Source organism: Rhinopithecus roxellana, chromosome 1 (genome assembly GCF_007565055.1).
Source record: "Rhinopithecus roxellana isolate Shanxi Qingling chromosome 1, ASM756505v1, whole genome shotgun sequence".
Classification (NCBI taxonomy): Eukaryota; Metazoa; Chordata; class Mammalia; order Primates; family Cercopithecidae; genus Rhinopithecus; species Rhinopithecus roxellana.
In genome coordinates this window covers 74,895,863-74,966,542 of record NC_044549.1, presented here as the reverse complement: position 1 = coordinate 74,966,542, position 70,680 = coordinate 74,895,863, and the positions used below count along the sequence as shown (strand labels likewise).

Genomic DNA, 70,680 nt, shown 5'->3' with positions numbered 1-70,680 from the left:
AAGTCTGACTTCTCCCTTGCCCTTTCCAGCCATTCAAACACCAGGATTAGCGCCCACTGGGCACCAGAGCCGATGGGAGGGGTCAAGAGCCTCCCTGAGCAAAAACAGAGGGTCCCTGACTCAAGGAACTTGGGGTCCTCAGAGGAAAGAGTCAAGTTCCCAGATGGGTTATTGAAGCGTTAGACTTTGGGCCAGACAGACTGAGGTCAATCCCTGTACTGCCACCTGGGCCTGTTTTCTTGTCTGTAAAATAAGGATAATAGAAACAATACACATAATAATGCTTATACCGCAGACTTATTTAAGGATTAAGCAAGATAATTTATTCTGTCCCTCAACATTATTTGTTGTTGAAGGACAACATCTGCTCTACACCAACCTCTGCCCTCAGCTCTGGGGATATGATTGCTCTCTTGGAGCTGACGGTCAGAGGGCGGGCAGACTAGTCACCAGGAATCATAATAGGAGCCAAGAAATGATCACACAGAGTGAGGAGAGCCCAGATGGGGAAGCCTAGGGACTGAGAGCCAGAGGAAACCTTGACCCCACTCAGGAAATCAAAGAAAGCTTCCAGGAGGAGGTGACTCCTGAAGGAGGAGGGAGAAAGTTGTTCCAGGCCTGAGCAAAGGCTAATCAGTGAAGATGTGCATGTGAAAATGCCCAGCACTGAGCCACAGCATTTGTTTTAAAAACACAAGGTAAGAGAGAGGCCCAGACTGTCCTGGGTGCTGGATGTGGGACAGATGAACTGGGTGGGGCATATCTAGGGAGCTGCATTATTTACTGTCCCAGCTATAAAATATTTACACGGGCATCCTGATGATTTATGGTGTTTGCTTTCCTACCTCTGGGCTCCTGGCAGGTAAATTATGTGCCCTGCAGCTCACCCCAGGGAGGGGTCCTGGGGTGCTGGCACCATGGTCCTAACTGGGCCAGGAGGAGGGCTCTGGTCCAGCAGCAGGTCAGATCATTCACTCTCCTAGAGAGATGTGAGCCCCATGGGCCTGAAGTCCCTGGCCCAGTCAGCCCAGGGCAGAGCCAGGAACTGGAGCGGTGGCAGGGAGGCACTGACAGACGTCAGGCTGAGGGAGAGGCCCACCAGGGCAGAGGAAGAGCAGCCAGTGCACATGCCACCATGCCCCTGGCTGTGTGGCCTGCAACAAGGTGCTGGACCTCTTGCATCCTGTTTTCTCCCTGGTAAAACTGGGTTAATAATAATACAATTTTGAAGAATAGATTGAGATCACACAGAAAAAGGCCTGAGCTGAGCTCAGTCACAGGAAGCTTGAAATTCCTGCATGTTTAATTAAACATCTGCAAAATGTAATATTAGGACAACCTGTCAACTGTAGCACACCTTAAGTCATACAAAGTGATTCAAAAGTTATAATGTGGGAAGTGGGTGCATTTTAACCTACTTGGGTTGAGAGCTGAGAGTATGCAGAAGCTTTGGGAGGGTCTGACCTCTGCTTCTGTGGAGGGAGTCCTGTTGTCTCTTATAGTCTACACCTCTTTTGGAGTCTTTCTATAAACTTTTCTAGAAACTGGTCCATTCTTCTTTTCTGGAGAAGAAGAAAGGAGGAGTCCTGGACAGATGGGGCAGGGCTCAAGGGGACTCCTGCCCAAGGCTAGGAGGTGCCTCCTAGTCCTCTGAGGGGAAAGGGCTCCTTATCCCCATACAGAAGGTGGAGCCTGGACATCTGGAGTCACTCCTGGCCTCACAGGGTTGGCAGGTTTGGGCTCATGGCTGATGGGCTCACAGCTATGGAGAGAAGTGGGCACATGGCAAGGCGTGGTGGCTTACGCCTATAATCCCAGCACTTTGGGAGGCTGAGGTGGGTGGATCTTTTCAGGTCAGGAGTTTGCAAGCAGCCTGGTCAACATGGCAAAACCCTGTCTCTGCTAAAAATATAAATATTAGCCGGGTGTGGTGGCACACACCTGTAATCCCAGCTACTAGGGAGGCTGAGGCGGGAGAATCGCTTGAAGCCAGGAGGTGGAGGTTGCAGTGAGCTGAGATCACACCACTGCACTCCAGCCTAATGACAGAGCAAGACTCAGTAAAAAAAAAAAAAAAAAAAAAAAGAAAAAGAGAGAGAGAGAGAGAAGCGGGCACAGGACTACAGTCTGGGACAGCAGAATGAAGAAGGCATCAGTGGTCAGGGATGGTGAGGGCAGAAGACTCCTTGGAGAAGCGTGGATGAGCAATCAGCTTACACACTTGGGTCTTCTTCCAGGGCCTTCTTGGACCAGGCTGGCCAACTCCTCCACGGAGCAGATAGGCACACTGAGGCCAGATAGAGGAGGGATCAGGAGGCCTCATGAGATCAGAGTTGTGACAGAACCCAGGAAAATTATGTCATTGCCCTAAGAGTTCTAGATCTGTAGACTTTCAGAGAACAAGGGTCCTCAAAGACCATCTGGTCCAATCGCCTGCCACAGTACACAGAAGGGGAGTGTGCCCATCCTGGGCTTGTTTGCCTCAAATCCTTCTTCATCCTTCCCCTGCTCTGATCTTCGCCTAAGGCAGAAGGGCCCAGCCTCTTCAGGCTGTATTCCCATGATGTGTGGCCTAGTTTGGCCTGCAGGGGAAAATGGAAGGAGGCAGGAAGAGAGACACCTGAGGCAGTATTTCCAGCTGTGGCTGCATCTCCTCTGTGGCCTCAGACTCCCCTAGACAGACCCCGTGATGTTCCAGCTTCTTCCACATGACCCAAGTATCAGTCAGTAATACTTTAATAACAATCAGTTGATGAGCTTCCTTAAGCTCACTGCATTCTCAGACAGAACTCCACAAAGGAGATGGCAGCTGGCAAAAAGGTTAGCACAGAGCCAGGGTGAGGGAGGCAGATCTCCAAAAGAACAGAGGGCCGACTTCACTTCTCCGGACTTCAAGGTCCAAAAGGAAAAAAGAAGCCATTCTAGGTATTTCAAATAGAGGGAATTGAAGGTAGGGAATCCATTATACAAGTGATGAAAGACTGGAGAAGTTATCAAGGGAATGGAAAGGCAGTCCAGAGGGCAGCACCAGTAGGAAGCTACCACCACTCCCAGGCTAGAGGGACAAAGGGAGGAGGCAGTTGTTTGCATGAGCCACCCGGAGATCAGCAGCCTGCTGGATTTTCCCCACCATGTTTCTCAACCGAAGTGTCTGCGGCAGAAACTTCCCCATTGAGAACATACTTCCCTCCCTGACTGCAGGCCCGGCGGCACAGCTGGCTAGAAAACCCGTTGCTTCCCCTGCCCAGCTTGTCTGCAAGCTGGAGAGGTTGGGGCCTGTGCTGCTGCCCCTCTGTCCAGAGGGAGAGCCAGTGCCTGCTGAGCCCAATCACCAGGGGATTGGGAAGAGAGCTGAGGACAGAGGTCCTCCAAGCCATGCCCCAGAAACCCAGGAAGTTGAAATCTCCATCCCATCGTCCAGACTCCAAATAGCTCCAACCCCTCAGGGACTTGAGGCCAATTTCCAACAAACTGATGAACATTTACTGAGCATCTGCTGTGTGCCAGACACCATTATGTTATGTTGGTTTTACCCGACTTGGAACCTATGAGGTGGGCATTGTTGTATAATCCCATTGTATAGATGGGGAAACAGGCTCTGCGAGGTCAAGTCACTTGCCCAGAGTCCCTACTCCAAAATGAGGCTGTGCTATTTTAGATGTATTCTCTCACTGCCCTGAAGTGCAGACATGGAAAACCTTCTGCATTTACCGTCTCCATATTTGAGGTTACAAGTGTTCGAGAGTGACCTCAAAGGTCGGGGATTTTGTCATTTGTAGCATTGCTGAGGCATGAATTTGAGCTCTGCGTAGGTCAAGGCTGGTGGCAGGAAGCAGTGACTGATGTGGGGGCTTAGGCGAGGTGAAGCAGGCTGAGCTCTTGGCCAGTACCCCCAGAGGAAGGCATGGGGGACTCTCAGGCTGTGGCGCAGATTACCTGATCCTCTCCTATGGTTGCATGACCTTCAGCCAGTTCCTTTACCTTCTCTCCTGTAAGATGAGACACATAAAGCCTGACCTTGGAGGATTCTCTTGAAGAATGAGATCGTACTTGTAAAGGTCCCGATGCTCCTGGGGAGCAGTAGGTGCTGTTAGGACACTGATGTTGATCACGGCCTTTGCAAAGGGAGGTATATTCAGGGTTTGTGGCAGGTCATGAAGCTGAGTCAGTAGGAGCTCCAAGGGCAGGCAGGGTGATCTGCGAGGGCCAGTGTAGGCAGAAGCATCCATATCAGTGAGACATGAAGTCAGGTAGGCAGGAGGGGCTGGGTATGTGCTCAGAGGTGCCAGTCTTTGGGGTCACAAAAGCCCTGAGGCTCTGCCCCTTCCTGGTGGTATGACCTCATGCAAGTTACTTCAGCAGGACCTCACTTTCCTCATCTGTAAAATGGGGGTGATATCTGCTCATTTCCTAAGATACATTGAAGAGATTAAAAACAATAATGCTTCTGAAGCCCCTAGCCCATGTCTGAGACAAGCTACAGGCTTCATTAACATCAGTGGTTACAATTATTTAACATCATCGGTGTCTATGATTTTCATGAGGATGGGACCAGATCTCCAGAGCATGACTTGAAGGTGACACTTTCCCCATGTCCCCAGCAGCCTCAGGACCCACTTGATTCCCAGCTTTGGCCTTCTCTGAAGGAGGATTACTATAGCACCCACAAGGAAGAGTCTTTTCTCCACCACTTCTCATCAGAACTGGAAAATGGAGGAAGCCTTCTGACCTGGGGCTCTTCTGACTGCTCCATCAGCTCCCACAAGGCTGATTAGGAAATGGGTCAGGATACCTGGTTGTGAGGTGCAGGCTCCATCCACCTGGCTTCCACCACAGTGTCACACTGCAGAGGCCCTCCCTGACCCCCAGCTGAAGCAGGCCTTGACATCACATCACCCTACCTTCCTGTCTTCAGGGTACTTATTGGGATCTAGAATTCTCGGCCCACCTCCCTGCACTGGGAGGAAAGCTCCTTGAGGCAAGATTTGTACCCTGGAGCCCAGCACTTAATAGGGACTGGTAGACATTTGCTGAATGAATGAATGAATGACAGCCCGGGAGGCAGAGGTGGGGGGAGGCACAAGCACACTAGACAGAAGGCCTGAGTTCCAAGCCTAGCTCTGCCCTCAACAGCTATGTGACCCTGGGCCTCAGTCTCCCCACCTGTAACATGAGGTCTTTGGAGAGATGAGCTTCAAGACCCCTTTGAGTTCCAACATTCTGTGCCTCTGAAAGGTCCCTGACAAGCTGCAACTCTAGGAAGCCTTCTGGCCACTGGGTAGCAGGAAGTTGCCATGACAAATGCAAGCAAGTCTATTTTGAAATATTTTCTGATTGGCTGTGCCTGAGCCATGAGTGAGTAAGCCTAGAGAATTCTCCCTTCTCCCTTCCTTTGGGACCACCTACCCTAGCACGTGACTCAGGGCACACATACACACAGTACCACAACCACTCACAGGAACACATGCTCAGTTCATGCACACACATTCATACTCTCTCTCTCTCTCTCACACACACACACACACACACACACACAGAGTTATACCTGCATGCATGCCCTCCACACACAGTTGCCCATATATAGTCACACAAGCACACCACACAACACAGGTGAACACACACACATATGTACTCCTATACATCCTATTTCACACACATTCTCACACATGCACACACACTCATGAACACAGGCATACGATCACACACATTTGTACTCATACATGCTCACACACTCATTTGCACACAGCCATATATGCACTAACTTGCATCACTCACACCCACACAATGCTTACACAATCCCTCACGCTGGGACATGCTCACACACTTTCACCTCACAAATGCACTAACACAGTCTCTCACACATATGCTCACATGCTCAACCAGCATACATACCCTCCTACAGGCACACACCCTCACACACATGCACACGTACCCACTCACTCATACTCATCTACATACTTACATTTGCTGTCCCACCTGCACACTCATGTAGTCATGCAAACTCATTTGATCACACACACATGCACACATGCACACTCACCCCCTTCTGTTGCACAAGCTCAACCCCCACCCATGGGCAGACTGCCTCTCCAGGCTATCCAGGCCTGGCCTCCTCTGATGGCTGCTCCCTGCTTTCTTTTCCCTCTTGGTTCTATTTATTTTTCTTAGCCATGATGAGCATATTTGGAGAAGGATCTATTTTCATCTTATCTGGAAACATACTTCCTCTCAGTCATGAGCTCGGCAGATCAGTGAGAAGGCTCCTGGCTAATGTGGTGTGGGCTGGGAGGGCTGAGGCCCAGCCAGGACGGAGGCCAGAAAGCCGCAGAGGCGGCAGGGCTTCCCAAGATGGTCTAGTAGCCTGAGCCAGGGCCACTGCCTCTGAAGTCCTTTTTGGGTAACCCTGGAGTTCAGGGCAGCTGCTCCCCATAAACGTGACTGTGTCTCAGGGAGTCTGACCTCCCTCTTTGCTTCTTCCATCTGACCTGGGGGTGCCCCTGGCTCTTTATTGCTGCTCTTTTCTATAAAACAGTAGAGCCTTTATGGATCATCTTGTCCCTCTCAGTTTTCACATGACAAAAAAAAAAAATTGCGTTCTAGTCAGTGAACATTTCCTCGGCATGCAAGATGTCATTGCAGCCTCATAACTACCTTAAGAGGTTGTGCTATTCATTTCACAAATAAGAAAACTAAGGCTCAAAGAGGTCAAGGGACATGCATAAGGCACACAGCAGTGGGGGCAGAACAGGGTCCTTCTGTCTTCCTGTTTCTCAGGCCACAGCAGCCCCACTGTCTCTAGCACTCACCCTGCAGAGTTGCCTGCTGGTGACTGGGGACTAAGAGGCTGGCTTTGGCTGGGCGGTGGGTTTAAACTGGGACTCCCAAAGGTGCATACCCAGGGGGTGCCTGCTGTGTTGGTGGCCTGGGTGGCTGCCATGTGTGTTTAGCTTCTAGCTGCCAGGTATTGATCTCACTGGCGTTAGGTATGTCAGGGCAGGCCTCTGGGAGGGTGGATTGCACAGATAGAGACTGAAACCTGAAGACTTTGTCCAGGCCATACCTCCTTCCCTTTACGGCCAGTGTCTCTTCCTTTACACACATGCTCCCATGTGACAACCCTGGGAGGCAGAGCAGGGGTGGGTAGGCCTTCATGCCCCAGGCAGAGTCCCTGGCTTTGTGTGCCCCTTCCTGTCCCCCTGTATGTTGGCACACAGGAGGTACTCAGTAAATGTTAGCTAAAACCAAAAGAATAAAAAAGTGGGCTAAGGATTTAAACAGGCATGTCTCCAAAAAAGATATAGAAACGTCCAATAAGCTCATGAAAAGATGTTCAACATCACTAGTCATTAGGGAAATGCAAATCAAAACCACAATGAGATACCACTCCATACCCAGTAAGAGGGCAATAACCAAAAAGATGGACAATAATAAGTATTGGTGAGGACATGGAGAAATTGGAGCCCTTAAACACTGCTAGTGGGAATGTAAAGTGGTACAGCCACTGTGGAAAACAGCCTGTTTAACGCAGAGTTACCACAAGACTCAGCAATCCCACTCCTAGAGAATTAAAAACACATGTCCACACAAAACCCTGTATACAAATGTTCACAGCAGCATTATTCATAATAGTCAACCTAGTCAACCCAAATGTCCATCAACTGATGAATGGAAAAACAAAATATAGGATATCCATACAGTGGAATATTATACAGCCTTAAGAAAGGAATGAAGTACTTATACATGCTTCTTCATAGATAACCTTCAAAAGCATGCTAAATGAAAGAATCCAGATGGAGACAACTCCATTCTGTATGATGCCTTTTATATAAAATATCCAGAATAAGCAAATCCAAATAGACACAAAGTAGATTAGTGGTTGCCAGAAGTTAGAAAGAAGACAGTTTGGGGAGTGACTACTAATGAGTATGGGGTTTCTTTTGGGGGTGATGAAAAATGTTCTGCAATTAGATAGTAGTAATAGTTGTACAACTCTGTAAATATACTAAAACTCACTAAATTGTCCTTTTATTTAATTTTATTTTATTTCATTTCATTTCATTTCATTTCATTTTTTGAGACGGAGTCTCGCTCTGTCACTCAGGCTGGAATGCAGTGGCCGGATCTCAGCTCACTGAAAGCTCTGCCTCCCGGATTTATGCCATTCTCCTGCCTCAGCCTCCCGAGTAGCTGGGACTACAGGCGTCCGCCACCTTCCCTGGTTAGTTTTTTTTGTTTGTTTGTTTGTTTTTTTGAGACGGAGTCTCACTCTGTCGCCCAGGCTGGAGTGCAGTGGCCGGATCTCGGCTCACTGCAAACTCTGCCTCCCGGGTTTACGCCATTCTCCTGCCTCAGCCTCCCAAGTAGCTGGGACTACAGGTGCCCGCCATCTCACCTGGCTAGTTTTTTGTATTTTTTTTTTAGTAGAGAAGGGGTTTCACCGTGTTCGCCAGGATGGTCTGGATCTCCTGACCTCGTGATCCGCCCGTCTCGGCCTCCCAAAGTGCTGGGATTACAGGCTTGAGCCACCGCGCCCGGCTAGTTTTTTGTATTTTTTTTAGTAGAGACGGGGTTTCACCGTGTTCACCAGGATGGTCTCGATCTCCCAACCTCGTGATCCGCCCGTCTCGGCCTCCCAAAGTGCTGGGATTACAGGTGTGAGTCACCGCGCCCGGCCCTAAATAGTCCATTTTTAAAAAGTGAACGAAAGAAAGAAGAAGAAAAGGAAGAGAGAGAGAGACAGAGAGAGAGAGAGAAAAAGAAAGAAAGAAGAGAGAGAAGAGAAGAGAAAAGAAAAGAAGAAAAAGAAGGAAGGAGGAGGGAGGGAAGAAATAAGGGCGAAGGGAAGGGAGGATTGAAGGTCAGAAGAATCTCTGTGGGGATGGAGATGGAGGTCCAGAAATATTAACTGCTTTTCCAATGTCACGTGGAGAAATGATGTCAGCCCTGATGATGCAAATACTATAAAAATGACACTAACAGATCCTGTTTGTTAAGCACACTCATTCCATGTGCCTGATGGTGTGGATGCCTCCACATGCATTATCTCATTCATTTCTCACCACAACCCATGTGGTGAGTATTATTATTATCCTTGTTTTTACAGATGAGGAAGTGGAAGCTCAGAGAGGTGAAGTGACTTGCCCAAGAGGCATCTCCAGATGGTAGGGAAAATGGATCTGAGTGACCCGGTGGTGGTGGTGGTTGTTTTGAGACAAGGTCTGGCTCTGTCACCCAGGCTGGAATGCAGTGGCGCCATCTCGGCTCACTGTAATCTCTGCCTCCCGGGTTGAAGCCATCCTCGCACCCCAGCCCCCTAAGTAGCTGGGACTACAGGTGCACACCAACACGCCCGGCTAATTTTTGTATTTTTTGTAGAGATGGGGTTTCCCCATGTTGCCCAGGCTGGTCTCAAACTCATGAGCTCAAGCAATCCACCCACCTCAGCCTCCCAGTGTTGGGATTACAGGCATGAGCCACTGCACCAGCTGTTATTTTGTTTGTTTGTTTGTTTTGTTTTTTACATGGCAAATCGCATCCTCAATACAAGAGGAAAGGCAGGAATGCAAGCTGGTGGTGCTGTTGCATCTGACAGGTGCTCAGGGCTCAGGGAGGGGCATCCTGGTTCCCAGCAATATGCAGGTCTCCAGGCTGCGACCCCAGCCCTCTTCAGGAGCAGGTGCTTATGAGTAGCTTTTGAGAAACTGGCCCAGGAGAATCTGGGACAAATCTCCAAGCTGGGCTGTTGTTCGAAGGGGCAGGAAACATAACAGGTGCTCATGCTGGGGGCCTCAGCTGGCTCTGGCCCAAATTCTTTGGGTGTTTGGATAAATAAGGGCTACCTCATTTCACCTCTGTGTGACCTTTCTTTTTTTTTTTTTTTTTTTTTTTTTTTGAGACGGAGTCTTGCTCTGCCGTCCAGGCTGGAGTGCAGTGGCCTGCTCTCAGCTCACTGCAAGCTCCGCCTCCCGGGTTCACGCCATTCTCCTGTCTCAGCCTCCCGAGTAGCTGGGACTACAGGCGCCCGCCTCGTCGCCCGGCTAGTTTTTTGTATTTTTTAGTAGAGACGGGGTTTCACCGTATTAGCCAGGATGGTCTCAATCTCCTGACCTCATGATCCACCCGTCTCCGCCTCCCAAAGTGCTGGGATTACAGGCTTGAGCCACCGCGCCCGGCCTGTGTGACCTTTCTATGTATGTAGGTCTGGGTCCCAAGATCCAGGCCCCAGGGACTGTCCGTTCCCACTCAGCACATGAGAACCCCTGATCCAGGCCAGCCCTTCATGTGCCAGGGGCACTTCCTCACCAGGAGCTTTTTCAATTGCTAAGGAGCAGCTTGTAGAAAATGGTAAAGAGGGCTTCTGAGGGCGAACAGCATATTACTGTAACCCCACTTCATAAGATCAACGAGATTAATTGGAGTGATGCATGGAAGGTGGAGGCCTGACTCAGGGGAAAAGACTAAAATATCAACCATGATTACAGTTATGGGGCCCACAGACTCAGAATCAGAGAGCTTGAAGGCTGACCCTAGACCAGCACACATATTTGTGTACTTGCAGCCATGCACACCTTCATACCCACCCCCAACACTACAGGCACTGCACGTGACCTTGCATTCCCGCTTTCACATCACGCTTGCAGGTAAACTTACAAGCATGCCCATTCATATGCAGGTAGACATGCACCCACACATAGACATTGTCTATCTGAACGCAGACTGGCAAATGGGCCTGTACACACATGCAAATGTACACTCACTTTTCCCCATGCGCGTGAACATATGTACCTGAATTTGTGTTCATTCACATCCACATATCCACACCCATGAGCCTGCTCTTCTCAGGACCACCAGCTCAGCATTGGCCACTGACTGGAGAGTGGAAGAACCTCTGCACTCGGGAGCAGCCACAGGGGCTATTGTATCAGAAGTCCCCAGAGGTCCTCCAACAGGCTCGGCAAGTTGCCGCCTGTGAGCCTTCATCGTTACTGTGCTCTCTGCTTGGCATGTCCCTCTTTTTGACTAAGCCCTTTTGCCCTTCAAGATTCACTTCAAAAACATCCCCTACAGGAAAGCTTCCCTGACTCCCCAGCCAAAAAAATCTGCCCCCTGACTCCTGAGTTCCCCTTACCAGTTTTTACCACCTCAATGTACCTGGTATCACGCTTGTGTTCCCCTCAAAAGGAGGAAGCACTGCTGCCTGAGAGAGTAGTGACTGTGGCTTATTCACCCGTGTGCCCCCTTCCGATGCCCACCACAGAGTGCTGAATGGAATGAAATATACTGATGTGTCAACTTTGCAGGTTACTCTCTTCTCTGTGCCCAAATCAATGCCCAGAGGAGCAGGCAAAGCCAAAGCCCCATGACTGCTCATTGCAACCCATGGGCAGACCCCAGGTCCCAGGAGCTTCCCTGTATACTCTTCCTGGTGCTGAATTTCCCCAAGGCCCTCACATAGGCACTGCCTCTAGCCCCTACTGCTCTGACCTCTGGCCCTGGCAATGCTAAGGCTTGTTCAGCCTGGGGGCAGATCTCAGAACCTGCTTTGCTTTTTGAGGCAGAGAGACTTTTCTAGCTCACTGAAGGAGGCAGCTTTTCCAAGGTACCTGAAGATCCGCCCTCGGGCACTGCTTCTCAGAGCCTAGGCCATTGTATCAGAAACCCCCAGAGGCTGGGCACAGTGGCTCACGCCTGTAATCTCAGCACTTTGGGAGGCTGAGGCAGGTGGGTCACTTGAGGTCAGAATTCAAGAGCAGCCTGACCAACATGGTGAAACACTGTCTCTACCAAAAATACAAAATTAGCCAGGCGTCGTGGCGCACGCCCGTAATCCCAGCTACTTGGGAGGCTGAGGCAGGAGAATCACTGGAACCTGGGAGGCAGAGGTTGCAGTGAGCCAAGATCATACCACTGCACTCCAGCCTGAGCAACAGAGTGAGATTCCATCTCAAAAAAAAAAGGAAGAAGGAGGAGGAGAAAGAGAAGAAGGAGAAGAAGAAGGAGAAGAGGAAGAGGAAGAGGAAGAAGGAGAAGAAGAAAGAAAGGAGAAGAAGGAAGAAAGGAGAAGGAAGAAAGGAGAAGGAGAAGGAAGAAAGGAGAAGGAGAAAGAAGAAAGGAGAAGGAGAAGGAAGAAAGGAGAAGGAGAAAGAAGAAAGGAGAAGGAGAAGGAGAAGGAGAGGAAGAGGAAGAGGAAGAAAAGAGGAGGAGGAAGAAGAAGAAGAAGAAGAAGAAGAAGAAGAAGAAGAAGAAGAAGAAGAAGAAGAAGCAGCAGCAGCAGCAGCAGCAGCAGCAGCAGCAGCAGCAGAAGCAGCTGCCCCCAGAGTGTTGGTAAATGCAGATTCCTGAGCCTACCCCAGATTGCTGGGGTGAAGCCCAGGAATCAGCATTAACAATAAACACTCTGGGTTAGGTCTGATTAAGGGACCGAAAGCCACACTGCCCAGTTCAAATTTTGGCACTACCATTCACTAGTACTTAGGCAAGTCCCTTAACTTTGCTAAGCCTCAGTTTCTTGGCCTGTAAAATGGGGATAATAATGGTGCCTACATTGTAAGGCTGCTATGGGAATTAAATGAGATCACGAAAGTGAGGTGTCCAGCACAGTGCTTACATGGACAGATGTGGATGACTAGTATCACAGCCGCATTCTCATGCCCTGGGACTTTTGAGAGAGGCAGAGCCTTGAGGTCCTGCTTCTGGAAGGGGTCCTGATGGTGGTGCTCTGGAAAGCAGAAGCCTTGGCCAGGCAGCGCCCTCACCCAGAACCATCTGCCACCTAGTGGCTGGTGTGTGGGACCATGCACAGCTCTCCTGCCTCCACCCAGCTGAGATCCATGGCCCAGCTGGCCAGAGGTTCCACCCTGTCTCCTGGCCCAGTGGCAGCCTCCCTCCCTGCCCCTCTGCCCTGGCAGCCTAATTGGCTTGGTACTAGCTCTGGCACTTCCCTCCAGCTTTGTAATAAAATAGGTGGCTTGGGTCAGATTTCCCTGACAGGGAGGCTACCTGGCACAGACACCGGAGGCGGGGAGGAAGGCTGGGGAAAACGGCTCCTTTAATGACCACCAATTACAGTCTGGTATTCTCAAGAGGCCACTTCCTCTCCAAACTAGGTGACCCCTAGGAAAGAGTCCTATGTGCTTGTTTTTCTTCCTTTCCTAGTCCTTCATCATTCATTTATTCCAATGCACTTACCCATGCATGCATTCATTCAATATTGAAATGTTTACTATATCCCAGGTGCTCAATGGTGATCACCAGGAATTGGCAGTTTTTCTGTAAAGAGCCAACTAGCAAATATTTTCAGCTAGCCAATATTATCCCAATAGGACCAACCTATTCTGCTGTTGTAGCAAGAGAGTAGCTATTGATATGTAAACAAATGGGTAGGTGTGGCTATGTTCCAATGAAACTTTATTTGTGGACACTGAAATTTTTTTTTTTTTTTTTTGAGACAAGGGTCTCACCCTGTTGCCCAGGCTAGAGTGCAGTGGCATGATCATAGCTCACTGCAACCTTGATCTCTCCAAACTCAAATGATCCTCCCACCTCAGCCTCCTCAGTAGCTGGGTCTACAGGCACGCACCACCATGCCTGGCTAATTCATGTATTTTTTTGTAGAGGTGGGATTTCACCATGTTTCCAAGCTGGTCTCGAGCTCCTGACCTCAAGCGATCCACTCACCTTGACCTCCCAAAGTGCTGGGATTACAGGCGTGAGCCACTTACCTGGTGGACACTGAAATTTGAATTTTATCCCATTTTCATGTGTCATGAAATATTCTTTTGATTTTTTTCCAACCATTTACAAATGTAAAAACTCTTCTTAGCTTGTAGGCCATAAAAAATGTAACATCCAGTGGGCCATTGCTTGCCAGCCCTGAGCTGAGTCCTCCATGGGCAAGACCATAGAGTATGCGACACCCAGTGGAGTGTGCAGGCCAGTATCTCCAACAGGGTCAAGATCTTTGGAGAGCCTTGCTGGGGCTCCAAAGCCTACCACAGCTCTACCACTGCAGCCCTCCCAGACTCCACTCTCTCAATGCCACATATGTTCTCAGTGGCTTACATATAGGGACTCTTAAGTCTCCTTTACAATCAGAAGCTTTTTTGAGGGGAAGAACATTACTGTTCACGCATTTGGAATTAGAAGGGACCCGAGTTCAAACACCTCCTTGACCACTCCTTTGCTGAATGTCATGGATGAGTTACTTCACATCCCTGTGCCTCAGTTTCCTGATCTGCAGTCTCTCTCTCATAGGTTATTGAGAGGATGGAGTACACGCATGTACAGTGCTCAGACAGGTGGCTGACATGGAGTCAGTGGTCAATGTTTGTGGATTCTCCTCACAGTTCCTTTTTCCCCACCCATCCCAGAATCCAGCATGGCTCTGGGCTCTGCTCAGTCCCTCCTTGCCAAGTGTTAACTTCCAAAATAAGAGAAAAAGTCCCCGGATTCCTCACCCAGGAGCCCCACAGAGTCCATACCTTGGGGTCCTAGAATGCTTTGCCCTTTATACTTAGCTTAGAGCTTTTCCCCTTTGGCTTTTTTTCTCTAGCAAAATGATCACTTCTTCCCTCCCAAAGTAGCTTACACGGATGCCAGGCTTAGGAGTGTGTGCACATGATGAACTTTTGGCTGGTTCTTCTCTGGCGATGAGCTGTGGAGGAGACTGCTTGGCTGGGAATAAAGGAAGTGGGAGGCCGTCTCACCTGCTGGCCCACAGTCCATGGGGGTGGGAAGGCTGCCCAGGTCAAGGTCTTTAGCATCTCAGTCATTATGCCAAATACTTGGACCCTCCAGCACTTTCTCTATTCTCCAAGTACACTCCTCCCCAGGTGGGTGCCCGACTCACTCCTCCTAAAACAGCACCCCTCTCTCTCTTCCAAAGCCTCTATGATCTTATCTGGTTTCATTCTTTCATAGCACTTAACCCTATGTGAAATGTTATTTGTTTGTTACAGTTTTTTTCAGTTTCCCTTTCACTAGAATTTAAGCTCCTTGAGGGCCAGACTTGTCTGATATAATCCTTATGACTCTTTTTACAGGACAGATAATATCCCTATTTAGTAGCTGAGCATACTAAGGTCACCTAGTCAGTGAGTGGTGGAATGAGGATTCAAGGCCAGTTCTCTTTGACAGTCAAAAGCTCTCATTTTTGGGCCAGGTGTGGTGGCTCATGCCTGTAATCCTAGCACTTTGAGAGGCTGAGGTGGACAGATCACTTGAGTGCAGGAGTTGGAGACCAGCCTGGGCAACGTGGGAAAAACCCATCTCTACAAAAATCGCAAAAGAATTAGCCAAGTCTGGTGGTGCGAGCCTGTAGTCCCAGCTAATCGGAAGGCTGAGGTGGGAGGATCACCTGAGCCCAGGTGGTGGAAGCTACAGTGAACCAAGACTGTACTACTGCACCCTAGCCTGGGCCACAGAGTGAGACCCTATTTAAAAAAAAGAAAAGAAAAGAAAAAAGAAAAAAAGAAAAGACAAGAAAAGAAAAATAAAATACCTCACATTCTGGGCCTCCACACTAAGACAGAGGTCATTTTACCTGGCAAGATGGGAGCGTAAAAGCTTTGAGTTCCACAGTCTGCTTCCAGCAGCAGTAACAGCAATCATGTGTCAGGAGACATTTATGGGAGCCCTAGGAATGTTCTATACCACTACTTCGGGAGGCAAAACCAGGCAGGCTGCACTTCTGCCCTCCTGGAGCTCATGGGCTGATTAAATAGAGACACATATTTTAGTCTTTCTGCTATAATGCAGGTTGCACTAGGAACTATAAAGGGGTACAAAGTATTTTAGGAATACTGTCTTAATTTGCTTGGGCTGCTGTAACAAAATACCATAGACTGGGTAAGTCAAAAACAGAAATTTCTCTCTCACAGTTCTGGCGGCTGGAAGCCCAAGATCAAGGTGCTAGCCAGTTTGGTTCCTGTTAAGTGTATGTTGGGCGCTTTACATTTTACAAAGCTTTCTTCCTGGCTGCAGACAGCTACCTTCTTGCTGTATCCTCAAGTGGTAGACACAGAGATCATTTTTCTGACATCTCTTTTTATAAGGACACGAATCCCATTATGAGGGCTCCACTTTCACGACCTAATTACTTCCCAAAAGCCCTGCCTCCTAATACTATCACACTGGGGATTAGGCTTCAACACATGAATCCTGAAGGGACACAAACATTTAGTCCACAGCAGGTACCAGCTGTGGTTGGCCAGGAAAGTCAGGACAGTGTGGTCTAGGAGGGCAAGGGGTGCTGTCAGGGAAGACACTTTGGACAGAGAGGGTGGAGGAGCAAAGGCCAGTGAGTCATCGCCTGTTTGAGGACCGGTAAGGACTCGGAATGGCTGGGGCCTAGATAGTGTTGGGAAGGGCAATGATCATGTGAAAGGTAGTAGAAGATAGGTTGAGGCCAAATCATGTGAGGTCTAAAAGAGACTGGGGAAAGACTGGGCTTCCTACAGCCTGCGTGGTAGATAATAACACTGACAGAGCAACAGCTTACTGTGTATGTTGGGTGCTTTACATTTTACGAAGCACTTCCAGTCCTTCTTCCACTCTGCCCTCACAATTTCTAGCATACAGGTAAGAGTGATACGTTTAGGATCAGGAGCCTGACATCCACTCAGTCAGGAAACAAGTTGTGTAGATTTGAACAAGTCACTTCCCATCTCCAAGGCTTTACTCATCTCTAACCACAGGGGCCAATTCTCAGAGCTTTCCGAAGGATTTCACAAAACCATACTCATGACAGTGCTGTATTTAACTTCTGGTCCTCAGTTCTTTCTCTGTTAAATGAGGACAATTCCTGTCCAGCCTAATTCAGAGGAGCTGTGGCTGTGATTTTGTAAGCAAAGGTCAATGGTAAGAGTCTTCTTAACAGGCCAATGAGAAGTTTGCTCCCCTTTTGGCAGATGAGGCCAGGAAAGTTAGTGCTTCTCGTTTGGTGGCTGAAAGCCTCAGAGAAGGAACTTTGACTTCTTTAACAGTATTTCTTAGTACTCGCCACACTATTTCGTTTATACGGGGAAGAGAGGGACAGACAGCGCAGGACCTACTGAAATAGGAAGAGCCAGGCGCCATAACAGACCGACGGAGCCGGGCCCACTTAAAGGGCCCTCTCGTGCCCCGCCCCCCTGTCTCAAGGCCATCAATCGGAGAGCGAGGCGCTCCGTGACGACATCTTATCGCGACCAAGTGGAGTGGCGGCGGCATTTCCTGGTGTCGGAGCCTGGCGCCCAGGCTATGGGTAGCCAGGAGGTGCTGGGCCAGGCGGCCCGGCTGGCTTCCTTCGGTCTCATCCTGCAGGTACTCTCTGCCCGTCAGGTTTCAGCTTGTACTGCAGCCGAGATTCGCGGGATGGCAGCCCACGGGCCCTTGAGAGCCTGCCCCAGGGCCGACCCAGTTCCGAGGTGGACCCCGCAATGGAGGGGGTGGGGGGGGGTGGACCGGAGACCGGGGGGCGGCGTTGGTGAGCGGGGAGCCTGGCCCGGAGATGGGAGCCTGCCTTCAGAGTCTAGGCCGGGTGACTGCAGACAAGCCGCTTTCCTTCAGAGCATTCAATTTCCCATATGGCAGGAGGAGTGAATTAGATCAGGTGGTCGGGGTGAGGGAGTTGTATTTCATGCTCGAGAATCTGGTATTTTTCAGGCAAGGGGTTCATTTCCTTCATCAAACACGGCCCTCAAACTTTGAGTCCCACTGAGTTCCGAGAGACCATGTGGCATAGCTAAGAACAGGAATCTGGAGTTAGGCTTGGATTGCTCCATGACCCAGGACAAGTGACTTCAGCTGCAGAGTCTGAGTTCCTCACTAGTAAAATGGGGGTAATAATATGTGGTACCTAGCTCATAAGCAAGAATTGATTGGGATCATTCAAATAAACGTACTTAACACAGTACCCGGCTCTTAGTATGCATTTAATACATGTTGGCTGCATCTTCTGTTTATGTGATCTTGGACAAGTCACTTCCCCTCTTGGCCCTAATTTTTGTCATCTGTCAGATATGATACATGCCAGTTAGTCCAAATGGTATCTGAAGATTCAACCCCAGGAGCTGAACCTTTTAAGTCAAGTGGCTCAATATCTCTCTGTCTCACTCTTGAGCCAATCAACCCTACTTCACACAAGTCTTGAATCTACCCTACGCCTTATCTTAGGCAGATGGAGGGCAGAAGAAAGAACCAAGCAGAATGGGGCTTGAGTTTGGGCCTTGTCACTTGCTAGATGCACTCCTTCGGGATAAATCCCAAGACTTCCGTGAGTATCAGTTTCTTCATCTTAAATGAGAACCATAGTGCAACCTCACAGGGTCATTAGGAAGACTAGATGAAATCATGCCTCTTAAGTGCCTGGCACACTACAAGTACTTAATAAATGTAGCTATTTTTATTAGGGTAATAAGGATTTTTAAAATAGTCAATGTAGGAATGAAATGAGATAACCTATGGAAAGCATGTTGAAGAGTGCCTCGCACATGATACATGCTTAGTAAATGTCAGCCATTCTAAGTTTACTTAGGGTTGCTTTTTTTTTTTCCTGTTTCACTACATAAGTAACTGAGTTTAGTGCTTTATCCACAGTGTTGATTTTTTTTTTTTTTTCAGCCTTTGATAATATCTTAGTACCCAGATAGGCTTCATAAAACTTAAACAAGTTGTAGTGGAAAACACACTGGACTACAAGTCAAGTGGCCTACCTGTAAGGTCAAGCTGGGTCATTTGCTTGCCGTGTGATATTGAGGAAATCACTTAACCCCCAGTCTTGCTTCCTGTGCATTTACTGGTTGTTTTTAAGTGTCAAATAATTTCACAGATGTGAGAGAGCCTTTTTTAAAACTGTAAAGTCGGCCGGGCGCGGTGGCTCAAGCCTGTAATCCCAGCACTTTGGGAGGCCGAGACGGGCGGATCACGAGGTCAGGAGATCGAGACCATGCTGGCGAACACGGTGAAACCCCGTCTCTACTAAAAAGTACAAAAAACTAGCCGGGCATGGTGGCGGGTGCCTGTAGTCCCAGCTACTCGGGAGGCTGAGGCAGGAGAATGGCGTGAACCCGGGAGGCGGAGCTTGCAGTGAGCTGAGATCCGGCCACTGCACTCCAGCCTGGGCAACAGAGCAAGACTCCGTCTCAAAAAAAAAAAAAAAAAACTGTAAAGTTGGTTGGACGCGATGGCTCATGCCTGTCATCCCAGCACTTGGGAGGCCAAGGCAGGAGGATTGCTTGAGCTCAGGAGTTAAAGACCAGCCTGGGCAACATGGTGAAACTTTGTCTTTATAAAAAATACAAAAATTAGATGGGCGTGGTGGCGTGCATCTGTAGTCCCAGCTACTCAGGAGGCTGAGGTGGGAGGATCTCAAGCCTGGGAGGTTGAGGCCGCAGTGAGCTGTGATTATGGCACTGCACTCCAGCCTGGGCAACAGAGTGAGACCTTGTGTTAAAACAAAAGCTGTGAAGTCCTTTGCAGAAGTAAATGAAGGCTGTGTTGCTAGTAAGGGCTGCAGTGTGTGACAAATACTGGGTGGCATAAGCAACCTCAGCTTCATTAGCTGCAACCTTTATTCAAACCAATTAGGAGATATGGGCCGGGCGCGGTGGCTCATGCCTGTAATCCCAGCACTTTGGGAGGCCGAGGCGGGTGGATCATGAGGTCAGGAGATCGAGACCCTCCTGGTTAACATGGTGAAACCCCGTCTCTACTAAAAATACAAAAAATTAGCCGGGTGTGGTGGTGGGCACCTGTAGTCCCAGCTACTCGGGAGGCTGAGGCAGGAGAATGGTGTGAACCTGGGAGGTGGAGCTTGCAGTGAGCTGAGATTGCGCCACTGCACTCCAGCCTGGGCGACAGAGCTAGACTCTGTCTCAAAAAAAAAAAAAAAAAGGAGATACGGATATGGCCTGAAACATTAAGTTTCTTAGACAGTGATAGCTTTGAGGTTAACATAAGTGTGTACACATGTTTTTTTTGGTTTTTTGTTTTCGGGATGGAGTCTCGCTCGGATTTTTTTGTTTTAATAACCATATTTTTATATGGTTTCTTGAGTGTTTTCATTCTTGTATGCTTTCTCGAATTACACTGTAGACACTAGGTAGCTTTGCAGTTACATCTTATTCTGCAAGAATTTGAGAGCTTGTTCTATCTTAATTCTGAGCCACCCATGCTGAAAGTATTAATGCCTTTCATTTGTATGCACTTAAAAAATGCTTTCACTTCTACAGTCTCATTTCTTTTAAAAATATTTCTTGGCCGGGTGCGGTGGCTCAAGTCTGTAATCCCAGCACTTTGGGAGGCCGAGATGGGCGGATCACGAGGTCAGGAGATCGAGACCATCCTGGCTAACACGGTGAAACCCCGTCTCTACTAAAAAAATACGAAAAACTAGCCGGGCATGGTGGCGGGCGCCTGTAGTCCCAGCTACTCCGGAGGCTGAGGCAGGAGAATGGCGTAAACCCGGGAGGCGGAGCTTGCAGTGAGCTGAGATCCAACCACTGCACTCCAGCCTGGGCGACAGAGTGAGACACTGTCTCAAAAAAATATATATATATTTCTTGTAAAGATGAGGTCTCACTGTGTTGTCCAGGCTGGTCTCAAATTCCCAGCTTCAAGTGGTTCTCCTACCTTTCAGCCTCCCAAAGTGTTGGGATTTTTTTTTTTTAATTTATTTTTTGAGATGGGCTGTCACTCTTTCGCCCAGGCTGGAGTGCAGTGGCGTGATATCTTGGCTCACTGCAAACTCCGCCTCCAGGGTTCACGCCATTCTCCTGCCTCAGCCTCCCAAGTAGCTGGGACTACAGGCGGCCACCACCATGCCCGGCTAAATTTTTGTATTTTTAGTAGAGACAGGGTTTCACTGTGTTAGGCAGGATGGTCTCGATCTCCTGACCTCATGATCCACCCGCCTTGGCCTCCCAAAGTGCTGGGATTACGTGTGAGCCACCGCGCCCAACCAAGTGTTGGGATTACAAGCATGAGCCACAGTACTCAGCCCTGCAATCTCTGTTGATCCTTTTAATCAACCCTATGTGATCGGTAACCTCATTTGACAGAGGACATTGAGGCATATAACAATTAGAAGATAACAGATAGAAGAGCTAAATAGTGAATTGTATTTTTAGTAGAGACAGGGTTTAACCATGTTAGTCAGGCTGGTGTCGAACTCCTGACCTCAGTTGATCCACCTGCCTTGGCCTCCCAAAGTGCTGGGATTACAGGCATGAGCCACCGTGCCTGGCCATATCTGCATGTTTCTGAGGAGCAGCTACAGAGCTGTCATCGGACTCAAAAGACCACCTTTGACTCCATAAAGGTTGAGATGGTCATTTCTTGGCTTTGGAGACCTTGTTGCTCTGTGACACTTTAGTTACAGTGTTACGTGCTCTCCCTTTTTGGTCATACCTTTATGACCACAGTAGTCCTTTGATATGCTTAGATCAAATCTTCCAAATTGCAGCTCTTCACAGATAACTCTGAGGGTGCTTAACACAGAAGTGATTTTCATTTGCTGCTGGGATGCAGGAGGGAGTCATTTAGTGAATGAGGTTTGCACTCTTCCCAGCATCCCCATTTAGCAACCCTGTTTAATGACAGTCGTCTTCTTCTCTGTGTCTCATGGGAGAAGTTCTTTGCTTAAGTGGTTTTCTTGAATTGACAGATTGGGAAGTCTCAGGATATGTCCCTTTCAAGCAGCAATAACTGGACTCTGTCTCCCTTCCCCCAATGTTACACTACGTTGTCTTATTTTTGCAGCATCATTTAAAAGATATTTCAACTCCTCTCTGGAAAGAGACAAGTATTCAATAAAGAAATACATTTTCTGTGTTCTAATTGAGAAAACTGAAGTTCAGAACGATTAAATGTCATTATTGAAATTCCTAGATATTATGAGGCAGAGAAGAAAAGAGAAATTAGACCCCATGATTTCTGGTGAGTCTGCTATACCCTTAAGGCTCCCACTTGCTAAGTGTGTGCTATTTCTAAACAGCCTGGGGTAGGGGAGTGTGGCTAGGGCCCAGCAAGGTGAACCACTAACTAGAATTCTCTTTCTGCTTCCTCAAGAGCTTGACTTTGAACCTGTAGAAACTCAGTGAGTCTATTGGGGCCTCTTTCTTGTTATTAATAAATTAGGGAGGCTTCCAAGTGCCTTCCAGGGTTCTCTGACCACTGCACGGGAGTGCTGAGAGATCCCAAGGAGTGAAATTTCTGGAGAAATGCAGACAGGTTGGGCGTCTTAGAGCAGAGTCTCCGTGACAAAGCTGCTGTATGTCATTACCTCACGTTAGGAAGAACAGCCACATTGTTCTCATTTCAGCAAAGTAAACACTCCTAACGTCATTTATTCTTACGTATTTTTCCTCTTTTTCTATAGGTGTTGTTTCGGTTGATCACCTTTGTCTTGAATGCATTTATTCTTCGCTTCCTGTCAAAGGAAATTGTTGGCGTGGTAAATGTAAGGTAGGAGGAGATGCACCCTGGCACTGTCAGAGTTCACCTTCCTAGCCAGGCTTTCTTCACACTGTACCTGTGTGTCATCCTTGGATTCTAGAAGCATGGACCTTTACCAGAAGCAGAGTGTTTTAGCAGTGGGCTGAGGAGAAGCGTGCAGGAGTGGAGGGACATGCAGGCAATGTTGTTTTTAATGGACTCATGGAGTGTTTTCCATTAGCAGCCTCCAAATGCACATTTCTCTGCCAGCTGTTCTGGTTTTCCTGCTCTTGGAAGTCAGGAAGGAGAAGAGTGGGAGTAATTCATTAAAAACTCCCTCTCAGGTATAATCCTATGTTCTTGTCCTGCTGACAGCAAAGGAAGCAGAAATTGTGCTTCGTGAGAATGCACTTCATAATTGTATGGCTGGAGAAGCCACCTTCCTTCCCTCCTCAGTGATTTTGTAATTGGGATACGGCAACTGGGATCCGAGCTTGAGTCCTTGTCATTAATTTCTTGGAGGCTCTTGGAAAGATGACTTCTTTGTCTTTTAGACTCAGCTTGTTTCTTCTACTCACCTCCTTTCTGTTCAAGGACACCCACACATATTTTGTCTTCACAAATGACATAAAATATATGAAATGATGTGAGTGCTCGGAATAGCTCAGCTTCTCAGGTGTGTCTTCATGTCCTGATAAATGAGGCAGTATGTTCCAGACAGCATTTCATGTCTAATACTTAACAAACATACCCTCTTGGCTCTGGTCTCAGAGCTTAGTGGCAGGACTCAAGCTTTGAGGAAAGGAATCATCTGTGGAGTTTTGTACTACGTAGTGCTGAAGAAGGGCCCAGGAGTCTGCATTTTTACAAGCTCCTTAGGTGATTTTGAAACAGGGACCATTCTTTGAGAAATACTGTTTTCTTTTTTTCTTCTCCTTCTCCTCCTTGTCCTTCTCCTTCTCCTCCTCTTCCTCCTCCTTCTCCTTCTCCTCCTCCTTCTCCTCCTCTTCCTGCTTCTCATTCTCCTTCTCCTTCTGCTTCTCCTTCTTCTGCTTCTGCTTCTGCTGCTTCTGCTTCTTCTGCTTCTGCTTCTTCCTTCTTCTTCTTCTGCTTCTGCTTCTTCTTCTGCTGCTGCTTCTTCTGCTTCTTCTGCTACTTCTGCTGCTGCTGCTTCTTGTGCTTCTTCTTCTGCTACTTCTGCTTCTTCTTCTTCGCTGCTTCTTCTGCAGCTGCTGCTTCTTCCTCTGCTTCTTCTTCCGCTGCTGCTGCTTCTGCTGCTGCTGCTTCTTCCGCTGCTGCTGCTTCTGCTGGTGCTTCTTCCACTGCTTCTTCTGCTGCTGCTGCTGCTGTTTCTGCTGCTGCTTCTTCCGCTGCTGCTGCTGCTGCTTTCTTCTTCTTCTGCTTCCTCTTCTTCCTTCTTCTTCTTCCGGTTCCTCTTCTTCCTCTTCTGCTTCCTCTTCCTCCTTCCGCTTCTGCTTCTTCCTTCTTCCTCTTCCTCTTCTTCCTTCTTCTTCTGCTTCCTCTTCTTCCTTCTTCTTCCTCTTCCGCTTCCTCTTCCTCCTTCCTCTTCTGCTTCCTCTTCCTCCTCTTCCTCTTGTTCTCCTTCTTCTCCTTCTCCTCCTCCTTCTCCTTCTTCTCCTTCTCCTTCTCCTTCCTCTTCTTCTTCCTCTTCCTCTTCCTCTTCTTCGTCTTCATCGTCTTCTTGTTCTTGTTCTTCTTCTTCCTTTTGCCTTGTCACCCAGGCTGGAGTGCAGTGGCACCATCATGGCTCACTGCAGCCTTGACCTCTTGGGCTCAAGCGATGCTCCCATGTCAGCCTCCTGAGCAGCTGGGACTACAGGTGTGCACCACCACACCTGGCTAATTTATATTTTGTAGAGATGAGGTCTTACTGTGTTGCCCAGGCTGGTCTCGAACTCCTGGGCTCAAGCAATCCTCCCATCTTAGTCTCCCAAAGTGCTGGGATTATAGGCATGAGCCTGAGAAATATAGGCACTTGGCCCTAAGAAATACCTTTTTAAAAGCAGAAAGGAAGAGGGGCAAATTCTCCTAGGGGCTCAGATTTTTCTCCCTAGGCAGGTGTCCTGAGATTGGCAGGTCCCTACTTTGACAGCCCTTGTCTGGCCTGCCCTGCCCCCCTGCTTAAGGTTCGGTTCCATCTCCTTATTTGCAATGCTCCACAGAGGCACTGGGTAGCAGGATAATCCTTGGACAACCCCAGAGACCTTCACCCTGGGCCATCCCCACTCTGGCTTCACCCAGGCTGCTGCCTATTGAGGAGGGAAATCTCAGCTACTCCTCACTAAGGTGCAGGAAGGCTCACCTAGGTGCTGCCCATCTGGGAGGTGCCCAGGCAAGCCTTGCTGATCTGGGTTGCAGCAGCCTCGGTAATGGTTGCCAGCCTTATTGCCTGTCTTGAGATTCTTTTGGCCAGAGCCTCCACTCGGTAGAGGCTCAGCTTTTCACACAGGGGCTGTTGGTCACTCGTGTCTGCGTGACCAGGAAGGGTGGGGTTATAATCTTATCCTCTTCTCCTTGTGGTCATGGCCATACCTCTGCCTGTAGCCATGAAGGCTGCAGGCTTTTGAGACCACTGCGGCAGTTTCTATCCTTCATGTAACTGTAGGCACACACCCTTAGGTATCTTTCGTTTGGTTCCTAACTCAGTAGTTCTCATGGATCAGACCAGTAGGGGGTCCTGTAAGAGCCCACTGCCCTCCATGTCACCATCAGTAGTTTATGACCAAGACTTTATCTCCTCCCTGTTGCTGGAAACATCCCAGAAGTTCTCTCTGTGAAAAAACTCGAGACCTTATTGATTTCTGCCTTTCATTTACAGACTAACGCTGCTTTACTCAACCACCCTCTTCCTGGCCAGAGAGGCCTTCCGCAGAGCATGTCTCAGTGGGGTCACCCAGCGAGATTGGAGCCAGACCCTCAACCTGCTGTGGCTAACGTGAGTTGTGCTTTGGCAGGAGACACGTTTCAGGAAGGCAGGTGTAGTGAGCATTGGAAGTGAAACAGTAACACATGCCTAAAGCTGAATTGCCTCCAGATTCAGCTTCGCCATGGGTTTCTGGGAGCAGGCATACGACAAGAAGGGGAGAGTGTTTGTGTCAGAGGAACTTCTTGGCTCATTTTCTCTCTGGATGTCCAGAAGCCAGGAAGAGGTTCTAGGTTGGGGTTTCTGGGCCAGGTTTCTAGCCCTGGTTTCATCCTCTTTGGAGGTTGTTTCTTGCTGTTTCTGATCACCACTGTGGGCTCCACTTGGCCTGTGCCGTCTTTTTTATTCCTAATCTTTTTGCTCTATAATATCTTTTGAGCTTTTAACAGCCACTTAGATTTAGTATTTCTTGAAAGCCTCTTGTGGGTTTCATTACATTTTTCTTCAATTTTGTTATATGACTTCAGTTCTGAGTCTTTTAGGATATTCTTGAAGATCAAGTACATTAACTTAAAATTGCAATGGCTTTTCTCCAGCTATGTCCCTGCAGGGAGGGCTGGGGGTTGAGGTTGTTTCCCAGTGCTGCCCTTGCATAACTCCTTATTGCCTCACAGAAATGACTGTCGTGAGGGCTGATAGGTGTTCATTTTATTAGAGGAACAACTGTTAACCACCCAGGCATATTTAAATGCCCCGTGGTACACATGTGAAACATATGAAAGGATACTGAGCACTGCTCTGTTTGTTATTTGGGATGCAAGGAACAGCTGTATACAGTCTGTCAGTCATTCTCAACAACAGGCATTTTCTTTCTGGGAATTTTGCTTATGGGTCAGTATGTGTAAACCAGTGGATAGAAGTGTAGGCTTTGGAGTTATAGCAGGATTGGGTCTTGCTTCTGCTCTTGATTAGCTGTTCATGACCTTGGCCAAACTGCCCAGTGCCTGTCAGCCTCAGTTTCCTCATATTTTTTTAATGGAGATAATGACAGAGGATCATTGTGAGGTGTCAGTGAGATAAGGGGCATTAATCATAGTGCCTGGCATGTAGTTAGTATCTTAATAAATAAATGGTAGCTGTTTGTATTATAACTTTTTTTTTCTGTTCAGTGTTACTATTTTAATATATATTTCTATTTATTTTAAAATTTAGTGAATTATTTTTTTCTCCTCTTCCAGAGTCCCCCTGGGTGTGTTTTGGTCCTTATTCCTGGGCTGGGTCTGGTTGCAGCTGCTTGAAGTGCCTGATCCTCATGTTGTCCCTCACTATGCAACTGGAGTGGTGCTGTTTGGTCTCTCGGCAGTGGTGGAGCTTCTAGGAGAGCCCTTTTGGGTCTTGGCACAAGCACATATGTTTGTGAAGCTCAAGGTGAGTGTGCCTTCTGCTGTGAATGGGAAATAGGAAGAATAAGAAAAAGCGTTGCTTTTTAAAAATGCTTTTATAGGAGAGAATGATTTTTCCAGACTTGCACATAAAAATGTATTTAGAAAAAGGTTAACATGGTCAGTTAAGTTCTTCCACTTGAAATTTGTCAGATAGGCTGGGCTAAAGTTCACCTCTGTTTGATCATAAATAAAAAACAGGTTTGCTAATAATTTATTAGTTCAAGTGAGAATGGAGAAGGACCGTAAAGGTTTTTCAGGTTTTTCTAGTGACTGTATTTAGTTGTATACTAATATTAACTTTTCTCTCTTCATCTTTTAGAATAGATTACAAAAGAATATATATATAAGTAAATCTTAAAACATAATATACTGGAAGATCCATGAACCCACCACCCTACCCAAGAAGTAAAACGTTACTGATACTTACGTCCAGCTGTGTGCCCTGTCCCCATAGCCAGGGTAGCCACTGCCCGAGATTTTCTGTCTATCATTCTATTACATCTTGACTTTTTGATGTTTGTAAACTGCACTTTAACCACGTTTGCAGGTGATTGCTGAGAGCCTGTCGGTAATTCTTAAGAGCATTCTGACAGCTTTTCTCGTGCTGTGGTTGCCTCACTGGGGATTGTACATTTTCTCTTTGGCCCAGGTAAGAATCATGGCTTTTAACTTTTTATATGATCTTTGTTTCTCCAACTGGTTTTTCTTCGTGTTCCCACCGCCGTGGGGTTTGCATTTGCAGTACCCATGCCTGTGCAGGAGGTGGAAGCGCCAGAAGGGTGGCCTTGGCACTGCTACTCTGGCTGCCAGGTCCATTGTGTTCCATACACTGAGACTGTCAGTGTTTCTAGGGACCTGGTGAGGGCCACACACTGGACTTCATTGTCAAACATCAAAAACCCTTTTTAGACATTCAGTGGGCAAGCCTGTTTCAAACTGATCTTTGGTTGTCTGGTAGTTTTGTAAAGGAGAAAAAAAGCAGTGAGGGGTGGGGTGGGAATCAAATTGCATGTGTATTATTTTCCCTGGATTTCCATCAGGTTTTTGCAGAATAGGTGGAAACTCTGCCAAGCCTGCTTTAAGCTTATATTGAAATCTCACATAATTCAGAGAGCAGGAATCACGTCAGAGTAGGTATATTTCCAGTTTTAGCAATTTAGGCTTCATTTCCATCTCATTAGTTCCTAATTCTAGTTCATATTTCTAGTTCTAATAAAAAATAACTAGAATACAAGTGCTATTTTTAAAAATGAAATTTAAGATCAGATAGTTACCAGAACATTTTACAGTGCTAAGCAGTTGTAGTTTTCATTAATGTTTAGGAAGATAAGATTATTAGTAATGATTTATGTAAAGGGTACTTCTCACAGAGGACACTGGCATCAGGTGGGTGGCTCACAGCAGTGCTGCTGGAGTTTTAAGGGCTTGGAGCATGAAGGAAGAAGGCTGGTGGACGATGGGCTCCGTCTCAGGTATGATTGGGAGTGGAGAGCAGAAGGGCCCACACCTACTAAACTGAGCCTCTTCTTTTTCCTTGCCCTGTGCCTTTACTACAGGAGTAGCCTTGATATTGCCAGGCTGAAAGCAAGTCTGGAGGTCCCAGTCTTTCTTGAACCAGTGTGCTCTGCTGTTCTCAGGAGGGAAAGAGGGTTGAAGGGAGCTTGTGAAAAGGGGCTTTTTTGGACTTTCCTCCTCAATCTGCAGACAAAACCCATCTGACTGCTCCTGGCCAGAAGCCATTCTTTTGTCCTGGATGGGTGGAGGGAGGGGTGGGCCTTCTTATCACCCTACCCTTTCCTCCCCTGTCAGCAGTAGCTCTTGCCCTGGCGAAGAGGAGAGACCCAGCAGCTCAATTGTGCTTTGTAATCGTTAATGGCACAGGTTTCCGGGGTTTATGGAAAACCCACAGTCCTTGATGATGACAAGTCCTTGGATATTAGCACAGTTAGGATACATGGATCTTTGCAGTGTGCTGACTAGGTGGAAGAGCCGTTCCTTTGGCCAAATACACACCTTTTGAGAATGTATCAGACATTGCTGTGGTAATTGAGCTAGTGTAATGGAAATTACATTCTGCCTGCTGAGAAGAATTGTGTTCTCCCAGTTAAGTGAAGTGTTGGGAACACTTTGCAGGTAGATGCTGAAGTGGAGTTGGGTCTAAGTGAATAGTGCCATTTCCCAGAGGGTAAGGCATTGCTGAATAGAAAGTGCAGTTAATCAAGAGAGTTCTATTACTTGATTGGCCTTTGAGACCAAATTTATAGGCATATCTTAATTATGCCTTTATTAAAACAGTTTTTTTTTCTCAGCTTTTCTATACCACAGTTCTGGTGCTCTGCTATGTTACTTATTTCACAAAGTTACTGGGTTCCCCAGAATCAACCAAGCTTCAGACTCTTCCTGTCTCCAGAATAACAGATCTGTTACCCAATATTACAAGAAGTGGAGTAAGTAATACATTTTATCTCTTATTTTAATCATAGATGCTGCTTATCCTTGAGAGAAAGAAACTGCAGCTGGTTTATTGTTATAGTCATAAATGAATTTTATAGCTCATATTTATGGAGTGCCTGCTCTATGCCAGGCCAGGGTTTCTAAATCTTTGCACTATGGACATTTTGGATTGCTCAATTCTTTGTTATAGGGGCTGTCCTGTGTGTTGTAGGATGTTTAGCAGCATCTCTGACCTCAAACAACTAGATGCCAGTAGCAACCACCCCTCAGGGGAGCACCCCAAAATGTCTCCAGACGTTGCCAAATGTCCCCTGGGGGACAAAATTGCCCCCAGTTGACAACCACTGTGCTAGACCCTATGCTGAATGCTTTACCTGCCTTATGTAATGCTTACAACAACTCTGAAAGGCTGACACTCTCCGTTTCTATTTTAGGGTTGAGAAACTAAGGCTTAGAGAATAAATACCTGTCCTAGGTGAGGGTCAGAGTGAGGACAGGAGCCTGGAGGGGCTCACATGCCAGCAGAGCACAGGTTCCACCATTGTGCTCCACTCTCTCTATTCTGCTGTGGTTTTGGTTTTCTTCCTCAATTGACTTCTAGCACAGATAGCTGAGAGTTCTGAGAAAGTAGGGATGAACCCAAAATGGTCTTTTTTTTTTTTTTTTTTCTCCTTGAGACAGTGTCTTATTCTGTTGCTCAGAGTGGCGTGATCATAGCTCACTATAGCCTTGACCTGCTAGGCTCAAGTGATCCTCCTGCCTCAGTCTCCCAAGTAGCTGGGACTACAGATATGTGCCACTATGCCCAGCTAATTAAAAAATTCTTTTTTGTAGAGATAGGGTCTCACTATGTTGTCCAGGCTAGTGTTGAACTCCTGAGTTCAACCAATCCTCCCACGTCGGCCTCCCAAAGTGCTGGGATTATGAGCCACCATGCCTGGCCCCACATGGTCTCTTTCTAAGTGTTAGGCTAGTCTTTCAGGTGATCCATTTTCCTATCTAGACCACTGTGGATTTTACAGCTGACATGTGGAGTGAAGCATAATCTTTTCTACTCAATTCCTTCACACTCAGGTCATTGCACTTTCATTTTCTGGCTCTTCTGGGGTCAGTGCTGCTGCCCATGCCATTGGAGCTGCACACATGATAATGTTGCCATGTCTTCTCTGCTAAGACACTTCATGAGCTCCTCCATTCTGGGTGCTTCACCCCTTTCCATGCTTGTTTGCTTGCTGGATGTAGTGCACTCGGTTGTGGTAAGGCTGGATATGCTGGATTTCTCCTTATTCCTCTTGTGATACTTGAAAAAGTAGTAAAATATGTGAGACTTAAGTCTCAGAATTAACAGAATCCTGTTATACAACTTTTCAAGAAAAACTAGATCTTATGGGCCAGGCGCAGTGGCTCATGCCTGTAATCCCAGCACTTTGGAAGGCTGAGGTGGGCAGATCACCTGAGGTCAGGAGTTCGAGACCAGCCTGGCCAACATGGTGAAACCCCATCTCTACTAAAAAATACAAAAATTAGCTGGGCATGGTGGTGCGTGCCTGTAATCCCAGTTACTGGGGCGGGGTGGGGGCTGAGGCAGAAGGATCACTTGATGGTTATGTGTCTGGAATTGGTGGGTTCATGGTCTCGCTGGCCTCAGGAGTGAAGCTGCAGACCTTCACGGTGAGTGTTACAGCTCATAAAGGTGGCGTGGACCCAAAGAGTGAGCAGCAGCAAGATTTATTGCAAAGAGCAAAAGAACAAAGCTTCCACAGTGTGGCAGGGGACCTGAGTGGGTTGCCACTACTGGCTCCGGCAGCCTACTTTTATTCCCTAATCTGACCCCCACCCACATCCTGCTGATTGGTCCATTTTACAGAGAGTTGATTGGTCTGTTTTGACAAGGTGCTGATTGGCACGTTTACAATCCTTTAGCTAGACACAGAGTGCTAGACAGAAAACTTCTCCAAGTCCCCACTAGATTAGCTAGACACAGAGTGCTCATTGGTGCATTTACAAACCTTGAGCTAGACACAGAGTGCTGATTGATGCATTTACAAACCTTGAGCTAGACAGAGTGCTGATTGGTGCATTTACAATCCTTTAACTAGACACAGAGTGCTGATTGTTGCATTTACAATCCTCTAGCTAGCCCTAAAAGTTCTCCAAGTCCCCACCAGATTAGCTAGATACAGCGTGCCGATTGGTGCATCCACAAACCTTGAGCTAGACACAGTGTGCTGATTGGTGTGTTTACAAACCTTGAGCTAGACACAGAACACTGATTGGTGCATCTACAATCCTTCAGCTGAACATAAAAGTTCTCCAAGTCCCCACCTGACTCAGGAGCCCAGCTGGCTTCGCCTAGTGGATGCTGCGCCAGGCCCCACACTCCTCAGCCCTTGGGCAGTCGATGGGACTGGGCGCTGTGGAGCAGGGGGCGGTGCCCACTGTCGAGGCTCAGGTCATTCAGGAGCCCATGGCGGGGTGTGGGGTGGGGCTCAGGCATGGCTGGCTGCAGGTCCTGAGCCCTGCCCCTTGGGGAGGCAACTGAGGCCCGGCAAGAATTTAGGCGCCGTGCAGGTGGGCCAGCAGTGCTGGGGGACCTGGCGCACCCTCCGCAGCTGCTGGCCCAGGTGATAAGCCCCTCACTGCCTGGGGCTGGTGGCACCAGCCAACTGCTCTGAGTGCGGGCCCCGCTGAGACCACTGCCACCCAGAACTGGCACTGGCCCACGAGTCCTGCCTGCAGCCCCGGTTCCCGCCCGCGCCTCTCCCTCCACACCTCCCCACAAGCAGAGGGAGCCAGCTCCGGCCTTGGCCGGCCCAGAGAGGGGCTCCCATAGTGCAGTGGCAGGCTGAAGGGCTCCTCAGGCATGGCCAGAGCAGACGCCGAGGCTGAGGAGGTGCCAAGAGCGAGGGCTGCTAGCACGTTGTCACCTCTTAGTTGCAGTGAGCTGAGATCACACCACTGCACTCCAGCCTGGGCAACAGAGCAAGACTCCATCTCAAAAAAAAAGAAGAAAGAAAAACTAGATCTTATGTATCAAAGCCAGATGTGTTCTCATTTGTGAGATAAGAGTTCTCCATTCTGCTCAGCTAGATTTCACCTGTAACCTAAACCAACAGGACACTTTTGGATACCTCTGTGCCTCATTTACAGGCTTAGATGGTTAGGACTCAGGATTGCTTCTCTTGCCTAGAGCTTCTGCCACCCGCCCTCAGAGCAGGTCTGAGAGTGCAGAAGAGTTCTTCTTCCCCTGACTGCCCCCTGGTGCCCACCTGTGCCAAGCCTGGCAGATTTTCATACTGGGCCTGTCCTTGTGTCCCAGCAGGATTTTGGGAAGGAACATTTGAACCATTAGTATAAGCAAAGAGAGAAGGTAAAGAAAAGAGTCTGCCAAGTGTTTGTTAAACTCTGTGGTGGCCAGCCTGAGCAACATGGCAAGCCTGTCTCTATAAAAAAAAAAAAAAAAAAAGTTTTTTAATTAGCCGGGTGTAGTGTTGTGCACCTGTAGTCCCAGCTACTCAGGAGGCTGAGGTGGGAGGGTCGCTTGAGCCTAGGTCAAAGCTGCAGTAAGCCATGATTGTGCCACTGCACTCCAGCCTGGGCAACAGAGTGAGACCCTGTCTCAAATAAATAACTAAATAATTAAAATCTGTGATGGGCTCAGAACTCTAAGCTTAGTTTCTTTATCTGCCAAATGGGAATAATAATAGTACCTCCTTCCTAAGGCTGTTGTGAGGGCCCAATGAGTTGGGGCATGTAAGGTCTTAACATTGTGGCCTGGCACAAGTGGGTATCCTTAAGCGACAGCTGATATCACCACCATCACACTGATGCCCTGAGAGCGAGCTGGCTCCACAGGGGCACCCTAGCCAGGCAGCTCTGATGGTATTGGTGTGGGAGCTCAGCGGTTTAATCTGGCAATATGCCCTGAAAGTACCCATGCGCAGACTGCAAGGACCCAAGCCCTGATCATGAGAAGGCTGTGTGTACCTGTGACACATAGTGATACTGTTTCCGCTGACATACAGTAAGAACATGGCGCCATGCTTGGTGCCATCAGGGATACAGACATGTAGGAGAGGTGATTCCTGGGCCTCAGGGAAGTTTCTGAGGGCTTGAGAGGCACCTGATACAGATCTGAAGCCTGTGGGACTCCCCCCAGACCTCAGGGTCTTCATTTTTAAAGTGAGATTGTTGGCCTACATGACCTGTGAGGCCCCTCTGAAGACTTTAAGAGTTCCATGAAGGTATTTGAACCTTGACACAGAGCCATTTACAGTAACCACCATTGACTGCATGTTCTGTACCATGCACTACACTAAGCACTTTACATGGATTTTGTGTTTAATTTTCATAGTAACGTATGAGATAAATACTGTTAGCTCCATTTTACAGACAGGAAAACTGAGGTTCAGAGGAGTTAGGTGACCAAGCCAAAATCACATAGCTGGCTTTGAACCCATTTCTCTCCACCTTTTGCTGGGGACTAGCTTTAGGCTGTGGTTTACCCCTATGTTATGTAGCCTTCCAAAAGAAATTGGCTTATTGCCTGTAGTAGTTATTATTTACATAAAGATTAGGAAGTTCCAGGTGGAACAATTCGTAATTCAGGTTTATTATTTTAAAAAGAAGGCCAGGCGTGGTGGCTCACACCTGTAATCCCAGCACTTTGGGAGACTGAGCGGGCAGATCACTTGAGGTCAGGAGTTTGCAACCAGCCTGGCCCACATGGTCAAACCCCGTCTCTACTAAAAATATAAAACAGTTAGCCGGGTGTGGTGGCATGCACCTATAACCCCAGCTACTTGGGAGGCTGAGGGAGGTGAACTGCTTGAACCCAGGAGGTGGAGGTTGCAGTGAGCCGAGATCATGCCACTGCACTCCAGGCTGGGCAACAGAGCAAGACTCTGTCTCAAAAAAAAAAAAAAGAAAGAAAGAAAAGAAAAGAAAAAAAGAAGCTGGATGTGGTGACTCAAGCCTGTAATCCCAGCACTTTGGGAGACTGAAGTGGGAGGATTGTTTGAGACCAGCCTGGGAAACATGGTAAGAACCCCTCTCTACAAAAAATGTAAAAATTAGCTGGGCATGGTGGCACAGGCCTGTGATCCCAGCTATTCAGGGGGTTGAAGCAGGAGGATCACTTGAGCCCTAGAGGCTGAGGCTGCAGTAAGCTGTGTTCATGCTACTGCACTTTAGCCTAGGTGACAGAGCGAAACCCTGTCTCAAAAAAAAAGAGAGAGAAAAGAAATGAGATGATTCTGAATGCATGCATGCAGTGTATGACTTTGCCATGGGCAGCATGCCTGACTTGACTCCCCAGAGCAGCTTTCTGCACTGGGGACTTCCTTAATGGAAACTGGTCATATAATTATATTTATTATCAATTTAACCTAATTGTGAGATTTCCCTTCCTGTTCTTGTAGAACTCCATCTTCTTTAAAGATACTTATGTAACCTTATAATAAATTAATGGTACTTCAAATAATGGCTTCCGTTTATATTCATAGACATTTCTGAGGGATTTAAGATGAGAGATATGCTAATATTGAAGTAAAGCTGAGGAATTTGACTCAGCAAGCATGTATTAAACATTATTATGTGTTAAGCACTGTACCAGATGCCCTGAGTGAGGCCCCTACCCTCAGAACTTGCATGGTGATGGAGAGATAGGATCTGTACTCAACTGTGCTACAGGACTGTGTGTATCTAGTGTTATCAAAATAGAAGCACAGAGGAAGTACTGCTGAATTTCATCTAGAAACTTCAAGGAAGGCTTCATGGAGGAAGCTTCTTTTTTGCTGGACTTTGACGCGTGGGTGGGCAGAGGTTAAATGTATATGTGTGGTAGAAATGGGCATTCGTGACCATAGAAGGAAAATTTGCTCAGTGCTTGTTATCTGCCCATCACTGTGTTGGAATTGGGAATGTAGAGATGACTGGGGTACTTAGGTTGGCTGGACTATGGGAGAAAGGAGAGAAAGGAAAAAGCGGCAGGAAGTTATGAAGGAGAGTAAACCTGGCTGCCAGGCTAGGGTCAGTTGGCAGTGGCCTCCGTGCTATGAAGCTTGGGTTTAATTCAGGGGCAGTGGAGCCTAATGAAAGGTTTTTGAACAGCACCATGATCAAACTGTCTGTATTGAGGAGCTTGCCGTCTCTTACAGAGTTATAGTGTCTTATTTTTTTTCATTCAATCCTCATACCGGCTCCATGAGACAGGACTTCTTTTTTTTTTTGAGACGGAGTCTCGCTCTGTCGCCCAGGCTGGAGTGCAGTGGCGCGATCTTGGCTCACTGCAAGCTGCGCCTCCCGGGTTCATGCCATTCTCCTGCCTCAGCCTCCTGAGTAGCTGGGACTACAGGCGCCTGCCACTGCGCCCGGCTAATTTTTTTTTTTTTTTTTTTGTATTTTTAGTAGAGACGGGGTTTCACCGTGGTCTCGATCTCCTGACCTTGTGATCCGCCCGCCTCGGCCTCCCAAAGTACTGGGATTACAGGCGTGAGCCACCGCGCCCGGCAGAGACAGGACTTCTTATCCCATTTTGCAGATGAGAAAGCCAAGGCTTAGCAAAGTTAAATATCTTGTTCACAGTGACATTTACACTAATAAGTCAAGGAGCTGCAGGTCGAGCCCCAGTCTCCAAACTTGACTCCAAAGCCTGAACCTGCAATGAGAAGGATAGGCTAGAGAAAGAGTAAGAAGCAAAAAAGCTCATTGGGAGCCTGTGGCAATTGTCCGGGTGAGGAGTAAGGACAGGGGAAGGATGGATGAAAGTGGGAGAATGGATGAAGCTGGGGCAGCATTGGTAGCCCCAGAGTGACTGGGATAGGTGAAGCAAGAGGGAGAGGAAGGAGTGCTGTGTAGGGTGGAGGAGGTGATGGAGGGCAGTGGACGGGATGGTAGCCTCACACTCCCTAGTGACTCTTGTCATTGTGGTAAGGATGTGGCTGATCAGATCATCCTGAGTCAGAAGAGTTTGGGAAGTGGACGAGTGACTCAGGTAAGAGTGTGATGAGCCTCTGAGTTCTGATTCCGGACCTTCCCTGAGTTACCGTCCATTACCTTTGACCACCCCAGCCGCCGTTTCTCCATTAGTACTGTGAGGCAGTGGAATGGCTTGTCGGTCAGGGTATTCCGGGGAAATTCCCGGCTATTTAGATCAGCTCATCAGTACCAACCCAGTTATTGTGAAATAGGCCTCTTTTGACTGCCCGAAGTGACACCTCCATTCTGAATAGAATGGTAAAAGTCCACCACATGCTTCCTCTCTCCCACCACTCAGCCCCTGCCTGGAGAAGCCACATCCCAGATTGGATTTCCTGCCTCTGTGTCCTTAATGAGCACTTTAGTAAGTGGTGTCGCCATTCTTTCTGAACCACAAGCCCATTTAAACCAAAGGCATTAGGAAAATCAAGTATGAGCTCTCAGCTTAGGTACACCATTATGATTTCATTCTCTCAAAGAACTTTGTCTTTAAAGAGCTCAATCATCTTCCCAAATCCATCACAACCTGCAGGCAAGCAGGCATCATGAGAGCCTCATGACAAGCAGCAGCCTTTGTTTCCTTTTAAAAGAAGACAGGTCCTGCTTTGCTGACCCCTGGGAGGACCACCGCAGTATGGCAAGGGGTGAGAAGCAGTATGAGAGAGAAAAGGTGCTGATTCTGGCTATGGCCAGAATCCACGTCTGAAGATGACGTGGTCCCCAGTGCCCCCTCGTGGTGGGAAGTTGTCTGGTGCTCTTTGTTCTGGGGAAAAGGAAGATGGCCTGTTTTAAACATCTTGTGGCCCAATTTCCTTCTCATCAGGGAAGATTTACTCCTGGGCTAAAGAGATATCCTGGCATCTGCTCTAGGTTCTGTGATTCCCTGAGGGCAGCACTGTTTGGGAGGATTCACACTTGTGCTCCCTGTGTCTGGAAAAAAGGCTCAGAAACCAAGGGGTAAAGAGAATGGGGGCTAGAAGTGATCCTTGCTTTCAGAGGTGCTCTAGACTTGCCCTGTCCTAAATAGTAGCCACCAGCCACATATGGCTATAGAGCATTCTGGAATGTAGCTAGTCTGAATTGAGATGAGTCATAAATGCAAAATACATATTGGATTTCAAAGTCTTAATATGAAAAAAAATTTATTTATTTTATTATTTATTTATTTTTTTTTTTGAGACAGAGTCTCGCTCTGTCACCCAGGCTGGAGTGCAATGGCGTGATCTCAGTTGACTGCAAGCTCCACATCCCGGGTTCATGCCATTATCTTGCCTCAGCCTCCTGAGTAACTGGGACTACAGGCGCCCGCCACCTACACCCGGCTAATTTTTTGTATTTTTAGTATAGACGGGGTCTCACCGTGTTAGCCAGGATGGTCTCGATCTCCTGACCTCGTGATCGACCTGCCTCAACCTCCCAAAGTGCTGGGATTACAGGCATGAGCCACCGTGCCCGGCCGAAAAAAATATTTTTTACATGGATTACTTGTTGATAATATTTTGCTTAAATAAAATATATTAAAATTAATTTCACTTGTTTCTTTTTCCTGTGCACTGTGGCTGCTAGAAAATTTAACATTACATTTCTACTGGATAGCATTGCTCTTCACGGATGGGCTTTGTGCCCAGAACAAGGGCCCACATGACTGAGACAGGTTTCAGGCCTGCCCTTGGGCCCACTTCCAGAGCTGTGGCTGACCATTTGGAGAGGTAGAGTGTGCTTGGCCTTTGTAATTCAGCCCTCCCCTCCCAAAAAGCCCTTTGAAATCCTACCATTCAGAAGTCATCACTTTGAATAATCACAACTTTTCAAAATGCAAGTACCCCAGGATTAAGAACCTAACATCAACCAGGCGTGGTGGCTCACGCCTGGAATCCCAGTACTTTGGGAGCCAAGGTGGGAGGATTTTTTGAGGCCAGGAGTTTGAGACCAGCCTGGGCAATGCAGCAAGACCTTCATCTCTACAAAAAATTTAAAAATGAACTAGGCATGGTGGCACACACCTGTAGTCCCAGCTATTCTGGAGGCTGAGGGGGGAAAATGGCTTGAGCCCGGGAGTTTGAGGTTATAGTGAGCTATGATCACACCACTGTATTCCATCCTGGGTGATAGAGCGAGACCCTGTTTCTAAAACAAAACGAAACAGAAAGCCAAACACCTAGTCTAAATATTCTGGGATCCCAGGGTGCCTACAAGATAGAGGAGGGGGCCCCAGAGAGAACTGTGGGAGGTAGAAAAATAGGAGTTGGAGAATACTGAGCCCCCTGGCTGCCTTGCTCTTCCGTTTTGTGCTCAGCTCCCTGGCTTTGAAGCCACCTGTCTCTTAACAGGTTGACCTCTACCCTACCTGTTTCTTTGTCCTTGGGAAATGGGCCATTTGGTGCCTGCTGGGAGTTTTATTTATTTATTTATTTTTGAGCCAGATTCTTGCTCCGTCACCCAGACTGGAGTGCAGTGATGCCATCTCAGCTCACTGCAACCTCTGTCTTCCAGGTTCAATTGATTCTTGTGCCACAGCCTCCCAAGTAGTTGAGATTACAGACACGTACCACCACGCCCAGTTAATTTTTGTATTTTTAGTGGAGATGGGGTTTTTGCCATGTTGCAGGCTGATCTAAAGCTTCTGGCCTCAAGTGATCCACCCACCTCAGCCTCCCAAAGTGTTGTGATTATAGTCGTGAACCACCTCGCCTGGCCTGGAGTTTTAGAAGAGTCATATCAGAAATTTTATTTTCGACTGGGCACGGTGGCTCACGCCTGTAATCCCAGCACTTTGGGAGGCTGAGGCGGGTGGATCATGAGGTCGAGAGATCGAGACCATCCTGGCCAACATAGTGAAACCCCGTCTCTACTAAGAATACAAAAAATTAGCTGGGCGTGGTGGCACGTGCCTCTAGTCCCAGCTACTCGGGAGGCTGAGGCAGGGGAATCACTTAAACCTGAGAGGCAGAGGTTGCAGTGAGCCAAGATCGTGCCTTTGCACTCCAGCCTGGCAACAGAGTGAGACTGTGTCTCAAAAAAAAAAAAAAGAAATTTTATTTCCTCCATTTCTCTGTTATACCCATTCTGAGTCGTTTACCTGTTAAGCTAAATTTCTTTTGAAATACAGAGGGGCACCTCCTATACTTTGTGTAAAAGGGCCCTGGATGGCTGAACATAGCATTACAATGTGCAGTATATGGAGCAGAATTTGTTCTGCAGCCTGGCATGCTTTAGACAGTTTTTAAGGAAAGAACAAACCGTGAGCTGTATGTGTTATCTGTGGACAGTGTACTGTGTGGACCCCCGAGGGACAGCAGCAATTCTTTAGGGGTCTCAGTATATGAGTCTGGGCAGGCCCTTACAGACTTTGGCTTTGTGTTTAGTAATGTAAATTCGTCCCCAGTGTTTGTGAGATGGCTTCTTTGTGCTTAGCATTGAATGAGGATTCAGTGGAGACTATGCAAGTTGGGATTTAGGGATCAGAATGCATTTGCCTCTCATGTAGCATTGCATTCTTAGACTTGCAGTGCCTGTGATGTTTTTGTTTTGTTTTGTTTTGTTTTGTTTTCTAGGCATTTATCAACTGGAAAGAGGCTAAACTGACTTGGAGTTTTTTCAAACAGTCTTTCTTGAAACAGATTTTGACAGAAGGTAAGTGGACGGTCACTCTGAATGGTCGGGAGACCATAGTAGAAGGGGATTTCATAGGACTGCCAATTACCTGGGTCCGTACCACCTGTTTAGAGCCTCTGGGGCTGAAGAACTTCAGAAATGGGAGGAGGGGGCTTAATACAGAGAACGAAACCAACGTCTATTTAGTTTTGTGCATTACTTAGGTGGTCTAATTTAAATCTCCCCACAGCCTTGTAAGAAAGATATTATTCCCCTTCATTATGGATGAGGAAACTGAGAGTCAGTGAGGTTGCAGAGCTTCTTTAGGGTTTTGTAGTAACAAGGAACAGCTTAATTGGGATCCAGGTCTAACTCCAAAACCCCATGTTATATGATTTTTATGAGTTTATTATTAAAGTATTATATCAGTTACATAAAACTATTTTTTTTTTTTTTTTTTTTTTTTTTGAGATGGAGTCTTGCTCTGTCACCCAGGCTGGAGTGCAGTGGCAGGATCTCAGCTCACTGCAAGCTTCGCCTCCTGGGTTTAGCCATTCTCCTGCCTCAGCCTCCTGAGTAGCTAGGACTGCAGGCGCCCGCCACCTCGCCCGGCTAGTTTTTTGTATTTTTAGTAGACACGGGGTTTCACCGTGTTAGCCAGGATGAGTCTCGATCTCCTGACCTCGTGATCCGCCCGTCTCGGCCTCCCAGAGTGCTGGGATTACAGGCTTGAGCCACCGCGCCCGGCCTAAAACTCTTTTTATCTTTTTTTTTTTTTTTGAGATGGAGTCTTGCTCCATCGCCCAGGCTCTGGAGTGCAGTGGCTCCGTCTTGACTCACTGCAAGCTCCGCCTCCTGAGTTCATGCAGTTCTTCTGCCTCAGCCTCCCGAGTAGCTGGGACTACAGGCGCCACCACCACACCCGGCTAATTTTTTTGTATTTTTAGTAGAGATGGGGTTTCACCATGTTAGCCAGGATGGTCTCGATCTCCTGACCTCGTGATCCGCCCACCTCGGCCTCCCAAAGTGCTGGGATTACAGGTGTGAGCCACTGTGCCTGACTGGGATTTATTTTCTTAAACAACAAAATGCGCTTGTATGAGAGTTTGGTCAGACTTCGGTCTTTTCAGTTTTCCTGTGACAGAGCTCAATGTGGAGGGCCAGCAAGGGGCTGGAAGCACATTTGGTTTTTGTATGTATATGTGTTGGTTTATTTGTACCCAGCTTTAATTAGAAAAATGAGATTTTAAGGCAACTATTATGTTGCTGAAGGTGGTAGTTTCTCTCTTCATATATATTTCATATCCATGTACCTATTACTGAATGTATTTTTTAATCTTTTCAAAAATTATCTTTTAATTATAAAATATAGTCCCATTAGAAAAAAATAAGAACATAGAAAAAATAATACTAGCATTCTAATACAACTGTTATTATCTTGGTATTTTATTTTCCCCCCATCTGTATTTTTTGTTCATTATGTTTCCAAAGAAAAGCAGCCCCCCCCATGCCTCACTTTCCCCGTCTGTGAACAAGGGGATAGGACCAGGCAGTGTCTGAGGGCTCTCTGATCTTTGAGAGTGCACACGTGTTTCTAGCCTAACCTTATAACTTTGCTATTACAAAAATGAAACTGTTCCGAGGCCTTCTTGGGGAAGGGAGAGTCAGAAGCCTTGGAAGAGCTGAGTGAAGGGCCTGAGCACTTAGCTCCTGGAGAGCAGGAAGTGTGCCGTTCACCACTGCCACTGCCTCCCTGTGGCCTGGCATAGGAGGGCTGTGCATGTATTTGTGAATGGAGTAAGAAAAGGCAACAAGGTAACTATTGTGAAATGGTGTATGATGATAGTTCATGTTGTTGTAAGAACAGGAAAATCGGTGGAGGGAGTTTCGGAAAGGACAGTTGCTCATATGCACTTTTTTCCTTCCAAGGTTTTAAGAGCAGTTTTAATGAGTTTGAGGAATGGATCCAGTCCAAGTGATGGCCCTAAATTGGTTTTCTGGATTGCAGACAACACATGTCTCTAGACATGTCTTTGCAGCAGCTGGTTTAAGTTTACTGCAAACAAAAGCCTCCAGAGCTCAACCTGAATACGGTGCCAGGAGCCTGCTCCATGGGTGGATCCCCCTAGCCTGACTCCCTGACTGGCAGAGTGCCATTAGGAACTTCTCAGGGCCTTCATTTCTGTGGCTGTGAAATAAGGAAGTTGCCTGACTGAGATCCTCAGATTCGTTATATTTTTTTTTCTTTTTTTTTTTTTTTTGAGACAGTCTCGCTCTGTCACCCAGGCTGGAGTGCAGCGGCGCACCGTCTCTGCTCACTGCAAGCTCCGCCTCCCGGGTTCACACCATTCTCCTGCCTCAGCCTCCCAAGTAGCTGGGACTACAGGCGCCTGCCACCACGCTGAGCTAATTTTTTTGTTATTTTTAGTAGAGATGGGGTTTCACTGTGTTAGCCAGGATGGTCTCGATCTCCTGACCTCGTGATCCACCCGCGTCAGCCTCCCAAAGTGCTGGGATTACAGACGTGAGCCACTGCCCCCGGCCGGTTATATTTTTAAAACTACAGCTCTAAAAAAGTTGAAATCCCTGGGTTTTTTTTTTTTTTTTTTATTGTTGTTGTTTGTTTTTTTGTAGATAGGGTCTCACTCTGTCACCCAGGCTGGAATGCAGTGGTGCAAACACAGCTCACTGCAGTCTTGACCTCTCAGGCTCAAGTGATCCTCCCACCTCAGCCTCCCAAGTAGCTGGGACTACAGGCAAGGCACCTACCATTACGCCTAGCTAATATTTTAATTTTTTTTAGGGACAGGGTCTTGTGATGTTGCCCAGACTGGTCTTGAACTCCTGGACTCAAGCAATCCTCCTGCCTCGGCCTCCCAAAGTGCTGAATTACAGGCATGAGCCACTGAGCTGGGCCTGAAATCACTTTTTGTAGTTGCAAAAATGTATGTGCTGTTACTTCTGCCCCCACATTTCCTGAACAGTATGCCAGGTGCTGAGAATACTGAGATGAATGAGTAACAGGCCATGGCCTCAAGCATTTCATTCTCTCACCAAAGACACAGACATTTGTGTGGTTAACTGTTTCTGGGCTGTGAGGGGTGTAGTACTTGGAAACTCATTTCCTAGAGCTTTGCTAGGAAACCAGGGTCATAGAGATGACTGAGCGGGGCTCTTGCCCTCAGGGAGTTTATAGAATATAGGAAGGAGAGCCTATTCTGCCAAGACAGGGAGGTCCCTGCAGAAAAGACACTCTAGGTGGTGAGAATGACAAAAGCCAAGGCGGGCCCAGCCTGACTCAAAGCAGCTGGAGGGCTAAAACCTGGGAGGTAGGGTGCAGCAGCAGATGACAGGGTGATGAGAGTGAGGTTGATGAAGGGAAGCCAAAATGATAGCTTGGGGTCAGTGTTTAAAAGCCCACAAATACAGAATTAAGGAACCTGGACTTTTTGCAAACATTAAAGGGCCATTTTGGCCAGGCGCAGTGGCTCACGCCTGTAATCCCAGCACTGTTGGAGGCAGAGGAGGGCAGATCACCTGAGGTCAGGAGTTCGAGACCAGCCTGGCTAGCACAGTGAAACCCCATCTCTACTAAAAATACAAAAATTACCTGGGCGTGGTGGTGGTCGCCTGTAATCCCAGCTACCCAGGAGGCACAGGTTGCAGTGAACCCAGATAACGCCATTGCACTCCAGCCTGGGTGACAAGAGTGAAGCTCTGTCTCAAAAAAAAAAAAAAAAAAAGAGCCATTTAAAGATATGAAAGCAGGCCGGGTGCATTGGCTCACGCCTGTAATCCCAGCACTTTGGGAGGCTGAGGCGGGAGGTCAGGAGTGCAAAACCAGTCCGGCCAGCGTGGCGAAACCGCATTCCCCACTAAAACCTGAAAAAATTAGCCGGGCGTGGTGGCAGGCGCCTGTAATCCCAGCTACTCGAGAGGCTGAGGCAGAAGAATCGCTTGAACCCAGGAAGCAGAAGTTGCAGTGAATGAGATCGTGCCACTGCACTCCAGTCTGGGTGACAGAGCAAGACTCCATCTAAAAAAAAAAATACGAAAGCAGAGACTGATTTAAGAGCTGTGTTTGAGGCTGGGCGCGGTGGCTCACACCTGTAATCCCAGCACTTTGGGAGGCCAAGGTGGGTGAATCACTTGAGGTCAGGAGTTTGAAACTAGCCTGGCCAACATGGTGAAACCCATCTACTAAAAATACAAAAAAAAGAAAAGAAAAAAAATTGCTGGGCGTGGTGGTGGGCACCTGTAATCCCAGCTACTCGGCAGGCTGAGGCAAGAGAATCTCTTATGTCTGGGAGGCAGAGCTTGCAGTGAGCTGAGATGGCACCACTGCACTCCAGCCTGGGCAGCAGAGCAAGACTCAGTCTCAGAAAAAATAAAAGCAACAACAACAAAACAAAACTGTATTTGCAGAAGCTGGAACTGTTAGCAGTGAGGGTGGATCCAAGCAGCACAGAGACACAGGCCTATGAGGACCCACAGTGATCCCTACCACAAACACAGTGGCAGGGGCTTGGAGAGAGAGGCAGGGTGGGAGAAAGTCTTGAGAGAAGATCCTCACTGCTTCCAGCCTCTTGATGTTTTCCTTTTTGAGCAAGTTACTAGGAGGTGAGAATTTGCCCTTCAGGGCGTGGGCACTGTTTTTCCGTAGTGGTCAACACTTTTTCCTCATAGATGGGAAGCTTCACGAAAGCCAGGGGGATGGGGGCTCTGGCTGGTGTCTTCACCTTGAAGGCATTAGACTGTCTTACATTTGAATCATGAACTCAGGCCTGATTTTTGTAGTAGCAAAAATGTATGTGCTGTTACTTTTGCCCCCCTCAGGCCTGAGTTCCTGATTCAAATCTAAGACAGTCTAATGCCTTGCCAGCCCCAGAAAGCTGTCTCCACCCCTGAGGAACCCTTGGATAAGCTTGTGCATATAATCATGGACGCTTCACAGATAATTTACGTGCAGATTATCTGACCTCCCCTTAAAACTTGGGACCATCGCCTGGGTGCGGTGGCTCACGCCTGTAATCCCAGCACTTTGGGAGGTGGAGACGGCAGATCATGAGGTCAGGAGATTGAGACCACCCCGTCTCTACTAAAAATACAAAAATTAGCCGGGCGAGGTGGCGGGCGCCTGTAGTCCCAGCTACTCGGGAGGCCGAGGCAGGAGAATGGCGTGAACCTGGGAGATGGAGCTTGCAGTGAGCCAAGATCGCGCCACTGCACTCCTGCCTGGGCAACAGAGCAAGACTCCGTCTCAAAAAGAAAAAACTTGGTACCGTCATTTTCATTATTAACATTTAATAATCTCCTTTTTTTTTTTAAACTTATTTTTAGACTTTTTTATTTTTTTATTTTTTATTTTTAATTTTACTGGCTTGGAGATTCGCTGTCAATGAAGTCCTCAGCACTTTCCAAATTGTTACTTTGAGTATTTGAAATCAACATTAGGACAAGGACATGTCTTTAACTGATTATCTAATATTTCTCCTTTATTTGTCAGCTGGAAAAGTTGATAGCTAGTAAGAGAAAGGAAACAATAAAGTAATGTGCATTTGGCATTGCTAATTATTTTGCTTTTTTGTTTATAGGCGAGCGATATGTGATGACGTTTTTGAACGTATTGAATTTTGGTGATCAGGGTAAGATGAAATTCTGTAGTGTTTTAATTAAAGGTTAATACTATTAATAGATACTTCCTAACATTTTTCTCTGATATATTTAATAAAAGATGAACCTGAAGATTAAAAAAAATCCTGAAGATTGTAAATTGTAGGTCTTTGTGCTGACCGTGCCCTCCAATGTGACTTTGGTGGCAGGTGTTCTGGTGAGACCCCGGCCCTCTAGTTCACCTCCTAAGAGCTCTGGTGTTCATTTTGGGGGGTGGGAGGTGCCAAGAGAGGAGAAAAGGGAGCTCACCATCACAGCCACAAGAATCTGCTGCATGTTTGTGTAGCTACATAGTCTTTTAGTATTTTCATTTTTATCTTTTAATGTAATACCAAAGTAATGGAAATCAAATAGAAAAACATCAACTTTGCATTAATGACCTGCATAAGAAAGTACTGCTGATGGAAGCATTCTGTATCTTGACTGTATCAATGTTGGTATCCTGGCTGTGATACTGTACTACAGTTTTACAAAATGTTACCACTGGATAAAAGGTATATGGGATCCCTCTATTACTTCCTTTTTTTTTTTTTTTTTTTTTTGAGACAGAGTCTCACTCTCTTGCCCAGGCTGGAGTGCAGTGGTACCATCACAGCTCACTGCAGCCTCAACTCCCTGGGCTTGGGCTTGGGTGATTCCCCCCACCTCAGCCTCCCAAATAACTGGGACTACAAATGCACACCACCATGCCTGGCTAATTTTTTCCGTTTTTGTAGAGACAGGGTTTCTCCATGTTTCCCAGGCTCATCTCAAACTCCTGGGCTCAAGCAGTCCACCCACTCTGGCCTCCCAAAGTGCTGGGAATAGAGTCAAGAGCCACCATGCCCGGCCACTGTAACTCTGTGTGAATCTATAATTATCTGAAGATAAACTTTAATGAAATATTAAATAACAATTTTAATAGTGCTGTGAAAATTAAAGTAGAAAAACCAACATGATTGTTGTTTCTTCTTTTTTGTTTTGTAGGTGTGTATGATATAGTGAATAATCTTGGCTCCCTTGTGGCCAGATTAATTTTCCAGCCCATAGAGGAAAGTTTTTATATATTTTTTGCTAAGGTGCTGGAGAGGGAAAAGGATGCCACACTTCAGAAGCAGGTAGTGTTGGTTCTTATATCATCTTTCAAGTGAGTTCTCCCTTTAATTGCAAGACAAACAGATAGGAATGTGAAGCAGTCTGTTTCTCTTCTGTTTGATCAGGAATTTTCTTATAGATTGCATTCTTCTATTACTTTCTATATGATAGCAGGACCCAGGGCTCACCTCTTCTTTCGTGGCCTTCTCCCTTTGCTCTTGGCTGTCCCTTCCTTCTCACCCCTTTGTTATATTCATTGTGACCTTTCTCTTTTTTTTTTTTTTTTTTGAGATAGAGTCTTGCTCTGATGCCCAGCCTGGAGTGTAGTGGCATGACCTTGGCTCACTGCAACCTCCACCTCCCAGGTTCAAACGATTCTCCTGCCTCAGCCTCCTGATGAGTAGCTGGGACTACAGGCATGCACCACCACACCCAGCTAATTGTTGTGTTTTTAGTAGAGATGGGGTTTTGCCATATTGGCCAGGCTGGTCTTGAACTCCCGACCTCAGGCACTCTGCCCACCTCAGCCTCCCAGAGTGCTAGGATTACAGGCATGAGCTACCGTACCCGGCCATGTGACCTTACTCTTGATCCAGCCCTCTCAGGACTCTCTAAAGCTGTCCCCATTGCCCTGCAGATGCCCAGCCATGGGCTAGTCTTAGGCATAACAATGCCTCCCCTATCCTCAGAGTCTCAAGTGCCAAAGGATGCAGAATTTGGAGCCAGGCTAATCAAGGGAGGAGAGGACGTGGTTGTTGGCTTTCACTCACCACACCAATTGTTTAAGCTTCTTACAACTGGGACGTGCCCAGAGCTACACTCTGACTATAAGATTCTATATACTCAGGTTGGTAAATACAGAAGAAGAGATTTTAATCTAGGCATATATCGTTGTAGGAGCTTCACTTTTTCCAAAACCACTGAAAATGTCTGACTTTTAGAATAGCAAGCTAATTCAGCCTCTTGCATGTCTTAGAAGATATTTAGTAAAATACAGTTTATGTACAATATCTCAAAATGAGCTAATCTGGTACTCAGTCTGATTTAGGAATATTTTCCTAAGAGTACATTCACAGTAACATCATAATTTTGGAATGTTTAGCAGGGGAGGCACAGAGCTGGCTAGTGTATATGAAAAGTTGCTGCACATTTAAGAATAAATATTAGGGCCGGGCGCAGTGGCTCATGCCTGTAATCCCAGCACTTTGGGAGGCCAAGGTGGGCAGATCACTCGGTCAGGAGATCGAGACCATCCTGGCTAACACGGTGAAACCCCGTCTCTACTAAAAATACAAAAAATTAGCCAGGCGTGGTGGTGGGCGCCTGTGGTCCCAGCTACTCGGGAGGCTGAGGCAGGAGAATGGCGTGAACCCGGGAGGCAGAGCTTGCAGTGAGCCGAGATTGCGCCACTGCACTCCAGCCTGGGTGAGAGCGAGACTCCGTCTCAAAAAAAAAAAAAAAAAAAAGAATAAATATTAGTGACCTGGTGCGGTGGCTCATGCCTGTAAGCCTCATGCTTTGGGAGGCCAAGGCAGGAGGATTGCTTGAGGCCAGGAGTTTAAGATTAGCCTGGCCAACACAGTGAGACTCCCTTCTCTATTTCTATTAAAAAATAAATAAAATAAATATCAGAGGGGAAAGTGGGTGTTTCCTAAGCAATATTTGAAACAATTTATCCCAAGTGAATTGAAAACTAACCCTCCCCCTTACTACCTAAGGAGACACACACTTTTTCCTTCATTTGCTAATTGACGTGAAAACAAACACACTACCAAAAAAATAGTGATATCCATCACGTCGTTGGAAGAGTGAACTGAAAAACAGTGAAGGGAGAAGGCCAGACATGAAGGGTGAAGGTTTTCTTCAGCTCATGATTCATCCAACTTCCTTCCCTCTTCCCTGGCCCCAGGAGGACGTTGCTGTGGCCGCTGCGGTCTTGGAGTCCCTGCTCAAGCTGGCCCTGCTGGCCGGCCTGACCATCACTGTTTTTGGCTTTGCCTATTCTCAGCTGGCTCTGGATATCTACGGAGGGGCCATGCTTAGCTCAGGATCCGGTACGCACAAGAGTTTTTCTGGATTTTTTTCTGATTTCCCAACAGAAATAGAAGAGTCACGAAATTCAAGAACTTGTGCACACACAGTTGATATCTGTGTCGGTGTAGGGAAAACTGTCTGGTGGCGGGGGCTGTGGGACTGTTCCCCTCATTCAACTCCAGACACACACTCAAGGTATAGGCAGGGGTTTTGGCGCCAGGACGATCAGCTTCCCCAGCCTCACTTGAATAAGTTATTAGGACTTCTCCTTGCTGTTGGCTTTCCTCTCGGGCCTAGAATGTGTTTTGCCAAGCGCTTCCCTGTGCTCCCTCTGGGGTGAGGGAGGAAGGCAGAGGGCAGGTGGTAATGAGTCCCCACTTGGTACTAAACACATCTGAAGATAGTAAATGCCACATAAATCTCCCAGATTTATGCATAAAAGCCTCTGAAGGATAACCCAAAGCCATTTGCAGAGAATAAAATTGATCTCTGCAAATAAAAGGGTATATTTAATCCAGTGACTCTCAGTTTTTGAAGAAGAAAAGTATTGAATGTGTCTAATTTTGAAACACCAGACCGCTGAGGATCTCACAGCACTTCTTGGGCCTTGGGGACTTCACCAATTTCTTTTTTTTTTTTTTTTTTTTTTTGAGACGGAGTCTCGCTCTGTCACCCAGGCTGGAGTGCTGTGGCCGGATCTCAGCTCACTGCAAGCTCCGCCTCCCGGGTTCACGCCATTCTCCTGTCTCAGCCTCCCGGGTAGCTGGGACTACAGGCGCCGCCACGTCGCCCGGCTAGTTTTTTGTAGTTTTTAGTAGAGACGGGGTTTCACCGTGTTAGCCAGGATGGTCTCGATCTCCTGACCTCGTGATCTGCCCGTCTCGGCCTCCCAAAGTGCTGGGATTACAGACTTGAGCCACCGCGCCCGGCCTGACTTCACCAATTTCAAAATGTTCTGGGCTGTAAGCTGGCAGTCCATTTGCAGTGTTTCATTTTGGGTTCAGCAAAGATGTTTTTAATTTCTCAGGTCACTGGACAAGAACCCTGAGGACTTCTTTCTGCCGCCCCATCTCAATATAAAGGGCTTTGTCAAATGCCATTTTACAAGTTCACTAGCATGTTTTGGTCTCCACTACAATGGGGCCCAAACTTTCAGTGTTAGGGGAAGAAGGGCCAAGCTTCTATACCAGAGCAAAGGTCATTAAGTTTGGAGAAACACCTGCTGTGAATCCAATGAAGTGGTTTGCAGCTCCCTGGGGCTTGTGCTGTGAGAAGTACATTTCCATCAGGCAGCTGCGGGAGGCCTCATTAGGAAGGCATTAGTAAGTTTATGGGCAGAGATTGGGAATTCAACTATTCTATAGCAGCTCTTCCCCTTTTGAAAGCAATCACCAAGGAGCAGCCTTTAATGTCACACAATCACAGGGCATTGCCTCAAGGAGGGGGCTGTCCCATCGTTATCATGACTCAGCCCATCATCTTAGTTTTGAAAGTGGAACTCACAACACTACTGTCCTCAGTTGTGTACTTGTCTTTGTCTTCACCGTGGAAGTGGACTACTTACCTGTGAGCTGTACTGGCCATCTCCAGATGTGGGACTCGGACACGGCACAGACAGGCTTTTGTGTAGGGGTATGGCTTCTCTTCCATTGTTTGGGATTAGCACTGTATTTAATTAGGGGCTTTGTAAGTGTTCTGGAGGCTTTTCTTAGAAATCTTCCTCACACCTAGCTTTGCTTTGCTTTTTCTTTGCTTTTTTCTTGGTAACTCACAGAACACCTAGCTTTGCTATCCTTAAGCAAAACCCAAACATTCACAGAATTTCCCCAAGATTTCTCACATTTCTCTCTTAGGTGCTTCTCTCTTGCCCCTCTGCCTTTTACTTTTTCCTTCTCTATCCCATTGTCTTAATGAACTAGGGCTGCCATGGCAAAGTACCACAGACTATGTGGCTTTAAACAACAGAACATATTGTCCATCAGTTCTGGAGACCAGAAGTGCACAATGAAGCTATGGCCAGGACCGTGTTATCTCTGAAGGCTCAAGGAGAGGCCCCTTCCTGCCTCTTCTAGTTTCTAGTGGTTGCTGGCATCCTGGTGTTCCTTGACTTGCAGCTGCAGCACTGCGGTCACACGGCTGTGTTCTTTTTGTCTTCCCCCTGCGCTCTTCACGTCCTCATCCCCCTGCGCATGTCTGCCTCAGTGTGCAAGTTTCCTCCACTTTTTTTTTTTTTTAATGAGACGAAGTCTCACTCTGTCACCCAGGGTGGAGTGCAGTGGTGCGATCTGGGCTCACTGCAACCTCCCGGGTTCAAGAGACTCCCACCTTAGCCTCCCGAGTAGCTGAGATTACAGGCACACCCTACCATACCCGGCTAAGTTTTGGTATATTTAGTAGAGACGGGGTTTCGCCGTGTTGGCCAGGCTGGTCTCAAACTCCTGACCTCAGGTGATCTGCCCCCCTTTGGCCTCCCAAAGTGCTGGGATTATAAGCATGGGCCACTGCACCCGGCCAAGTTTCCTCTTTTTATAAGGACACCTGTCATACTGGATCAGGGCCTGCCCTAATGACCTCATTTGAACTCAGTTTTCTTCATGAAGACCCTGTTTCCAAATAAGGTCAGATTCTCACGTACCGCTGGTCAGGACATCAACATATCTATTTTGGGGGGACAGTTCAACCTAAAATACCTCTCAATTCAGTCTACAATCGAAGGTTGGTTCGGTTCTTGAATTCCCCAAATGGATGCAAAACCCTTTACGTGAGTCACTGCTTCGCGCCAGAGTTACTCTCCATGCCTCACAACAGCCCACTGTTCACCTACTGATGGGCCCACCTGTGCCATTAGCGTTCAGTTGCCAGGTAAGGAGGCCTGCCACTCCTCTCTGCTTCTGCCAGGGAGAGGAGGATGGGGAGAAGCAGGAGGCACACTTGAGCATAGCCTTGAGTCTCCTGGGTGCAAAGCGTGGTCCCCGCCTCCCTTCCTGGAGTCAGCTGGGGTAGGGGCCAGGCTGCTTCCTGCAGCGGCTTGACAAGCAAAATGCAATGTGAGGTGATAAACATGGAATCTGAGACAGGGCCGTGGAAAATGGTTTTTTGTTGGGCATCAGGGCTGCCCTGTTAGTATTCCTTTTATAATTTTGTGACTGCCATAAAACTGTTTAGGTTCCCACCGCATGGAGATCTTTTATATTAAACAGCTTTCATAAACCCTGAATGAGTTCCAGATTTTAAGACTCCGGAACTTCAGTCCCCCCTCCTTTTCTTTTAGTGGTTACTTTTTTTCCTTTTCCTTTGTTGAGGTATAATTTACATAAAGTAAAATGCTGTTCTCTTAAGAGTACAGTTTGATAAGTTTTGACAAATATGTACAAAAAGTCCCATGTAACTACCAAACAGATTCAGATGTAGAATATCTCCATTTCCCTAGAAAGTTCTTTTGGGACCCTTTCTAGTCAACTGCCCCACTCCACCTCAGAGGCAAAGAAATCAGAAGAAATCTGATTTCTATCACCATGGATCAGTATTTATTTTAAAAAGAATTTCATATCAATGAAATGCAGCATGCATGCTCCTGCATTTGGCATATTTCCTTCAATACAAAGTTTTTGAGATTCTTTCCCCCATGGTTTCACATAGATCAGTGATTTTTATTATCTTCTCTTGCTAAGTATTCCTTTGTGTGGATGGCCCACGTTTTGTTTATTCTTTCTTCTGTTGATGGTCAGTTTTGGCTCTTATGAATCAAACTACTACAGATGTTTTTGTGTAAGTGTTTTTGTGAACATGTGTGTTCATTTCTGTTGGATGTATACCTAGGGGTGCAATTGCTGGGTCGTAGGTTAGGTGTATGTTTATTTTATTAGGTGCTTGATTATGGCCTTCTTAAAAGGGGGGAATCAATCCCATTCATAAGCCTCCTGTTCTCTGGTTAGAAGATTTTTCCGAAGCTTGTTAGCTATAGAACTGTATTACTTTGTTTTAGAAGAAAATACCATTACGGGCATTGGTTCTCACTTTGGATTTGTGTAATTTTCTGCTGGTCCTGGGCCCTGGGCATTTGTTAAAGGTCTTTTCTTTAGGACCTGCTCAACTGAGATTCCATTAACTAACAAAGTCACTAGTGACTTTGAGTTCAAACCACCAGGCCTAGTCATGCTGATGAAAAAAGTGAACAGACTTAGGGCCGGGCGCGGTGGCTCAAGCCTGTAATCCCAGCACTTTGGGAGGCCGAGACGGGCGGATCACGAGGTCAGGAGATCGAGACCATCCTGGCTAACCCGGTGAAACCCCGTCTCTACTAAAAAAAATACAAAAAACTAGCCGGGCGAGGTGGCGGGCGCCTGTAGTCCCAGCTACTCAGGAGGCTGAGGCAGGAGAATGGCGTAAACCCGGGAGGCGGAGTTTGCAGTGAGCTGAGATCTGGCCACTGCACTCCAGCCTGGGCGACAGAGCGAGACACCGTCTCAAAAAAAAAAAAAAAAGAAAAGTGAACCGACTTGTTTGCTAGCCAGATAAGCTTTTAGTTGTCTAGCAAGAGATCTGTACATTTCTTCATAATTTTTTTTTTTTTTTTGAGATAGGGTCTTGTTCTGTCACCCAGGCTGAAGTGCAGTGGCACTATCATGGCTCACTGCAGCTCTGACCTCCCCAGACTCAAGTGATCCTCCCATCTCAACCTCCCAAGTAGCTGGGACTACAGGCATGCCCACCACACACAGCTAACTTCTGTAGTTTTGGTAGAGACAGGGTTTCATCATGTTGCCCAGGCTAGTCTCGAATCTCTGGGCTCTAGCAGTCTGCCAGCCTTGGCCTCCCAAAGTGCTAGGATTACAGGCATGAGCCACCGTGCCCAGCCTGTCCTTTTGTTTTTTGCGGATTATTTAGTCAATGCCGTAGAATGCTGGGAATCCTTCTAGATAAAATTAAGACCCTGAGCTTGAGCATGCAGTCTGTCCATTGCTGATACCAGCAGACCTCATAGTCTGGTTCTGGTTCTCTGGGTACTCAGCAGCACTGAGGTTACATGTGGGCCTTCTGATTGGGCTCTGGAGTCTCAGTGAGTTGTTTCCTTGCAGGTCCTGTTTTGCTGCGTTCCTACTGTTTCTATGTTCTCCTGCTTGCCATCAATGGAGTGACAGAATGTTTCACATTTGCTGCTATGAGCAAAGAGGAGGTCGACAGGTGGGTAACTTAGCAGGTACACCTTTAATCATGGCCTTCAGCCAAAATGAAGTAACTTGTCAAGCTTTTTGCTTTTCATTCTGAACATGCATTTACAGATGGTTGTTATAGAGGCAACACTTAGTCCACCAGTGTGGTGCTTCCCTGGGATCTCTGTGGCGCCAGCATGGTTCAGCAAGTGCTCCCCATCGTAGGGCTGGGAGACAGCAACTACTCTTTGCCTCCCCATTGTGGAGGGAGAAACATTGGCTCTGAAAGGTTACATTAGTCCAGGTTTGCAGAGTCAGGCACCAGACAAGCTAGATTTCCATTCCTCCACCTCGTTGCTCACCCCAGAAGAGTGGTCCTCCAGTAAGTTACTGAGGAGCTTCTTCAAGATGCACATTCCTACCCCTGAGAACCTGAATGGTGGGTCTTCGAGAATCTCGGGGATTTTGTGACTGCTTCTCCTGAGAAAAGTCCAAATACACACATACATCTTGCCATAATTTTTTCTCAACTGTTGACTTCAGATCAGGATTCCCATCCTGGAATCCCTACCAGTGGTTCTTAATACTGATTGTGGGCCGGGCGCGGTGGCTCACGCCTGTAACCCCAGCACTTTGGGAGGCCAAGGCAGGCGGATCACCTGAGGTCAGGAGTTCGAGACCAGCCTGACCAACATGGTGAAACCCCATCTCTACTAAAAATACAAAAATTAGCCAGGCATGGTGGCAGGTGCCTGTAATCCCAGCTACGTGGGAGGCTGAGGCAGAAGGATTGCTTGAACCCGGGAGGTGGAGGTTGTAGTGAGCCCAGATCACACCATTGCACTCCAGCCTGGGGGACAAGAGTGAGACTTCGTCTCAAAAAAAAAAAAAAAAAAAAAAATACTGATTATGAGTTAAAATCTCCCATGAAGCTTGTTAGAAATGCAGATTCTTGGCTACCCTTTGTCTGCCCCTGTCTCTCCTACCACACCATAGTCTCAGCAGGCTCCTGGGCATATGTGTGTTTTTTGAATGCTCCTCAGTGATTCTGATGTGAACTCTTACTGTTTAAGTGTATTTGGCCTACACCCAGGATCATCCACCTCTTGTGTACCAAATACCAAAAAAAAGTAAGGCAGCATCTTAAGGCATCGCTAGAGTGTGACGCTGAGGAGAAGAGAGAGGGAAACCGTAGCAAGGGCGGGAGTAGATGACGGGGTGACTGGCCCTCATTTTCTTACTGCCTCGAAGCCAGGGGCCCATGGGGGTTTTCATGCTGCCTCTGTAACCTTGAGTGCTGGTGAAGGCCCTCAGAGGCCTGGCCGTGAGGTGGGATGGGGAAGGAGTATCTCAAATGGGGACCCTTCCCCCTCCTCTGTGTGTGTCCTTTCCTGGGCTGGCTCATGTAAAAGCTTGGGGACTTTGTTTGCTACACAGTGACTGAGAACTAGAGTCCAGACGAGCAGGTCTCAGTCCAGATTGATGAAATTCTTTTAGGAATTTATGGTCCACTCCCAGCCCAGCTGAACTAGAATCTTAGAAGGCTTGAGCCAGGGAATCTGTTTATTACACAGCTTTAGGCAATTCGGATTCTAGGGCTTTGGAAACTGCTGGGCCAGACCAGCTGTCATGGTAAAAACAACACGGAGCAATGTGACCCAGGACGCACTTAGGTGTGTGTGACTGAGACATGAGTTCACAAGGCAGGAAGTACCCCAGTTATGCACAGGACACACTGATGCTTTCTACTCTGTCTTCTGTTTTGTTTTTCAAAAATGCCATGCCATTACCCTCTAAATGGATTTCCCAGCCTAGTAGTAGGTCACAACCCATGGTTTTAAAATAGTGGTCTGGATGTGGTTTTCACCTCAGATAGTTAAATTTATAGCTGTAGAGTAGAACTGCTTTGAGTCTATCCTCTTCTTTCCCCATGGATGAAAAAATCTATTTCAATTTAGCTTTGAAAATACAATGTTTTTATTTGAAAGCTGCTTCTAACGTTGAATAACTTAAAAATATAATTGGAAACATGCGAAATGAGGCACTATTAGAGTGGAAAGAGCGGGACTAGGAGTGTATCTCCTTGAAGGGAATTTTGTTACGGTAACTTCAGTGTTAGTGTTGAAGGGGTGAATCAAAAACCCATTTAAAATGTTTTTATAAATTGCAACCAAATTGTGAGGGAATATGGACAGTGGCTGGTTGCTTTCTTTTCTCTCTCTTATATTGTATTGAAGCAAAGGAAACAACTTTTTAAGTTAGTTGTAATGGAATTTCGATAGTATATAAACATCTGGAAAATTATTTTCATGGTTATTAGTCAACATAGAGAAAAAACAGAGCCCAGAGCACCTTCTAGTGCAGTTCCCATGTGGGGTAACTCACCTCCCCTAAGAGTAAAATGTGACATTAAGTGCAGTTTTGAGACGTGTATAAAACACAATAGCTCCAGTTCTTTCTGGGCCCCTGGCTCCAGCGCCTGGGCCTGGTCTGAGCACATGGAGCACCTGGGCTCATCACAGACGTCAGCATTTTTTTTTTTAATCCCTGTGAGTTTTAACAGACATAAAACTCTAGCAAGGATTTTTATAGTAGAATTGGATAGCTTAGTTAACTGTTACAATCAGTTATAATGACTTTACATTGGACATTTCAGATTCTGAATAGAAAAAAAGCAGGCATTTTACTTAACCAACTTAAGGTTAACCAGTGTTTTTCTGAATAAAAACAGCATTTGGGCCGGGCACGGTGGCTCACGCCTGTAATCCCAGCACTTTGGGAGGCCAAGGTGGGTGGATCACCTGAGGTCAGGAGTTCGAGACCAGCCTGGCCAACATGGTGAAACCCCGTCTCTACTAACAATACAAAAATTACTGGGCATAGTGGCGCGCACCTGTAATTCCAGCTACTTGGGAGGCTGAAGCACAAGAATCACTTGAACCTGGGAAGCGGAGGTTGCAGTGAGCGGAGATCACGCCATTGCACTCCAGCCTAGGCCGCAGAGAGATTCTGTCTCAAAAAAAAAAAAAGAGCATTTGGTTGTATATGAAATATTAAAACATCCTTTGAATTGCAGGTTACTTTTTTTTTTTTTTTGAGACAGAGTCTTGCTGTGTGGCCCAGGCTGGAGTGCAGTGGCGTGATCTCGGCTTACTGCAACCTCCGCCTCCCAGGTTCAAGTGATTCTCCTGACTCAGCCTCCCGAGTAGCTGGGATTACAGGTGCGCAACCATGCCCAGCTAATTTTCTTTTTCTTTTTAGTAGAGACGGGGTTTCACCATGTTGGCCAGCCTGGTCTCGAACTGACCTCAGGTGATCTACCCGTCTCGGCCTCCCAAAGTGCTGGGATTATAGGCGTGAGCCAACATGCCTGGCCTGGTTGCCTTTTTAAAATAATCTTATAATATATGTAGAATCTGACTAATGGATTTTTCATTATGCCTTATAGAATAATTTTTGTTGTTTTGTTAAGGCTGTCTAATTTTCTTTCATTTCACAAATAGGTTTGAGCATCTACTCTCTAACAGGCATTGTTTTAAGCTCTAGGAATACAGCAATGAATAAGACAGATGGGATTTCTGCTCTCCTGGAGCTGATGGTGGGGGGGCAGATAACAAACAAGTAAATTAATAAGAAAATGTGATGGGCTGAGAATGAAAACGGGTATATAGTGAGTGGTAGGGGTGTGCTGGGCAGGCCCCTATAGCACAGCGGCATTTAGGATGACCAAGAAGGTGGTCTAAGATGGGGGCAGAGCCTTCTAGGCAGAGAGATCAGTTGTGTAAAGGCCCAAGATTGACAGCTCCTTTGTCTGATTTGTTGGCCTTTGAGCTTTGAGTGCCAAAGTGGACTCCATAACTGTCAAATGAAGGATGGGTATGATCTTCTCACTTTGGCACATAAGACATCAGTGCCATCCTTTTCGTGGCTGTGAAGGTTCCATTATATGGCTGTGCCTTGATGTATTCAACCAGCACCTGCTGGGAGCTGCTTCAGGTGGTGCTAGAGTTGATATCCTCGACCATCCATCCTTTTTTTTTTTTTTACTTTTTTTGAAACAGGGTCTCACTCTGTCGCCCAGGCTGAAGTGTGGTGGTACAATCATAGCTTACTACAGCCTGACCTCTTAGGCTTAATCGATCCTTCCACCTCAGCCTCCTGAGTAGCTGAGACTACAGGTGTGTACTACCATGCCCAGCTAATTTTTGTATTTTTTGTAGAGACGGAGTCTCTGGGCACCATGTTGCCCAGGCTGGTCTCCAACTCCTGGGCTCAAGCGATCTGCCCGCCTTAGCCTCCCAAATGCTGGGATTACAGGCATGAGCCATTGTGCCCAGCCAATCCATCTTTTAATACGCCTAATTTTAAGTCCAGTATTTTCTTGGGACCATGGAGAAATAAGCATTCATAAATAATTTACTGTTTATGTTAACCAAACCTTACAGGACAGTCATATTGTCACTGATTAATAATTTTGCTTTGATTTTAAACATTTATTTTTTTTTTTAAGATGGAGTCTCGCTCTGTCTCCAGGCTGGAGTACAGTGGCGTGATCTCAGCTCACTGCAACCCCCGCATCACGGGTTCAAGCAATTCTCCTGCCTCTGCCTCCTGAGTAGCTGGGACTACAGGTGCGCACACCACGCCCAGCTAATTTTTGTATTTTTCGTAGAGACAGGGTTTCACCATGTTGGCCAGGCTAGTCTCGATCTCTTGACTTCGCAATCTACCCGCCTCAGCCTCCCAAAGTGCTGGAATTACAGGCGTGAGCCACCGCGTCCAGCCAAAAAAGTGATATTTTAATTGCATTTTTTAAATTCTCATTTTTTCCTGAAGTGGATTATGCCTTTAAGGCTATAGATTTGTGAATTCTGGAAAGTTCAGCAGCTGCAGAGCCCTCTTGTAGTGGCAGACAATGGACCCCATCATCAGCTCCTCTCAGATGGCCATGCCAAAGAGGCTGTGCTGTTGAATGCGTCTCTGCTTGAATTAGCATGAATTAACTATTGGTTTTATTCATTATTGTTATTTTACTGGGAGTTGGGGAAGGATAGCTAAAAGTTTGTGAATCTATGACTTAAACTCCAAGGATTGGTATAGTAGACGGTTCCGAGATAGTTTCTGAAAAACGGGTTACATATCTCTGCTGCTTTGTGGAAAAGAGGTCAAAGTACTGGTCTATGATGGGTGCCATTTGAGTGGCTTGTTCTGAAGTTGACCTTTCTGATTACTGATTAGTAGTGAAAAAACTTCCCCTGTGAGGTACAGGCTCTTGTACTTCATTAAAAGAGACTCTCTCTGGACTGAAAAGCAAATGAACTCCCTCTCTGGAACTCCGGATGAAAGCACATCTCTCCTGTTGGAGTATGGTTGTGTGTGTGTGTGTGTGTGTGTGTGTGTGTGTGTGTGTGTGTGTGTAGTATTTTTACCACCCACTTTGATAAAGCGTATCTCCACAGCACACAGCACCTTTGGCCTGAATCAGCCAAGGACCTATACCTGGGCATTCGGGGGATGCAGTGGCTTGCCTTCCGTTTTCTTTTTGGTAGAGACATGGTCTCACTCTGTTGTCCAGGCTGATCTCAAACTCTTGGCCTCAAGCAATTCTCCTGCCTCAACCTCCCCATGTGCTGGGATTACAAGCATAGTTCTAGGGTACTGGCCAAGTTCTAGGGCCTCCTCCCACACCCTGCAGAATCAGGAACTCTGGTGGTGAAGGCCAGCCATATGCATTTTTAAGTCATCATTATATTTTGGGACAGGGTGTTGCTCTGTTGCCCAGGCTGGAGTGCAGTGGCATGATCATAGCTCACCATAGCCTTGAACTCCTGGGCTCAAGCCTTCCTCCTCTCTCAGCCTCCCAAGTAGCTGGGACAACAGGTGTGTATCACGGCTAGTTTTTTAAATTTTTTGTGGAGACAGGGTCTCATGACGTTGCCCAGGCTGATCTGAAACTCTTAAGCTCAAGCGAGCTTCCCACTTCAGCCTCCCGAGTAGCTAGGACTGCAGGTGTGTGCCACCATCCCTGGGTAATTTTTACTGGTTTTTGTAGAGACGGGTCTATTAGCTATGTTGTCCAGGCTGATCTCGAACTCTTGGCCTCAAGCAATCCTCCCACCACCTCAGCCTCCCAAAGCACTGGGATTACGCTTTCTTTTTTTTTTTTGTTTTGTTTTTTGTTTTTTGAGACAGAGTCTCGCTCTGTTGCCCAGGCTGGAGTGCAGTGGCGCGATCTCGGCTCACTGCAAGCTCCGCCTCCCAGGTTCACGCCATTCTCCTGCCTCAGCCTCCTGAGTAGCTGGGACTACAGGTGCCCACCACCACGCCTAGCTAATTTTTTGTATTTTTAGTAGAGACAGGGTTTCACCATGTTAGCCAGGATGGTCTCGATCTCCTGACCTCATGATCTGCCTGCCTCGGCCTCCCAAAGTGCTGGGATTACAGGCGTGAGCCACCGCGCCCAGCTGGATTACGCTTTCTTACCACTCCTCATGTGCAGAACCTGGGTGGTGGCCTCTGAGGTTTTCTAACCCAGCAGACATGGCTTGAGGATGTCAAAAGTTTGGTTCCCTCAACAGCTGTATACCTAGAGTGCCTGCTTGGTGCTAGGCAGAAACCAGAGGCTGGGGGATTTTGTTCTTGGCTGTACAAGCCTTTTGGAGGACTATGGCAGCTATTTTGTGTTTGCTGAGAATCTGTTTTCTTTTTGGAGAACTGAAGATAACTAAGTGATGTGCCGCTTTGAAATCAGAGAAGTGCAAGAAGCGCTAGGATCAAAGAGCTCTAGAGATACAGGGAGTGGGAGTGAGGATATGTAAGAGTCTGGAAAACAGCAAAGGTGATCCAGGCTTTGGTTCAGTTCCCATTTCATTTTGGAGGCCAGTCATTTGCTTTGAATGATATCTACTGCCCAAGGTTACTGGGAGCTGCATCTCCCAAGGGCAGTGGTGTGAGGTACTGAAGCTTAGGGGTCAGAAGTCCGGCTGAGTGTTACCTCACTCGTGAGGCAGATTACTCAGCCTCTCTGTGCTGCTTCCCTTGTCTGTGAAATAAATCCAAGCTCTGCAGGGCAAGGCCCATGTGTGTTCATTCACCAGTGTGTCCCCAGCACTCCTCACAGGGCCTGTCACAGAGTTAGCATCCAATATCTAATTATTACCCTGGTCACATTCTTGTATCTCACATTGAGGACTTGAGCTGAACAGGGTTTTTATGTTTTGATCACAAAGTGTCACTTAACTAACCAATTATTATCTTCAAAAAACATGTATCTCTTGAGTTGTTTCTTACCCTTCTGTTCAGGGTAAGGGGACAGGGACATTCTCATGGTCTCCATGTAGCATTCAATGTTATGAAAACCTGGATTCTGGGAACACAGGTTCTTTCTGTGAGGTGATGTTCGTGGCTGCTGTTTTGGGAGCAGCCTTGTCCGGGGCAAGGTCCCCACTGCCCTGCTTTGCCTGTCTCCTCCCCAGGTACAATTTTGTGATGCTGGCCCTGTCCTCCTCATTCCTGGTGTTATCCTATCTCTTGACCCGTTGGTGTGGCAGCGTGGGCTTCATCTTGGCCAACTGCTTTAACATGGGCATTCGGATCACACAGAGCCTTTGCTTCATCCACCGCTACTACCGAAGGAGCCCCCACAGACCCCTGGCTGGCCTGCGCCTGTCTCCGGTCCTGCTTGGGGCATTTGCCCTCGGCGGTGGGGTTACTGCTGTTTCGGAGGTGAGACTCCCTGAGCCATCATGCCACATGCTCCTGCAGCTGCCCCGCTGTCCCTCCTGCTAGGCCTCCCCTTCCTGCCCTGCCTGAACCAACTGGACAAGTGCTTGCCTCTTCCTGTCCCCTCCCCAGGCCTCTAGGGCGGCATCTTCTGATAGATGTGACAAGAGAATGTTGCCATTAGGGAGAGAATGGACCCGCAGTATGGCTGTTATACCTTTTATCTGACTTAGAAGCTGGAACCACAGCTGCTTTCCCTGGCTAGTCCCAGAGGAAGGAGGTATAGACTGAGGAACAGGCACTGACAATTGTTTCTTTCCCAGGTGTTCCTCTGCTGTGAGCAGGGCTGGCCAGCCAGACTGGCACACATTGCTGTGGGGGCCTTCTGTCTGGGAGCAACTCTTGGGACAGCATTCCTCACGGAGACCAAGCTGATCCGTTTCCTCAGGACTCAGTTAGGTGTGCCCAGATGCACTGACAAAATGACGTGACTTCAGGGAAGCCTGGACGCCTGAGGCACCTGGACCAGCTATGGGCAGTTCTGTGGGTGGAACACATATTCTGTGTAAGAGCCCCGCCGAGGGCTCTGCAGCGGAGTGACAGCAAGCCCGGAGGTGAGGCACCAGCGAAAACATGAGACACCTGTGACCAATCGAAGTCTGAAATGCAGAGGAGTTTCATTTTTAAGTGAAGACCAAAAAGCCCTTTAAAAATAATAGAGTTTTTTCATCATTTTATTTTCTCTTTTACTAATGTACTCATTCCTTTTGAGTGTGATTGGCCTTTGGAGCTACGTGCTCCAACAAACTATATCTTAATTGTTAATAATTATCTGGCCCAGAAAAAGAGATGCAACAATTTTACCCTTCAGAGGAATTTTGAACTTCTGTAAAAGAGAGAGCGAGACCCCTCTCTTTCATTCACCACATGAAAACAGAGTGTGGCCCTGAAGTTGTGGCTTTCTCTGTGTCAACACTGTGGTCTGAGTTTTTAGAGAAGGAAAAATGCTACTCAGTGAGAAATCCAAGAAATGAAACCAGAAAGGTTTTCAGATCACATTTCCCAGAGTGAGTTAGGGAGAATCTTGCCTGTCGTGATCACACTGTTCCCCGCCACCCCGGGTCAGCACATAGTTGACCCAGAGTGGGCTCTCAAGATTTGTTAACTGAAGGGTGGGTGAAAGCTGGCTGGAGACTCCTGGCCTGGCCACCTGCAAGAGGCGGACTTTGAAGAAAACTGTGATCCAGTTGAGCCACTTTGTCTCTGAAGGGAATACCGCTTTGCAGCTTTCTGTAACTTCTCACATGGGAATTGCACTGGTGACAGATAAGATTTAACAGATGTATTTTTTTATCTTCAGAATAAGACAGGGCAAACTCTGTATGGCAAGTATTACTGAGTCAGGCCCCTCCTGCTGACCCATTATTTCCAGCACTGATCCATATAACCAAATTCCAGCCCCAGGACAAGAGTGGCAGGCATGGGGGCCTGGTGCTGCAGGCTACAGTGTGAGCCCAGGCGTTCTACACCTTGCAGCCTGCACCCTGCAGGTGAGATCATGAGCAGTGTTCTGGAGTGTAAAGTGATTTTTATTTTTTCATTAATGTATTAATTCCTTTTGGATATTAACCCCCCTCAGAACTACATGCACAAACTATAACTTGGATGTTAATAATCCTCTCACTCAGTGCCCCAAACCTTCTGTGTCTACACCCAGAGAGAGAGGGTCAGTAAAGGCAACTGCTATCATGCATTAAAATGCATGTATTTAAATCTGCTTGCCCAGAGCCAGTACCCAGGGGCTAAGGATCAAGACCTGTCAGCATAGCAAGACTGGGGCCCAGTCACCCTGGCAGGTTTTTATCTACTCAGAGGGAGAACGCTTTGCACTAAGTGGGAGAAAAGCAGCTAAATGCAAGGTGTCCTGAGCAATTAGAGGACCTCCAAAGCATGGCCTCAGTCATGCCTCCATAGGGTAAGGTCAGGCCAGCTCAGAAAAATGGATGGTCCCATGGGGTCAGGTGGAGCACACACAGAAGGCAGTCTTCCCTCCCATGTCCGTTCTCTGTCCTGGCATCCACAGAAAGGGGCCTTCAGTCCTCATGAGCTGCTTCTCTGCAGCTGCTGATCACCCTCCCAGACCCCTGCCCCTATCCCATGCCCACATGACCCCAGACTCAAGCATGATCCTCATTCTACCTGCCTCGGAATCACCTGGATTGCAAGTCAGAATGTGGCTTCCCCGGACCCACTCCAGGCCTTCAGGATCTCTGTCTCCCAGTGGGAGGGCTCTGAGATTGGCTTTTCTGGCAAGCCCACATGGCTTTGATGCCACCAAGGTTGACATGCCCCATTGTCTTCCTTCACAGCAGGCCCAGGACCAGTCATGCTCATGCCTGTTCTCTGCTCCAGGAACAGAGCTGCTGTTCCACCAGCAGCCTTGTGACTCCGTGGCCTCTGGGAGCAGGACTCCCCAGGCTTATACTCTCTCAGCTTGAGAGAGGGTCTATGTCTGAAGGCAGTGCTGTCATCCCTCCCCTGCTGTTGGCCTAATGGTGCTGTCAGGGCCAGCTCCTCTTGAAAGACAGCCAGTTGCGAAGGCAGCCCAGGGCTTCTTCCCATGTCCTACTTCCCTGTGTCTAGGGAGAGTCGTGCCCGTGGCTGCGAGTTTTCCCACGACTAGCACCTACCGCCTGGGCTGTCAGCACTTTGGCAGCAGGTCCTCTGCGGTTCTCTGCCTCTGGCACCTCCCTAAAGCTCAGCTGAACCTGACCAGGCCTCTGGCATTTCCCCTGCTGGACCCCCTAGAGCCACACCTGTTGCCTCAGGGAGCTTGCATACATGTGGGCCAGCCTGCCTCGCTTTACCCAAGCAGATTTGGGGAGAGAAATCATACTTTGGGCTTTAAATGCCACGTAAAATATCGTGAGGCTACTTCTCCATGGAAACAAGTCTCTGAGGCACAACCTTTATGAAAGGAAGGAGTCTTCGTTAGTGAGAAGAACAGTATCTCTGACTTCCTGTGCTCCTCTGGCCACACGTAAGTGTTGGTCACTTCAGATTTGGCTTGGGGTCTCTCAGTGGGGAGCTGCTGCTGCACTGTTTAATGCTTACCTGACGGCAACTTCTGGCTCTGGAGCCACTACTCTGCCCTGCTCCCAGCCACTTCCCAACCTGATTCAAGCGGGGCCCCTCCTCCCTCCTGTCTTTATTCTTTTCTTTTCAGAGGCAAGGTCTCACTCTCTCCTCTCACCCAGGCTGGAGTGCAGTGGTGTCATCATAGCTCATTGCAGCCTCAAACTCCTGGGCTCAAGCAATCCTTCCACCTCAGTGTCCTGAGTAGCTGGGATCACACGTGTGTGCTACCTCACCCAGGTAATTTCTAATTTTTTTTTGTAGAGACTGGATCTCACTGTTGCCTTGAACTCCTGGGCTCAAGTGATCCTCCTGCCTCAGCCTCCCAAAGTGCTGGGATTCCAGACCAGGCACATTTTTTTTTTAAATCATGCATTCCTGTTGCTAGTTTCACATCAGTCCCCTGGTTTAAAAAGAAATAAAATATTTTCTTTACACTTTTGTAAAGACCTTTCTTCTTTCATACCCCTTCTCCCTCCAAAAGGGACAAAAATTCTTTAATTTCATAAGGAGGGTGGGTAAGTAACTTGAGGATGTGAACCTTTGGTGTTTCTCAACTGGAACGTTTATTTCCTCCGTTGACATTGTAGCTGGGACTGGGCTTCTTGACTTTGAAAGAGGGGTGGTGTCCTGGCCTGTGCCACGGAGCCGCGCCTGTCTGGGACAGAAAGGCCTGGCGTCTCCTTTGCTCTTCTCCCCGTCCCGTCTTAAGCTGTATTTCCCGTTGTCTGCAGCACTTCTCTCCTATCTTCTCCGTCTGGCCTGGTCCTTGTTTTTTGTTTGTTTGTTTGTTTGTTTTTTTAATTAAATGGCCATTCCTTGAGAAGTCAGGACTAGTTTCAGCGCAGAGCAGGGCAAGTGTGTGATTTCAGGGGGTCTAGGACAGCCCCTTCACTCTAATATCTTCCTCCATCAGGTGATAGAATTTCCTTTCACCTGGTCACAGGCTGCTATTCTAGAATTAGTGAGGATACTGGAAATTCAGATTCCACAGAGAACTCCGTGACTTATTCACACTAAGATGTAAAATAACCCCATCAAGATTTATTTCCTTTTTGTTCTCTGGCGGGAGGAAAAAAGAAAAAATTATTTGCCAGGCCAGGCACTGTGGCTTAACACTTTGGGAGGCCAAAGCAGGATGATCGCTTGAGCCCAAGATATTGAGACCAACCTGGGCAACACAGGGAGACTCCATCTCTACAAAAAAAAATTAAAAACTAGCGGGGCATGGTGGCATGCACCTGTAGTCCCTACATTGGAGGCTGAGGTGCAAAGGATTGCTTGAGCCCAGGATTTCGAGGCTGCAGTGAGCATGTTCGCACCACTGCACTCCAACCTGGGCGACAGAGCAAGAAACTGCAACTGAAAAAAAAAAAAAAAGGAATTATTTCCTAAGCAGCTTTTGATGTTGAGGAAGAGACAAGCAGGAGCTGAGAGCGTCCAGAACTTGGAGGAGGAGGGGCTCAGGTGAGAGGCTGGGCAGGCCCAGAAGTGGGGAGCTGTGAGTGCTGCTGTGTGGCCTCTGGGATGGATGGAGTTCAGTCCCCAGTGGGAAATCGGGAGCAGCATGATCCCTGGCCTGGTCTTAGAAGAGCCATGGCTGAAAACGGGGTGGGGACTAAAGAAGAGAAAGAATCCAAACAGGGGATACCCTTCATATGTTTTATTTGTTTGTTTGTTTGTTTATTGACACAGTCTCGCTCTGTTGCCTGGGCTGAAGGGCAGTGGCGCGATCTTAGCTCGCGGCAACCTCTGCCTCCCAGGTTCAAGCAATTCTCGTGCCTCAGCATCCCAGTAGCTGGGACTGCAGGCATGCACCACCACACCTGGCTAATTTTTCTATTTTTAGTAGAGACGGGGTTTCACCATGTTGGCCAGGCTGGTCTGGAACTCAGGTGACCTCAAGTGATCTGCCTGCCTCTGCCTCCTGAAGTGCTGGGATTAGAGGCATGAGCCACCTTGCCTGGCCTCCTTCACACATTTATACACTCCTGCTCTTTGTGGGGGCCAGGCACCGATGGCAAGTGAGATGGGCGTGCAGGGGGCTTGCTAGTGAGGAGAGCCCCCACCAGCAGCTTGATCCTGAGCACCTTTGGGAGCTGACCCACGGACTCATGAAGCTGCTTGCACAAGGTTCTCAGTGGCCCTAAGGAAGAGTCCCGGAAGGCACACGGAAGCCAGGAGGCCTGTGGAGCCTGTCAGAAAGGACCAGATTTGGAAAGAAGATGAGCTAAGGCCCAAGTATTAGGGGTCCCCTAGAAATTTATCAAAGACAATGAAACACAGAAAACTAGAAAAAGCAGCTGAAGGCTGGGCGTAGTGGCTCACGCCTATAATCCCAACACTTTGGGAGGTTGAGGCAGGTGGGTCACCTGAGGTCAGGAATTTGAGACCAGTCTGGCCAACATGGTGAAACCCCATCACTACTAAAAATGCAAAAATTAGCTGGGCATGGTGGCAGGTGCCTGTAATTCCAGCTACTCAGGCGGCTGAGGCAGGAGAGTCACTTGAACCCAGGAGGCAGAGGTTGCAGTGAGCCGAGATTGTGCCACTGCACTCCAGCCTGGGTGACAGAGCGAGACTCCGTCTCCAAAAAAATAAGTAAAACAAAAAAAGAAAAAGAAAAAGCAACTGAACAAGATCACTATTCTAAAATTTATTTACTGAGTATTCCATGAGTGTCCAGGAAGTAACTGAGACTTGTGTATTTAATTTGGAAATGAGACTTCTGAGACAATCAGATGCAGATGAAAAAATTATTTGCTTCACTATTATTTACCTAAGAGAATTTGGTCCTTAATGTTGTAAATATTTCATTTATAGCAGAAAAGGTGTTTTACTTGAAGAATTTGAGGAGAGGGAAGACTCATTGATTTGCAGTATCAGTCAGTCCCCAATTACCTTGGCATAATCAGTCCCATTATTTAGTGTTACTCATTTTTAACCAAACGGTCTGGGTATATCAGAGCACAATTGGGAAGGTGGGCTCTCAATGTAGTCCAGCCTCCTTTAGGGGCCGAATGAAGGAAGACTTATAAATACTTCTTAATTATCCTTCAGATGAATTAGCAATAGTTGCTGTTAGCCCCTGTTCCAGTGCAGTCGACTCTTCGCCAGTTGACTTCTCCATTCTTCTTGGGAAGTGCGGCTTGAAAGGAAAGTGCTGGAGGTGAGATATAGAGAATTAGGTCTTTCCTTGCATGTCATAGATCCTTAGCAAAGTAAATGTGCCCGGCACTCTGTCCCTACTTCTGCAGGCTCCACAGAGGTTTGGAGGTTTGGAGACCCCACCCCCAGCTCGTGGAACCTATTGCAGTGCATCATGTCCAACGTTGAACACAATCGTGTATAAGGATAAGGACACAAGAGTGGTGGCTGTCTAACTGATATGGTGGTATGTTCTGTAGCAACTGAAAAAGCATTGAAAAAGCAATTTTGAAACGTTCTATTTTGGAGCCAGTAAATGTTGTCTTCATCTCATTTCTGAGGGGCCTGAAGAGTTAAAGGGCCCTGGGCGCTCCACCTGTGAGGCCGAGTGAACACTGGGCCCCAAGTGCTTAGGAAGGAGGGAAGGGGATGCCAGGAGCAGGGAGGTGGTGCCTGGAGGCTGCCTCACTGTGAGGCTGGCAGAGGCCAGGCTCTGGGGCAGCTCCCAGCCCTCTCTGCTGCCCCTGGCTTCGCCCTGGGGTGATTCTCATTTTTCCTGGGGCCCAGAGAGCAGGCTAGCCCTCAGGCTGGTGGGCAGTGAGAGGAGAAGGACTCAGACATGGCTCCTGCTCTCAGGGTAGAGGCCTAGGCACTTCCACTGAGGGGGCAGTCTCTCACCTTTTACTTCCAGCCCCTAGCCTCCTCCCTCCTCTTTGCTTCTGAGTGCAAAGCCCCTGCAGGAGAAATGGAATTGGCTCAGGTTATCTTTATAAGACAGCTACTGTAGATCACAGGTCATACATTAGCCAGTAGACGGGCCACCCTGGCCTGAGCAGCATTTGCTAGGTGTAGGCCAGCCAGAGTGGCGTGGTTCATCCCTCATTGCCCCTTCCCAGGGTTGCTGCATGAGGACCCATGACATAACAGCTGACTTGTGAAGGAATCTTCTAGACCATTTCCCTGTCACATTTCCTCTCCCCCTCCAATAAATGTGTCCCAATGTTATGACCCTGTTGACTCTACTGTTACAATGTTGACAAAGGGGTTTGGCAGAGGCCACCTGGGTTCACAGTGCTTAATGGGAAAGAGACCTGAAAAACTGGCAACTCCTGATCCTTCCTTCCCAGCGGCCTCTCACCTTTAATCTCCTCTGCAGTGCCCCATCACAGGTTGGGGCCTTGGAACAGGCTCGGAAGCTGTCATCACAGCAGTGAGCAGTGACTAATTAAGACATGGCTGCATTAGTCACATTGGAGGTGACAACTGAGCAGCATGTTTCTGGTTGGTGTCTGGGAGATCCTGACACACTTTCCCATTATGTGGAACTAATAGTGTGCGGCTTGCATGCGGCCATGTGGGGTGGGAGAGCCTGAAATGAAAGCATGACTCTGTGGACAGCGCCGGTTTTGTTCCCAGCTCATCTACTCCTCACTTCTTTGCCCTTTCAGTTGAAAATCATGAAAGATGACACCAGGGGAATGGCATAAGGGGTGCCAGAGGACCTCTTTCAGAAGGCTTTTGTTGTCCACCACTGTTCCCAGGAGAATTCTGAGACTATTCAGAGGGGAACTGGTGATGTAGGAGCCAGTCCTTTCACCAGATGCAGACGAAAACCCCAGCCTCGCCAGCCTCGGAGCACACTCTTGTCTTCCCTCACCAGAGTCTGGCAGGGCCATGCAGGGAGAACCACAAAGATCCAGAGAATCAGGGCATTGCAGCCAGAAGAAAAACAGGGCTCTTCTCCCCACAGAATCCCAACCAAACACGCTGCTAAAATAGCTATCCTTTTTGTTTCCCCTAGGACATTAACACGAGAATTTTATGAACAAACTGGGATGGCATAGTGCATTTAATGTTCCTGAACCAGAGCTGAAGGTTTCTGTCTTCCCCTCATGCTTCTGACATCCCCAAGTGGTGTCTCTCTAATGACAACAGAATGTTCTTGCAGGTGTACAGATGTCGGGCTGTGGGGGGCCACAGAAGGGACAGAGTGACTTGCATTTGTTTCTTTGGTAACCATGATGGAAACCATGTGGAGCTCTGGCTGTACGATGGGGCTGGTGGGCAGGATGCCCAAGCACAGTGGTGACTTGTTTTTGCCTGCTCTCAGCTCTGCCTGCCGCAGATCTGCAAGCACAGGGCCAAGCGCCAGGCTCTGGGTGGAAGGACCCCAGGGGTGCCCTGTCTTCAGCACTTCTTCCATCTGCACCATCACTGGAGAAATCCACCTGCAGCCATGTCTTATTTATTTACGTTTTTTTTAAAGATAGTGTCTTGCTGTGTTGCCCAGGCTGGAGTACAGTGGCACGATCATAGTTCCCTGCAGCCTTAATCTCCTGGACTCAAGTAATGCTCCCACCTCAGCCTCCCAAATACCTGCCTAATTTTTTTTTTTTTTAAATTTTTAGTGGAGACAGAGTCTCACTATGTTGCCCAGATTGATCTCACACTCCTAAGCTCAAGTGATCCTCCCAGCTTGGCCTCCCAAAGTGCTGGGATTACAGGCATGAGCCACTGCTCCCGGCCTGTGTCTTTTTTTTTTTTTTTTTTTAATTGAGATGGAGTCTCACACTGTCACCCAGGCTGGAGTGCAGTGGCGCAATCTCAGGTCACTGCAACCTCTGCCTTCCAGGCTCAAGTGGCTCTCCTGCCTCAGCCTCCCAAATAGTTGGAATTACAGGCACCCACCACCACACCCAGCTAATTTTTTAAAAATTATTTTTATTAGAGATGCAGTTTCACCATTTTGGCCAGGCTGGTCTTGAACTCCTGACTTCAAGTGATCCTCCCACCTTGACCTCCCAAAGTGCTGGGATTACAGGCATGAGCCACCATGCCTGGCCCTGTGTCTGTCTTTTGAAGTCCATGAACAGGGTTTTGCTTCATGTGTATTTCGTCTTCTAAATGGCACAGCATGTTGCATCCATGCCTTCTGTTATACTCCCCCACCCCCACCCAACTGCCCTTCTCAAAT

The 70,680-nt window shown here is 47.6% G+C and overlaps 1 protein-coding gene across 4 annotated transcripts; it reads left to right on the top strand.

The window, feature by feature from the left end:
* Positions 1-17,180: 17,180 nt before the first annotated feature.
* Positions 17,181-64,996, top strand: RFT1 (RFT1 homolog). Of its 4 annotated transcripts, XM_010376197.2 has the most exons (13): positions 17,181-17,301; positions 22,358-22,443; positions 25,253-25,369; positions 26,536-26,725; positions 27,290-27,391; positions 29,052-29,189; positions 39,729-39,807; positions 45,363-45,413; positions 46,408-46,538; positions 48,425-48,569; positions 53,628-53,733; positions 61,178-61,427; positions 61,748-62,999. In XM_010376197.2, the coding sequence occupies exons 1-13, from the start codon at positions 17,239-17,241 to the stop codon at positions 61,913-61,915; spliced, it is 1,626 nt and encodes a 541-aa protein (XP_010374499.1). In that variant the 5' UTR covers positions 17,181-17,238; the 3' UTR covers positions 61,916-62,999. The 4 variants fall into 4 exon arrangements, with proteins under 4 accessions (XP_010374499.1, XP_010374501.1, XP_010374500.1 ...); XM_010376199.2 differs by lacking the exon at positions 61,178-61,427 and having other exon boundaries at positions 61,748-64,996; XM_010376198.2 differs by lacking the exon at positions 29,052-29,189 and having other exon boundaries at positions 61,748-62,804.
* The last annotated feature ends 5,684 nt before the right edge of the window (positions 64,997-70,680 follow it).

Excerpts from the sequence above, each read along its gene's own strand:
- RFT1 (XM_010376197.2), top strand. The coding sequence starts at position 17,239 with ATGGGTAGCCAGGAGGTGCTGGGCCAGGCGGCCCGGCTGGCTTCCTTC. Across the intron at positions 22,444-25,252 it reads GTTGGCGTGGTAAATGTAAG|ACTAACGCTGCTTTACTCAA; the intron begins GTAGGAGGAGAT and ends TTTCATTTACAG. Across the intron at positions 61,428-61,747 it reads GGGTTACTGCTGTTTCGGAG|GTGTTCCTCTGCTGTGAGCA; the intron begins GTGAGACTCCCT and ends TTTCTTTCCCAG.